Source organism: Brassica napus, chromosome C9 (genome assembly GCF_020379485.1).
Source record: "Brassica napus cultivar Da-Ae chromosome C9, Da-Ae, whole genome shotgun sequence".
NCBI classification, from domain to species: domain Eukaryota; kingdom Viridiplantae; phylum Streptophyta; class Magnoliopsida; order Brassicales; family Brassicaceae; genus Brassica; species Brassica napus.
The window spans coordinates 26,297,741-26,350,428 of record NC_063452.1 but is presented as its reverse complement, the minus strand read 5'-3'; the positions used below and the strand labels follow the sequence as shown (position 1 = coordinate 26,350,428).

Sequence of the window (52,688 nt, the reverse complement as noted above, 5' to 3'; positions counted from 1 at the left end):
AAAACATGCAAAACATTCTCAACATATTTATACTTAGTAATACTCAAGGTTTTAGTAATACTATGTTGTTCATAGTAATACATTTACAAAATTTCAACATTTATTAGTAATACCACATCTAAAACAAAACTTTCGTAGTAAAACCAATTAATGTAGACAGTTTAAGATTGAATATAAAACATTGGTAGAAAAAAATTCAGAAAAAAATGTATTTTGTGTTATTCACCTCGTTATGTCCTAACCATAAAGGCATTAGTCATAGAAATATAAGGATGTTTTGTATGGAAATGGAAAGTTTTCTATGGACTTATGAAATTTATAGTTTTTAATGTCTAATTTGATAAATAAACACATATTTAGACATATAAATACAACCAATAAAAATTACATCTGATAAAAACAAATAATAAGACGAAAATATAAGTTTTTAAGAAACATGCATAATACAAATAGTAGTTTTAAGTAGTTCTAAGTAGTCCATATTACAAATAGAAGTTCTAAGTAGTTCTGAGTAGTCCATATTATACATAGTAGTTCCGACTAATACTAGTAGTCAATACTACACATAGAAGTTATGAGTAGTTCTAAGTAGTTCCCGAACCTGAACCACTTCCACATTCGAAATACGATGCTATACCTCCTCCTCTGGCTCTGCCTCTGCCCCTAGCTTCCCCTCTGCCTCTAGCTCCCCATCTGCCTCTTTTTCCTCTTCCACGAGATTCTCCAACTGATGGAAATCTTGTTTGTTGTGGTTTTCCTTTCTTCGTTTCAAAATCTGGAGGAAATATTTTCTTTGCTCTAACATCTTCTGGTATAACCCAATCAGACATATGAGGAACAAGATATATGGTCCTGTGATAAGCCAAAGCCCATTGCTCCACCAAATAGTATTTTGAACAATACTCAGATAGATGGAGTTCCCTTCCCACTGCCTCAGTCATGAATGTGGCAGCAGCAACTCCATGCACACAAGGGTATTTGTCTTTATCAAATTGCTCACAGAAGCAAGTATTCCTAGCCATATCAACAGTATAAACCTTGCCGTCAGTACCATGCACACTGTACTCAAGATGGAAGTTGTTTAACTCGTCAACCGTAAGAAACCCCGCTGCAACACATCTTTTAGACATTTCGGTTTCCAAAATAGGCACAAGCTTCAGTGTGTATGGTATCTCGGCTGCCTCCTTCCTATGGGTGTTAAATCATTCAGACATTTTTTGCAATAATAACATCAAACATTGGTAGTAAAGTGTACTTTCTCGCTTCCTTAATAACACCATTAAAAGATTCTACTGAATTGGTGGTGTCAACATTGTACCTATCTCCTCTGAAGTAACATCTAGCCCATTTCTTCTCTTCAACACTTTTGTCAAGATACACTGCTGCACTAGGATACTTCCTACGAAAAGCATGATAAATGTACTTGAACTCAGCCTCCGTATAAGCGTGTGCGCATTCTCTAAACTTGAACGCACAAGTATCTTTGTTTTTATGGACGTGGCTTTTAACATTCTGAGACAAATGTCATATACAATACCCATGTCCGGCCTCAGGGAACACTAGACGTACTGACTTGATCAAGCTTTTGTTTCTATCTGAAAGAAATACCAATCCCGTGACATCGGATATCACTGATTTCAACTGTTCCATAAACCATATCCAGCTTTCATCATTCTCACCATCTGCTACACCAAACACAATTGGGTAGTGGTGATGATCAGGATCCTGAGCAGTGGCAACAAGGAGAACTCCACCATAAACATTCTTGAGATGTGTTCCATCCACAATGAGGACTTTCCTCATCGCACTGAACCCTTCTATGCTAGCTCCCAACGCAAAAAACAGATACTTAAATTTTTGGGCCTCATCCACTACCACACGAGTTCTTGTGCCAATATTCGTCTGCTCCAGCATGTGCATATAACAATATAATAAAGTAAAACTCTCTTCTGGACTTCCTCGCACTTCATTAGCAGCTTCTCTTTTTCCTCTCCATGCTGAGGTGTATGATACATGCACACCAACCCTTCGATGAACCAAATCGATCAGAACTTTGGGAACTGGTGTGTCAAATGTACCAGGATAATCTTGAGCCAAAACAGATGCAACGATTTGTGTTGTGCCCTTCCTTCTATCAGGCAGTGTTCTTGTAGTAACAACAGAACAAGTATGCTGATTGATGTAACTTCTAACCGTCCAAAGATCTGTATTCTCTAACTTTGCAACTCGCACAAACCACTTGCAGCCGTCTTTGGCTCCTCGACATTTAAGCACAAATCTCTTAGTATCCGACTTAATTATATCAAGCTCAAAACATTGCTGATGTGAAGCCGTCTGAATATGGACTTTTGCTGCCTCCTTGGTTCTAAATTCTTGACCTAAAACCAAACTCGTACCATCATCTCGTGGCTGATAGACAACTCGTGGTATTACTTCTGTATCTTCAAACACATGCTCATCTCTTTCCGTGACATTCTCATGCATCTCAATGTCTCCAGGAACAGTGAGCACACCACCAGTACCTTCATTACCAGTTGCATCATTCTCTGTACCATCTTCATCACCAGCCTCTATATCAGTAACAACAGAACATGTATGCTGCTTGATGTAACTTCTAACCATCCAAAGATCTGAATTCTTTAACTTTGCAACTCGCACAAACCACTGGCAGCCTTCTTTGGCTCCTCGGCATTTAAGCACAAATCTCTTAGTATCCGACTTAATTATATCAAACTCAAAACAATTCTGACGTGAAGCCGTCTGAATATGAACTTTTGCTGCCTCCTTGGTTCTAAATTCCTGACCTAAAACCAAATTCATACCATCATCCCGTGGCTGGTAGACACCATCATGCATCTCAATGTCTTCGTGAAAAGTGAGAACACCACCAGTACCTTCGTAATCAGTTGCATCATTCTCAGTACCATCTTCATCACCAGCCTCTATATCAGTAGCCTCTCTATCAGATAGACGACGTAGACATCAGTTTCATCATCCTCTTTTGAAAGTTGCACATCTTCATTGCTGAACTCCACATGTAGAACACTTCTACACTTCCCATGATTTATTTGCAGTAGATAACCAAAAACGTCTTCTTCATTCCAGATGTATGATGGCTTGTACGAATACAATACCATTGGAAAATAACTAATTTTCACTTCCACCTTAGATTCAGCTACCTTTATCTTTCTGCAAATACGCTCAACCAAATCAGAATAAGTGACCTCCTCCAATGATTTTTTCAACACAATCGTGTGAATTTCATCTCCTCCTTCATCATCGCCCGAGATCCATTTTATTTCAGCCTCATCCTTCATATAATATCCTTCATAATCAAAACAAATGATTGTGCAATGTGGATTTTGCATTTTTCCTGAAATATAATAGCATTATCATTAGAATTATTATTATTAAGAAATACAAATTACTTTTCATATCGTACATCCTTCTATTACTAATATTAATTCATTTCACTACTATTATCTAATATAGTAATACCAGTAATTCCAGTCGAACTTGTCTACATAGTAATACAAGTAGTATTAGTAACACTACTTGGCCATAGTAATACAGTTGCCTTAGTAGTACCCAGAAATTTTCATTTTAAGAAACAATCTACTTTTTAATGACACATTGTTCTGATTATACCACTACTATCAGATTTACGACCATTAAAACATCCTACTATACTACGGACCCACAGAGTCCCCCACAAACAAAATTTAAACTTTTTTTTTGCTCAACAAAGTTTAAACCTAAACACAACTTTCAAATTTGTTTCCAATCTCTATGAATTTCCATCTAATCTTACATCATTTACATACCCATGATATATGCTTCATTTTAATGGTATTCTACAAAAAGAATTCATCAAAAACGGACATAAAATGAAGAAATCCAAAAACACATTTATGAAAAAAACATTTTTAAACTCACGAAAATTACATCAAATACATTTTTTTTATCACCCATGAAAGAAACTTCATTTTAATGATATTCATTTAAAAACCATCAAAAACGAACAAGAAATACCTTCTTTTTGAGCTTTAAATTTCAACAATGGAAGATGAGAAAACAAACGAACGTTTGGGGAAGAAGAAAGAGAGTGGATTGAGTGATTTAATTGGTTAAGGTTGTCTGTGGGGTGAGGTGGTTGGAAATCTAATTTATGGGGATTTATTTATGGCTGGTTGGTTTATTTAATTGGAAAATTAAATGTAAAGGCTAAATTGGAGAATGCAAAGAAAAAAGGGTAGTATGAATTGAGAGGGGGTAGTGGGAATGGTTTTAAGAGGGTACGGGGCATTTGGAGTTATCCTCCTGATTGTTCTCTGTTTTTTTTTGTAACAGTTCTCTGTTTTTTTGTAACAGTTCTCCGAACTCAAAAATATTTTATGAGATCCGTGAGGCAGTTTGGTCACCTAGCCTTGACCATAAATATTTCAAATTTACTTTGTTCGGTATGGACTTTTGTTGAGTTAAATTTAGTGTTAGATTATCCTATCATAAATAACCACGCGTTAGTGGTCGGGTGGTAGTATGAAGTTTCAGCGTCGCTAAACTGAGTTCAAATCCAACTACATTTAGATATTCCTAACGTGTGGCCATTGGTAATTTACCATTTCCTCGCCAGAAAATGGTTTACTGTTTTTTTTCCAATATATTTGATAACTTTTGCTAAAACAAAAAAATAGATGCAAATATGCAATTATTCATTCCCATGCAACTTACTAAGCTCTTTTTCTGTAAAGATCTCTGAAATTGTAATTTTGAACTTTCAAAATTGGCTTTGGAATTGTAACATACATGAGTTAGTTTTCTTATTTTCTTACGAAGATTGAAATTTGCATAATTTATTATACCGAGAATTTGGTGGAAAAAGGGGAAAACCTAGAAGTAAAACCCAAAAAGAAAATCAAGTGTTTTTCTTTCTTGTACCAATAGTAAAACAATTTTTTTTTTGGCATCTAAAAATTATATATATATATATATTTTTTTTTTTGGCAACAAACATTTATAGACTCATGTTGACTCTATAAACCAAATTGGTAACTTCGCATCCAATGGCGGATCCATGATCTCATTTTAGGATGGTCATAAAATACTGGTTTTGGCCCAATAAAACAACAATCAGAGAAAACAAATTAAAAAATGCACTACATGTAGTGCCGAACTTGAGTTATGGTGTGTCAGTAGATGAATTATGTAACCAACTGATCTACCAAAATCTTCAACAATACGTGCTAAAAGTACAATTATATAATTTAACCTGTGTCATATAACACCCTATTACTCCACGTAGGTTCGCCTCTGTCCACATCCATGTGAACGACGAAAGACGGTTGTTTCCTAACACTGCGTGCTAAGCTATCCGCCCGTAGGTTCTCCATCCGGGGTACATGAACGATGTCTGAGTTGAAGAAACTTCTTTTTAAAAGCTTAATGTCTTCCAGGTAACTTCCAAATGCTAGCCATTCTTCTGGTTCCGAAACCATCTTCACCAATTGAGAATAATCCGTTGCAAACGTAACCTGAAACTGTCTTAAATTCTTCATACATTTCATTGCCCAAATTAATGCCTCCACCTCCGAATGTAGAGGTGAAAGACATGCCCTTACATTCTCTGCCCCTAGCAAACCATCAAAACCCTGTAAAGTGCTATACCAGCCATGCCTTGAAAATAAGTCCTTGTCTTTCCAAGAACCATCTATGAAGCACCATCGTCCTGAAGTCGGTATTGTGGGTCTGTTCTGTACCTGATGCTCCCTCGTTTGATCATTTACTACCTGTGCCTCAGCCCAAAGTGTTGATTCCAATTCTGCTATTTTCAGTGTGTCCCTTGGATCAATATTCAGATTACTAAACACTTTGTTATTCCGACCTTTCCATATATACCATAATATCCATGCAAATTGGTGGTCATCCATCCTTGGATTGACTCTCCAAAATAGATGATCCATGTTGGCGAAAAATGAACTAATAGGAAAAATATTAGGATTCGATGGTATCTTAGATAAAGTCCATACTTGACGTGCTGGAGGACATTAAAAAAATACATGGTTTATTGATTCCTCCGGGTCTCCACATCGAGCACAACATATATCCCCTTGTATTCCTCTCCTTTGTAGATTTTTCATTACCGCTATACATCCTGAAAAGATTTGCCATAAGAAATGTTGTATCTTCGGGGGGGGGGGGAGGGGGGCACCGCACTTTCCAGCAGAAAGCTTTTAGTATATCCACTGTGGGACCATTAAATTCTGGTGGTTTTTCCCTATCAGGATAGACCCGTTCCACTTGATAACCCGATTGAACCGAGTATTTCTCATTGTTAGTGAAATGTCATCCATTTCTATCTTCCATCTGATTTCTACTTAAAAGTATACTTTCTATAATGTTTACATCATGAGGATCCATCAAAGCACTGATTGCCTGTAAATTTCATGTTCGGGATTCCGAGTTAATGAGAGAATCCACTGTGAGGTAGGATTGTACAAACATTTAAATCGTTAAAGAATACTTTCATTCCAGAATCAGAAGCCGGTAAAAATCAAAAAATTTCAGGATCACAAGATAGATCTAAACAAAAACTAAAAAAAAAAGAAGATGAAAAGCAATAGTAAAACAATTATCAATATTAAAAAAATTATTATCAAAGCCAAAATTACAAAGAATTAAGCAATAATGAAACAATATTCTGCCTACCGAGATCCACTGTCCCGAGGAGCCAACCAATTGAAAATTTGCAGACAGTGGCCTGTTTTGTGTCTTTTCTGGGCCTTGAAAGGATCTTTCTTCTCCTCACCCCTTTCACTATTAAACATCTCCTTCTTCTGCTCCTCATTCATCCTCTCTCGATTTGCGATCTAATTCATAATCCAAATTCTTATTCCTCTCATCACCATGGCTCTCTCAACTCCTCTTTCTCAGGTTCTTTGTTTTTGTCATTATAAACTCTTTTACTTCCTTGCATATTTGCTGATTTAACTAAAGTTTTGGTTTTGATTTCAGATGTCTGTTGCACTTCCTATTGGAATTGATGGGTCGAGCCGATCTATGATTAAGGTGAACAAAACTTATCTTGATTAATTAATTTTACCGAACCATGTTGTTGTTTCAGATGCTTTAGATGGTCCTGAAATGTTGTTGTCTTTGTGTTTCTTTTGGTGGATTTTGTACTAATGTTGACTTGTAGTGAACTGGGTATTGAAAGGTACAGTCTTTAGTAGCAGAAGATAACAAAACCCTGATTTTGTTTCTGTTGAGACTTGAATATTTGAATCCTTTGAGAGGTGTCTAGGAAGTGGAAGGAGCTCAGTTTTTTTAAAAAAAATCCACCATTAGTGTGTGGTAAGCGTTGACTTTTTTCGATTCTGTCTCAGGTGCAAAGTGTGAGCTTCACTGAGAAGTCATGTGGTCCTCTTCTGAGATTAGATACGGTATCTAGGAAACTGAGTTTGAAGAAACGGTCAACAGTATGTATGTCACTTCAGCAGCAAGCAAGCAGATCCAAAGTCTCGGTTACTCCTCTAGAGCTTGAAGATCCCAAGGAGACTCCTATAAACTTGTACAGGCCCAAGGAGCCTTACACGGCAAAGATAGTTTCGGTTGAGAGAATCGTTGGTTCACAAGCACCTGGAGAGACTTGCCACATTGTGATTGATCATGATGGGAAGGTTCCTTATTGGGAAGGGCAGAGCTATGGAGTGATCCCTCCTGTAAGTACTGTGTTGTGTCTCTTTTGTTTCTAAGCTTCTGTTTGCTTATAAATGCATTGCTGTTTTGCTTTCCGTAGGGTGAGAATCCTAAGAAACCAGGTGCTCCTCACAATGTTCGCCTTTATTCTATTGCATCAACGAGATATGGTGATTCTTTTGATGGCAAGACGGCTAGCTTATGCGTTCGCCGAGCTCAGTACTATGATCCAGAGACTGGAAAAGAAGATCCTTCCAAAGCTGGTGTCTGTAGTAACTTCTTGTGCAATGCTAAACCTGGAGATAAGGTCCAAATCACAGGTCCATCTGGAAAGGTAATGCTTTTGCCTGAAGAAGATCCAAAAGCTACTCACATAATGATTGCTACCGGAACCGGAGTAGCTCCATTCAGAGGGTACTTGCGTCGTATGTTCATGGAGGACGTTCCTACATTCAAGTTTGATGGACTCGCGTGGCTCTTCCTCGGTGTGGCTAACTCGGACAGTCTTCTCTACGATGAAGAGTTCTCAAGCTACCTCAAGGACTACCCTGAGAATTTCAGGTATGATAAGGCGCTGAGCAGAGAAGAGAAGAACAAGAAAGGAGGGAAGATGTATGTGCAGGACAAGATTGAGGAGTATAGTGATGAGATCTTCAAGCTTTTGGATGATGGAGCTCATATTTACTTTTGTGGGCTTAAAGGAATGATGCCTGGGATTCAAGATACGCTTAAGCGAGTTGCGGAGGAGAGAGGTGAGAGCTGGGAGCAGAAGCTTTCTCAGCTTAGGAAGAACAAGCAATGGCATGTTGAGGTGTATTGATTTGTGTAATGGTGTCTCTCACTGTGTTTTTCTTACATTTCTGCAATTGAATAAAATCTTGTGGTGATCCATTTTGTATGGATGGTAAAGACTCTAAGATAGCTTCGTTTTGTAGCTGTGTCGCTTGAATTGTATTGTTATTCATCAAATGATTTGTATTTGGAAGGTTGAGTTGTTGCTACGTGCCTTGGTTAAGGTTCACATACGGTTTGAGTATTAAGTTTTCAATCAAACCGTAGTAAGAAAGATTTTGTATTTGGTTTGGTTTTCGGTTTTGTGCAATAATGAAAATTTTCCTTTTTAATTCAAATAAATTTGATAATTTAATTTACAGTTTAATCATAAATGTCAAGACCTACCAAAATCGAATAGAACTAGAACCGAATAGAAATTGTACCAAAAGTCGGTTTTAATTCAGATGGAATCCAACCGAGAAATAAAATGACAAAAGTACCTTTGATTTCACCTGAAATAACAGTCTCGTGACATCATTCTTTATTTCTTTTACTCAAACAACGACGTCGTTTAATATCGAGCTCTCCTCTTTCACAGTCGAAGTCAAAACCCTAAATCCTCCCTACTGCGCAAACACCATTTCGGACGAAAGCTCCCGAGTGTGAATCACAACCTCACCATGATCCGAATCACAAGACCAAAACCGATCATCGAATCACTGACCTACAACCTCATCCAGAGATGCTCCGCCGGGGGAACCCCCAAAGGAAAAGCCAAGCTGAAAACAGGCCAGCCACTGAAGCGTAACAAGCTCTCCACCAAGAAAGGCGGCGGCGGCAAAAGCCCCGCCGCATCCGGAGAGGGAGAGGAAGCCGTCAAAGGCAAAGGACGAATCTCCGACGAAAAGCAAAAGCTCTACGAGCAATGCCTAAACGCTCCCTGTCCCGTTCGCTCCCTAACCCCCAAAGAGGCCGAGCGCGAGGCCCAGCGCGAGAAGCTAGGCCTGATCAGCAAGGACAAGCAGCGCGACATGGAGATTCAGAAGAAAGGAGGAGCCGCCGCGATGGGGATCAACACCGACGAGCCGATGCGCATCGGGACCGCGGGATTGGATTACGTCTCGCTGGGGATCTTTAGCGCCGACGAGCTGGTGAAGTACAAGGTGACGGCGGAGGACGGGGAGAGGCTCGCGAAGGAGAACAGTAAGGTGCTGATGAGGGAGCACAGAGAGAGGAGGGCGGCGGAGACTGTGCTGCTGAATATGAAGAATGCGGCGGTCGAGGCGTTGCCGGAGAAGCTGAAGATGGCGGCGTTGGAGCCTGATTTGACGCCGTTTCCGGCGAATCGAGGTATGGCTACGCTAACGCCGCCGATTGAAGGGTATCTTGAGAAGGTTATGGACGCGGCGAAGAAGAGCTCGAGTAAAGAGAAGTTGAGATGATTCGTTTTTAAAGGTTAGAGCTTTCTTCTTATGCTATCATTCATGATTTAGGATTTATCTTCACTGGTTCAGAAAGACCTGGCTTTGCTCTTCCTTTTGCTTTGGAATCAGCTTTATCACTTGTTTAGGATTCATAGTTAGTGGTATTTTGATATTTAATGTTAAAGCTGTCGTCTTTAGGTGTACTTTGGTGTAGTAAATGTATAGAAAGGCTATAGATTTTGTCATCTTTTCTCTTGTTTTTTGCTTTAGGGTTGATGGTTAGTCGTACTGATATGATGATATCTGATGTTAAAGCTGGCGTCTTGGTGTACTGTGTTGTGGAAATTGTATTAAAAGGGATGAAGATTTTCTGAATATGCCATATTTTCTCTTTCTTTTGCTTTGGAGATGAGGTTAACTGTTTGTTAGGATTGATGGTTTATAGTATTGATATCTGATGTTAAAGCTGGCGTCTTGGGTGTACTTTGTAGTACAAAATGTTTAAAAAGGTTGAAGATTATGTGAATATGCCATCTTTGCTCTTTTTTGTTTTGCTTTGGAGATGAGCTTTAACCGATTGTTTAGGATTGATGGTTAATAGTATGTTGATATCTGATGTTAAATATGGCACCTTGCGTGTACAGTGTTGTAGAAAATGTATAAAAAAGGTTAGAGATTATGTGAATATGCCAATGCCATCTTTGACCGTTTGTTTAGGCTTGATGATTAGTAGTACTGAGATCTGATGTTAATGCTGGCGTCTTGGCCCTTGGGTGTACTTTGTTGTAGAAAATGTATGAGAAGGTTTGAGATTTTGTCAAAATGCCATCATTGCTCTTGTTTTTGCTTTGGAGATGAGCTTTAGGATTTTTGCTTAGTTTTATTGATATCTGATGTCAAAGCTTTCGTGGGTGTACTCTTTTTTAGAAAACGTATAAAAAGGGTGGAGGTTTTGTCAGTATGCCATCTACGCTCTTGTTTTTGCTTTGGAGATGAGCATTAACCGTTTGTTCAGGATTGATGGTTAGTAGTGTAGTATGCTGATATTTAATGTTAAAGCTGGCGTCTATGTCAAAATTGATGGTTAGCTAGATTTCATATTATCGATTGATTGAAAACAAATTTCATGTAGCAAGTAGATGAATGAGAATCACACACTTGTTTTCCCCGAAGTTGGTGTTTCCAAAGTGAAATTGTAACCCTGTGTGCTTCTTTCCATATAGACTTTTAGTCTTATGCAAGTGATCATTATTTAATCTTTTTTTCTTTGCTTTATATGTTCTTGTTTAGTTATACAATGTTTGCATTTTTCTTGTTTGTTTCAAGTCCTCATCTTGTGATACTCTACGTATGTTTGGATATTTGTTCAGACTTTTCCTAATCAATTCCCTGCTGTTTTTTTTCTGTCATCCAGTTGATTCTATATTCAGAATGGAACAGAACCGAGACTGAGAGACATTTGAGAAGTGCTATTGACAGAAACTTAAGAAACTGTTTCTAGACTTCCCAAGCTTAAAGATAGAGTAATCGTTCATGCAGCTTGTTTTTTTTTTCTTACTTTTTGCAAACGCTGACTTTTATAGGCTGTCTGGCTCTCGATAAAGATTTTCTTAAAGCTGTGTTCGGACCGTAATAAATGTTCAAGGCTTTGTATCTCTGGTTTAATAATTTTTCTTCGATTAATTTTTACCCGACTTTGATTCATCAGCACCTCAAAAAACGTAAAAAATTCTCTCTATTGTATAAAGAGCAATGGGTACAACAAAACAAAACAAAACAAACAAGAAGGGAGAGCTTAAAAGACTTATAGGTCTTTACATAACTTCAAGATTAGACCAACCGCTTGTAGCAAGTAAAAAATGTAAGTAACAACCCTCCCGAAATTCTTATGACAGCCTCAAGGGATGTATAGCGACGCCGTTCTGCGCAGACTTTATGCATCCCCATCTTCCAAATCTCGTTTCCTGCCATATCAACATTCAACGGTTTCAGATTAGCATTCAAACACAAACACAAAACAAAGAACAAAGAAAGACGGAAGATAAGAGAGGATCAAATACCTGTCCAACACCGGCGATCAGAAACTTGCCGGATTTTGCAAAAGCCATAGAATTCACATATCCAGACTGTAAGATATTAAAAGGCAACGTGAGATTATTGCTTGAAGAAGTGAAATGCTTTTCGATTTGCACTAGAATCAATACAACACATAAAACATAAGGAAATAATTTTTTACCAGAGAAAGCTTGAATAAAGGTCGAAGGGCAGTTGCTTCAACAGCCATCAAATGCACAAAACCATTACCAGCTCCAGATGCAGCAAGATCACTACCTCTACAAACAGCAACCGAACTGACCCAAGAACTTGCTGTGCATGAGTTATTATACTCCACATTATTATGATCACCATTTTCTGTTTTTGTTTAAAAAAATAGAATAAAAGGAATCAAGACAGCTGAGATGAAACAATAGAAAATTGTCTCTCTAACTACTATATGCTGCAATGTTAGAAAGGAATTTACCATTAGTGGTGATTCCATCAGCTACAAGGGAATGTTCATTTTTAAGGAGAAATATCGGTTTCTTTTTCAACATGCCCCAGAGAGCAACAGTTCCGTTATCCGAACCAGACAGGTACTCAGTATCGCTGATGAAACAGCAGCTCTCAAGAGACGATGCAGGTGCACGGTACATCATACGAGCTTGCTCAGGCATCTATTATAATCATATAAACAAGACTTTCAAATACAGTACACCAGAAACCAATATGATGATGAAAAAAAATACTATTCTTCACCTTGTGTAATTGCATGGTCCTGTCTCTTCCAACCGAAATTGCACGCTCCTTCCTTAGCGCATCGATGGCTAGGACATCATCCTGGTGTCCAAAACTGTCCTGTACAAAAGCTTTATCTTCTACATTCCACGCCTTGACACTACGATCAAACGAACCGGAATAGAGCTCCGTAGACCCGTTTCTGAAACATAGACACGAAACTGTATTCCTGTGACCTGGAAAGGCCTGTGGAAACATGATTATAAGAAGCTGAGAGTAAGACAACCACCACAAAACAAAAAAAAACGGGATCTTATCATTATTACCTGGACATGTTCTCTGGTCCGCACGTCCCATATATGAATATGACGATCAACTCCTCCAGTAGCCAAGTAACGACCGTCCGAGCTAACAGCTAAAGCAAGAGTCGCCCTGCTGTGTTTCTTATTCCGAGGCTCCCTCACTTTCATCCCATGAGACTTGAGAGTCTCATCGCTTGGCCATTTGTATATCTCCTTTTCCCCAGAGGAGACGTCCCAGTGGAGGATAGTACCGTCTTTCGAAGCTGAGAAGCCTCTAGCGTCGTCATCAGACAGAGCAACCGACACAACAGAATGCCTGTGCTTGACTATAACACTAAACCCATCGCTGCTAAGTGGCTCCTGAACCCTGACTCATTACAAAAAGGCTTAAACTTTATAACCATAACCAATCTTAGAAAAATGTAATAAAACGGGAAGATCATTGCTTTGATTCATTACCTCGATGCAATGGCTCTTCGCACCCTACCACTGTCCTCCTGCTGTTTCTTCATCAAAGTCTTGACAATATCATCATCTTCCTCATCATCGTCTTCATCATCATCACGTTCTTCACGCTCTCTCTGCCTTGCTTCCCTGGTTCGTTTCAGCAACGCTTCCGCTAGTCTCTTCCGTTTTTCTCCCGCCGTCTCATCGGCAAACTCATCTTCATCCTCAGGTTCATTAGCTTCTCTCTTATCTTCCGCAAAGCCGTTCTCTTCGGCGTCGGATTCAATAGACTCGATGTCTTCGTCATCGTAACCGACTTTCCTGCGTTTCTTCGTCTCTTGCTCGAAGAATGGATCCCTGTCATTCGAACCCTTTTTACCGCCTCTCTTGATGCTTCCACCTTTCGTGTACTTCATTCTTCCCTCAGCTAAAGCAGGAGAGCTCAACAAGGGTTTAAGGTTAGCTTCAGGGTTTAGCGGCGACGGTGGAGCAAGACAAAACACTTTTGGTCGGAAAGTTCACAGCTTTGAAATCTTCCGCTTCGCTATTACAAAACCTAGGTTTTCTTTAGGAATCGGGTCGTACCGGACAGACACGGCCCATTAACTAGCTACTCTATCTTGAGCCCATTCTACAAGTTCGCTTTATTGTAGGCTACGGAAACTTGGGCCTTTAGTTACAATTTTTTTTTTTGAGCTGAAGACTAACCGGAAACCATCCTATATGGCATGCCGAACCGGAGAATCGTTGTAAGTTTGGTGCTTAATCCGGTTTATAAAATTTTGGTATTTATTTCTCAAGTTTGTATTACATGAAACCGAAGTAATATATGGTCAATCTAATAATTTTGTTTGTTTTGTTTTAAGTTCTTTTAAAAAAATAATAATAATATAACTATTGAGTTTTTTTTTTGTTCAAAATATAACTATTGAGTTATTTATGTATTTTATTGAATTTAAAAATCTTAACAAAGCTTAGTATTAATTGTTTCATGTTTGAATTTTTTTATTAAAATCGTGTATTATTAGTTATATGATTTTTAAATAATAATTTAAAATGATGTGATATATTTACTCATATTTATTATTGAATTTGATTTCAGAAGAAATTTTATGGAAACATAAAAGCCTAAATCTCAAGAAAAACCTCCAAAATTTACAGGTACTACTTAAATTTCACACGTTAAATTTGAAAACTAGTAAACTTGTCTTAATCAATTAAAATTTTAAAAATTACGAATAACATCTCAAATATATTATACCACTCCATAACTCAGATATTATATACCAAACCTAACCCAACCGAGCCATACATCTAATGTATACCGAACCGGCCGTCAGTGTCGACGGGGTGTTGTTTCTTCTTGGTTCTTCGCTTTTCTTTCTCATTGTTTCTCTCTCTCTCTCTCTCTTTCTCCTTCGTTAAAATCCCCAAAACTCGTCTTAGAGAAATCCAGAAGCTTCTCCCGAATCAGAGGCGGGAAAGACCTCGCGTAGTAGACAGTGAATCCATAAGAAGAAGAAGATGAGCTCATGGAACTACGTCGTCACGGCTCACAAGCCCACCAGTGTCACTCACTCGTGCGTCGGAAACTTCACCAGTCCCCAAGAGCTCAACCTCATCGTCGCGTACGAACTCTCCTCCTTCCTCTCTTTCTCATCAATTTAGGTTCCCCTTTTGGTATAGAAGCAAGCTGTTAATTTTGAGGTTTAGGGTTTTCAAAGGAAGCTCAGATTCAGTCACTGCTCGATTCTCATTATTGTTCTCAAGTCTTCACTAACTTAAATCTTGAAGAGGGCTCACTAATAAACATAAAGATTGTGCCTTTTTGGATATGGAGGGTTGCTAGCACTTTCGTAAATTTGTTTGAGAGTTATTATCATTTCTTCTTGACTCAGCAAAGTTGTATCATCTGTTCGATCAGATCCATTATATGGTTTGTTTGACAGAGGTGTTGATCTGGTTGCAGGAAATGTACTCGAATTGAGATCCATTTGCTTACCCCACAAGGCCTTCAGGTACTACTTACATCTCAGCCTTATATTGATTACCCTTCTATTAACAAGGAGAAGTTGCTATCTTGTTTTTCATTTTAGTCTTTAAAGTATGAATTTAAAACTCTTTGTTGCCATCCTTTTGTTTTGTTAGTAATATAACTTTCTGCTGGATGTGCTTAACTTGCAGCCTATGCTGGATGTTCCTATATATGGAAGGATTGCTACTTTGGAGTTGTTCAGGCCCCATGTGAGTATATATATATATATACAACTCTTATCGTGTTCTCTTATCATGGTCTTATTAGTAAGTTACTCTTTGCAGGGCGAAACACAAGACTTTTTGTTCATCGTAACTGAGAGACACAAATTCTGTGTTCTTCAATGGGATGCTGAGTCCTCCGAGCTTGTCACAAGGTAGGCTTTCCAAATTTTCAGCATCCAGTTGTGTTACTTGTCTTTCATTTTATGATCATCCTTGCTCTAACTAGTTGATGTTATCAATAATCAATCCTGCTGAATATGATGTGTTGACATTTTTTCAGAGCAATGGGGGATGTTTCTGATCGTATAGGCCGACCAACAGACAATGGTCAGGTAATGAATGATGTCTCGTTGCACTGTGAATTTCAGAGTGCTGAAATCCTCTACTTTCCTTCATTAAACAACATGTGTTGTCATTAAGGATTGGCTGGCATTTAGCTTACTACTGTTTCGAAACTTTTCTTGTAGATTGGCATAATAGATCCAGATTGTAGATTAATTGGACTCCACCTGTATGACGGCTTGTTCAAGGTATATTCTTATCTTATATAGATGTGTGCTCGTTTACTGAATTATATATAATCTCTTACTTATACCATATATGATGATTCGTTCTGTTTCTTTGGTTTTTCTTTTAGGTTATACCATTTGACAATAAGGGACAGCTCAAGGAAGCTTTTAATATCAGGTGCTGTTTTACTCAGTTAGCATATTGCATTCTAACGTCACCTTTGTGTGTCTCCTAGTGGTCCTTTGTTTCCATGCGTCAGATAGTTTCGAAAATCCTTAATAGACTCTGTTCTCTTGACTCTTTACGGTATCGTTATTCTGTGGACATTTTTGATATATTGAGTGTGGTGCCTAAATTTCAGGCTGGAGGAGTTGCAGGTTCTGGATATCAAGTTCCTGTTTGGATGTGCGAAACCCACAATTGCAGTACTTTATCAGGTGTGGAAATATCTTAACATGACTGTGCTATGGAATAATCTCTGATTCTCTGTACATGCATTTAAAACCAAACCTGTTCTTTGTTTTCAAGTCTTACTAGATTTCAATGTAGAAAGATCACTTGTGCAGTTGGTTAATATATATATACTGTTGCTAGTTGATGGAGTTTAAGAAAAGTAACTTTACTCTATTTATTTAAGTGGTAGCTGCTTAAAGATCTTTTCTTCTATTTTTTTTTGTTACTTAGAGTCCTATTTATTGATGTAATCTGATTTGTGTGATGCAGTCTAGAATATTCTCCGGTGGGACTAACTTTTTTTGTTTTTTTTTTAATTAAACAACTCCGGTGGGACTAGCTAATGTTTGTTTTCACAGGACAACAAAGATGCTCGTCATGTTAAAACATATGAAGTCTCTCTAAAAGATAAGGATTTTGTCGAGGGTCCATGGTCACAGAACAATCTCGACAATGGTGCTGACTTACTGATTCCCGTACCACCACCTCTCTGTGGCGTCCTTATCATTGGTGAAGAAACAATTGTCTATTGCAGTGCTAATGCATTCAAAGCAATACCAATACGACCTGTAAGTTCTTTCTTGTGATCTCACCTGATTTTATAAATAGTTGTCTGAGATTTCTTCGAGTAACCTTCTTACTATTATCTGAGTTTGTTATGTGACCTTCCATTTTCGTCTCCAGTCCATCACTAAAGCATATGGAAGAGTTGATGTCGATGGCTCTAGGTATCTTCTTGGTGACCATGCTGGACTGGTTCACCTGCTTGTTATAACACACGAGAAAGAAAAGTAACTCTACTAACTGCGACACCTTTCTATATTCTAAACAATTGAAAGCTCTTCTCAATTTATTTACTTTGTGCATATACTGCTTTTATTTGTATCTGAAGGGTCACTGGCCTAAAAATTGAGCTCCTGGGTGAAACGTCTATTGCATCCACTATATCATACCTTGACAATGCCGTTGTCTTTGTCGGCTCAAGCTATGGCGATTCTCAGGTGTGTTAAAAATAATTATGGTCTGAACTATTTTTGCTTAATTTGTTCATGTAGGATGTAAAAGAAAGATTTGACGTTTATTTTCTCTGGTTTCTAGAAGAATTCAAATAACTATCTGAGTGTTTCCCTGTTTGATTTTCCACTTGCAGCTAGTAAAGCTAAATCTACATCCTGATGCGAAAGGCTCATATGTAGAAGTCTTGGAGAGGTATACCAACCTGGGGCCTATTGTCGACTTCTGTGTAGTCGACCTCGAGAGACAAGGGCAAGGTCAGGTTGTAACTTGTTCTGGGGCATTTAAGGATGGTTCCCTCCGCATAGTTCGCAATGGCATAGGAATCAATGAACAGGTTTGATTTATATCACGAAATCCCAATGTCTTGTATGTTCTTTTTTTCTTATCTAGTTTCTACCTTAAAACTCCGCTGTATTGCAGGCGTCTGTGGAACTTGAAGGCATCAAGGGAATGTGGTCGTTGAAATCTTCAGTTGATGAAGCCTTCGACACATTCCTCGTGGTTAGCTTTATCAGTGAAACTCGCATATTAGCCATGAACCTTGAGGATGAACTGGAAGAAACTGAGATTGAGGGCTTCATGTCTCAAGTCCAGACTTTATTTTGCCATGATGCTGTGTACAATCAGCTTGTACAGGCAAGTTTTTTTCCTAGTGCTTTAGGACAATCAATGTATTTGATAGCTGTTGTAGCTTACTTTCCTGTCTATAAAACACTTCTCTGGTCATGAGCTTGAATTAACTGCTGTCTCCTCTTGATCAGGTTACCTCAAATTCTGTTAGACTAGTCAGCTCTACAACTAGAGAATTGCGGAATGAGTGGCATGCCCCAGCTGGATTCACTGTTAATGTTGCAACCGCAAATGCCAGCCAGGTTTGTCTTTTCATCCTAGGCTTGCTTTAACAGCTTGTTTCATTGTATCTAAGCCATTTTTGAACGAGCATTTTTAAATGGATGCTTTATTTGCGTGGTAGGTTCTTCTGGCGACTGGAGGTGGGCATTTGGTTTATCTAGAAATTGGAGATGGGAAATTGACAGAAGTGCAACATACTGTTCTTGAGTACGAGGTTTCTTGCCTTGACATCAACCCCATCGGCGACAATCCTAACTACAGTCAGCTAGCTTCGGTTGGGATGTGGACAGATATAAGCGTCAGGATTTTTTCCCTGCCAGAACTGACTCTTATTACAAAAGAGCAACTAGGAGGAGAGATCATTCCCCGTTCTGTTCTTCTCTGTTCATTCGAAGGGGTATGATTCCATTGAACATTACTTCAGAACCGAGTGGTAGAATTTAACATATTGTTATGTTGCAGATATCTTACTTGCTCTGTGCTCTCGGAGATGGTCATCTTTTGAACTTCCAGTTGGACACAACTACTGGTCAATTGAAAGACAGAAAGAAAGTATCACTTGGGACTCAGCCGATAACTTTGCGTACGTTTTCATCTAAAAGCGCCACACATGTCTTCGCTGCATCAGATAGACCAACTGTAATCTATAGCAGCAACAAGAAGCTGTTATACAGCAATGTCAATCTTAAAGAAGTTAGTTATATGTGTCCTTTCAACTCTGCTGCTTTTCCCGACAGGTAAACTAAAAATCCTTTCATTTTTGCTGTTCGGTTTCAAATTAATGAGTTGGTTCTCTCTTGTGAACAACAGTTTGGCGATTGCCAGGGAAGGTGAACTCACGATTGGAACCATTGATGATATTCAGAAGCTTCACATACGCACTATTCCTCTGGGAGAGCATGCTCGTCGAATCTGCCATCAGGAACAGACACGTACATTTGGTATCTGCAGTTTGGGAAACCAGACGAATGCTGAAGAATCTGAAATGCATTTTGTTCGTCTGTTGGACGACCAATCTTTCGAGTTTATGTCAACTTATCCCTTGGATGCGTTTGAATACGCTTGCTCCATACTAAGCTGCTCCTTCACCGACGACAAGAATGTCTATTACTGTGTTGGAACCGCATATGTTTTACCGGAAGAAAACGAGCCAACCAAGGTATCATCTTTCTTCGAGACATCATCACTCTCAAGTCAAAAAGTTATTCTTGTAACTTGTGTTTTGTGAATGCAGGGAAGGATATTGGTATTTATAGTAGAGGATGCGAAACTGCAACTTATCGCTGAGAAAGAAACCAAAGGAGCTGTGTACTCTCTCAATGCCTTTAATGGAAAGCTTCTTGCTGCTATCAATCAGAAGATTCAGTTATACAAGTGGATGCTGCGTGATGATGGCACTCGTGAATTGCAGTCTGAATGTGGACATCACGGACACATTCTAGCTCTCTATGTACAGACCCGTGGAGACTTTATCGTTGTTGGTGATCTCATGAAATCGATCTCCTTGCTGATCTATAAGGTACATTAACTTAGTTGTATATCAAATCTGTGCTCAAAAACAGTAGCTTTGGATGTCTAATTCTTGAGCTTTTTTTCTGTTGTTGTTTGTTTTAAAGCACGAGGAAGGTGCAATTGAGGAACGAGCTCGGGACTACAATGCTAACTGGATGTCTGCTGTTGAGATACTCGATGATGATACCTACCTTGGCGCTGAGAACAATTTCAATCTGTTAACGGTGAAGAAGAACAGTGAAGGTGCTACTGATGAAGAACGAGGGAGGTTAGAAGTAGTTGGGGAGTATCACCTCGGGGAATTCGTTAACAGATTCTGCCATGGATCGCTAGTGATGAGGCTGCCTGATTCAGAGATCGGTCAGATCCCAACTGTTATTTTCGGTACAGTCAATGGAATGATTGGAGTGATTGCTTCACTGCCTCAAGAACAGTATGTTTTCTTGGAGAAGTTGCAGTCTAGTTTGAGGAAAGTGATCAAAGGAGTAGGGGGACTGAGCCACGAGCAGTGGAGATCGTTTAATAACGAGAAGAGAACCGTGGAGGCGAGGAACTTCTTGGATGGGGACTTGATCGAATCGTTTCTGGATCTGAGTAGGAACAAGATGGAGGAGATATCTAAATCCATGAATGTTCAGGTGGAAGAGTTGTGTAAGAAAGTTGAAGAGCTGACTAGGCTTCACTAAAGCCTCTCATCAAAATCAATGCCATAAGCTATGTTTTTCCCTTCCTTTTTAAAACTTATGTTGAGTTGAAAGTCTTTCTTTGGTTGTGTTGTCATCAACAGCTTTTGAAGTTTGATTGAGTTGTTTTTGTGATAACTTTGCTGAAGTGTTGTTTGTGTCAAACCAACTCTCTTCCGAGTCTTTTGGATTGAAAAAAAAATCGTGAATCACTTTGTCAAACTTTATGAAAATAAATCTTATGTTATCATTTTCTTGAACAGTTTATCAATTGCATGCGGTTTTTTTTGATGTGTTTGTAATTTGGTTTATATTCATTATAGTTATTGTAATAAAATGTGATAATTAGACTCAGCAAAAAGACAAGACAAGTATGTGACAGATACTTATTAGAAAGTTTGAAGAAGAAAAAAAAAACATGGACTCCATAGACTGCTCTTTATTCTTTAGTGGTTAAACCTCTTTGGTATCATCAAGTCTTCCTTTTACCAACGAGTGCAACATAACCAGCTTTGATCTGTTCCACAGATCGTTCTGATCCACACTGCCAAAACCATAACATATATTACTCATTCACTTGCTCAGATATAACATATGACATCAAAGATGATGCAATAAAAGTAAAGTCTTCAAATGAGCTTTTTTACCTGTTCACATCTCATAAAGAAGAGACGATTCTCCTTTGTAAGATTTGTGTCTGGGCTCTTGCAACCATGGCAAATGACATAGTTATCTACAAATGAAGAGGAATATCACTTAAAATTCTGGGCACAACCGAATGAAATAATTATTAAGATCTATACTAAAATGTTTATAGTTCCTAAAATCTTAGGTCCAGTCCCTGAAATCTTACAGCACAGTTCAAAACCGATCTTGAGATTAGAGGAAGAGTTACTTACTGACATATTTTCGCAGATTCGCTTCAAAGCTCTTGGGTGCAAACCTCCCTTTAACAACCAACCTTTGCTGGCCATCAAGTGAGCCACTAGTACCCAACTCAGAAAGCAAGAACGCCATAACATGATCTGGTTGTCGATGCATCCTGAACAAAAAACATGCCATATACATAAACATAAACATCAAGAACTGATATGCGATCTAGTGAGTTTGAAGAGACAATGTTTGTTCATACGTTTTGCAAAGGTCCATAAAGTTGACAAAGACCGTCTTCTTTGTCCCCTCACGAAGAACTTGGGGAGGCCTCATAACTGTACGACGCCTATTTCCAGTTAGGTCCGGATTGTTTTCACGCAGAATGTTGAAGACCCTACCAAGCATCTGAAAAAAAAACATACAGCTCCAGTTATAAGAAATTAAAACAAGCAATAAGAATCTTGAAAAGGATTCACTTGAAAACAAAAGCTATCTGTGATGTGCTCACCTCTTCATATAGGTACAATCTATCACTTCCCTCCCAAGGATAACGATTCTCCTGCTGGATTACTCCTTTCTCTTCCTCATGACCTGCAAGATATTGTATGTAAGATTCAAACTGGATACATAAAAGTAAACATGAGCTAATATTCTATTAATATAATAATTAGCACAAAATATATATATGTGGAGTTTCAAACCACCATCCAAATCTTCTACGGCTTCAACATTTTCTTCATTCAGTGAGCTGGAATCAACCTAACCATCAAATAAAAACCAATGTAAGGTGAATCATTATAATCAAGACACAAGTTTGAATCTAACCTATACTAAAAGGGTTATATGAGGAGTAGAGAGGGTGTCCACGTCAGATTAAAAAATCTACCAATCAGAAAGATTCAATTTGCCATGTCACAAGACCTTTCTCCTTTGCTCCTTCGTTTGGGCTGATTCATCTTCTCCGACTCTTGCACTTTGTCGTAACCCACTCTTTATAATCTTAAATCCCTTTTTAATGGTTTCGTTCCACACCAATTTGTTATGATCTTAATTTCTTTTTTAATGGGTTCGTTCCACCTCCTCCTCTTCTCCTTCTATCGCTTCATCTGATCTTAAATCTAATCGAAAACCTCCACTGAAGAAAGCTACAGCTACAGCCATGAAATCCACCGGAAAGTCTCCCGTCTCCACCAACAAGTCTCCTATGGCTGTGTATATCAACGATGTCTCACCCGGACCAGCCGATTGCAAAAGGTTGGACCCGTCAGAAGTACAGGTATGAGTGATAATCCCCAAATTTTCTTACATCATAGTCTATACCAATGTCCCTAACTGCTGATTGAATATTTCCGTTTCAAAAACACAGTTTTTTTTTTTTGAAGATCGTAAGCCCAAACTCCAAAAAACTGGGAGCTTCGATCATGGAAGTCCATTGCTACAAAGCCTTGCATCCATATCCTTTTAAATACGATGACATCTGTTCATGCATGATCCATCGCGGATTTACTATTGCGGTAATATGATTTTTTTGAGTATTTTTTTTTTGCAAGATCCACCAATAATCCAAAATCGCTCGAAGATCAGGTATTTGTCCTCATCTTCATACTTAAATATTTCTTTCTGTATTGTCGTGGTCATCTAAATTTTAATTTATTCAGATACGGTGAGATTTGTGTATGGTGAGCTCCTGGTAATCTAATCTCTTAAGAGTATGTTATTACATATGAGATATAGTGAATACATTAGATATTTATGCATCTCTGCTTTTTTTTCTACAGGGCTGCCATGAAGAGAGAATTATTCACTGAAGCTTTTGCAATGGTATGTTTAGACCTTATTTTACTGGTATTGGAGTTTTTTTTTCAATGGTCCATTTTACTCAAACGAGTAAGTTTGTTGGTTTTATTCTTGAAAACCATCATGGAAGATTAATAAATATTATGTTCTCCTATTAGTATACTAATTTATAAAAAATCCTAGATCATGCTGACTTTTTTGGTTCACCTTGATGACAAATATATGCAATGAGTTTGTGATGTTCCAGTTAGCTTTTAGTGTTGCTTCTTTGCCAATTATATTCTTTGTAATGATTGGAAAAGTATCTCCAAGCTCTAGATTGGTAATAAGTTTATAAGTTCTCGCTTACTTGAAGCGTGTTTAATCTTCTTTTTGTTGCGAAGAGCAGCTTTACGGTTGGTATGGGAGCTATACAGAGGCAACTTCAACAATCTCCGTATTGAATGAGATATAGTAAGTCTGTTCCGATAAAGCTAATCTGTAACCCCGTTGAATTCATCACATTATTAAAGTGTACATCTTTCTATTACTGTTTGTTCCTTCGGTGATACATGTTTTTGACACATTGAAATGGTGCAGAAAAATCTCACGGAACAGCACTACTGCAACTCATTTGCTTACGCAGCACTCAATGCAGTCCATTATGGGCATGGCGGACTTCAGGTAACCTTTTTCAACTACCTTGCTTAGTTGTAGTGACAATTTCTCTATAGGAAACTCCATCATCTTGGGAGCTACCGAGTTATATAACTTTGTGTCTCAGCTAATTGTTGTCAGTTCGGTTATGTACATTCTAATCACATCAGAATCAGGCGGTAAGACTGAGCAATTCATGAACATGCTCCCGATCAACCCCTCCGCTAGCGTCAGATGCGTTGAAGTCCTGGGCTTTAGCCATCTCTGGCGTCCTTTTAGCCACAGCGGAGATCGCATTCTTCCAAGGATATCTCACTTGGCTATCGTTAGGCTATACAATATACATCCCCTTTATCGGTGGACGGACTATATATGTTTCCTTCTACTCTCGAGGTAACAAAATAAAAATTGGATCTTCAAGAATTTTATGTTTGAGATGTTATAATGTCATTTTTTGGTGTTTGTTTAATTGGAAGGGGGAATAATGGGACTGTTGATAACAACGGTGGTGATTGCGTTGAAGGATCTGTATGCAGAGTGTTTTGAATGATCCCAAGAAAACCAATTAGCTGTTGTGGGTTTCTTTAGTCGGAGCTTTCAAGTGCTGCCATGGCTGCTGCTTTGTATTGTGAGAAGGATCATGTAGATTAGTTGAGAAAGATAAAGATAATAATTTTTTTATGGTTTTAATTTAGTCTTTTTCCTTTGGAATGTTATGTAGTGTGCAGCGAGAGATGTGTAGTATGAAATTTCAATTGTTATGTTATATTGTATGTGATCTGAATCTTTGAGGAAAACGTGTTAAAGTGTTTGCTGATTAATTGTTTTCAAAGACTCTAAAACATTTTCTAAAATGTAGAAAGTTGTATCAAATTACAATAAACCACGTTTTAGTACAAGTGCTGTTGCGAGTCAGAGGGAGCATATGACCAGCTGGTAAAGGATTAGTAGTCTTGGAGCTAGGCAACGGTGTAATCAACGTGTCTGCGTAGTTAAGGATTATGCAACAATTGCTTTACGTTTTTCAATGAGAAGAGAGATAAAAACATGGATGCATTCTATTAAAAACGGTTTAAGTATAATTAACCGATAAATACATAATTTTTGGCTGACAAAAAATACACAATTTTTGATATTATCAAAATCTCCATATTAACATTTTTGAATATTTATTGTTTTCCATCTATTTTTATTACTTATACCAAAAATATTTATAACTGTCATATCAATAATAATATTGTTTACTAAGTTAGCATAATTATTGACTCTAAATTTTAGAATAACATGAATAACAAGCCTTTAGTTTTAGTACTACACAGAAATTAAATTTAATTTAAAAAAAATAGAAATATAAATTATTATTAGATTTAAAATCTTTAATTTCAACATGAAGAGGCATGGAACAGGAAATAAATGAACATGTGAAATTACTATATATTTTATTATTATTGTTCCTAATTCATAGAATTACATATGATCATTCTCTTTATCTATTGTCAGAAACTTAAATATTCTAATTATAAGTGAATACACTATACAAAAATTAGAATGTAACAAAGTATATAAAATTAGATACCAAAAAAATAGGGTAAATTTATAAATCGAAGCCGTCTTCAATAACTTTGACTATATGTACATGTATACTTTATAAAAATTATTATATTACTTCTTGAGAAATTGCCATAAATACCGCATTCATATTACTATTTTTCATGTTTACACTAACTATTTTTCACTTTTAATCAAGGGTAAAAAACATTTATATCCCTAGGGTTAACTAATCTAGACTTAAGATTTAGAATTGAGGGGTGGGTGGGGTAGGGTTTTTGAAATGTGAAATTTAGGATTCTAATAACTATATAAATAAATACTTAAAAAATTAAAAATTAATATTCGATTTTTAAAAAGAAATTTTGAAAAAATAATTTGAAAAAATCAATTTTTTTTTATAAAATGGTTCGAATTTGAAAAAAAATATAATTCGAAAACATAAAAAAAAATGATTTTTAGATTTTTATTTATTTAAATAATTATTTATTTTATATATATAGAGAACGAAATTGGAAATTGCCACAAATACCACAATCATAGTACCACTTTTCATGTATATACTAATTACTTTTACCCTCACTTTTAACGAATGGTAGAAGACACTTATACCCATAGGATTAACTAATCTAGACTTAGAGTTTAGAGTTGAGGGATGGGGTAGGGTTTTTGGAAGATGAAATTTAGGATTCTAATTAATATATAAATAAATACTTAAAAATATAATTTTTTTAAATAGTTTCAAACATAATTTTCGATTATCAAAAAGAAAAATTGAAAAAAAAAATTAAAAAAATTATAGAAAAGTTCGAATTTGAAAAATTCTAATTCGAAAACATAAAAAAATATTATTATATATATAAAGAACAAAGGTATTTGCCACTTAATGAAGAAGATATTTTTGAAAATGTCCCTTTAGTGGTGGTAAAGATGAAAAGTGGTACCATGAAAGTGGTAAACATGAAATGTCCCTTTATTTTTTTAGTCATTTGTCACTTAATGAAGAATATATTTTTGAAAATGTCCATTTAGTGGTGGTAAAGATGAAAAGTGGTACCATGAAAGTGGTAAACATGAAATTTCCCCAACAAAGTTAAGAGTCTTTTACCACTTAATAAATAAAGTATTTTTGAAAATATCCATTTTGTGATGGTAAAGATGAATAATAGTATCATGAAAGTGGTAAACATGAAATTCCCTCTTACTTTTTTGAGCAGTTATTTTTGGTTCAACTACTAATAGTTGTAATTTTTAAGTCCGCTTTTTTATAACAGTTTATTATAATTATTAGATTACATGATTAGTGAAAAAATATTTATCAAGATTTTTTTACTATAAACAATATTAAAGTTATTGAAAACAAACCCACACATCAATCTCTGATAATAATGAATAATGATTTTTCAAAATCAATCAAAAACACAAGAAATGTTATACAAATAAGCATTAAACATGAAAATGCATTTCTCTTATTCAATATGTTGTTGTAAACTGTAATCTTCTTCTTCAAAGCCAAAAATATATTAAAAATGTCTTTTTGTATTACAACCTTTTAAATAATAGTTTATTAATAAATCAGAAAGAAGCATATAAAAAAAGAACATGGAAAAAATAAATAATTTAACTTAAATTGAAAATAAAATCATGTCTAACAAACATATGAAAATAGTATAGTTATAACAAAAATATTTATAAATTATAATAGAGCTTATATGTAGTGTATATACTACATTTATAAAAAACGGAAGATAACAAAAGTTTCAAAATCTTAAAACACAACAAATATCAAAATTTTATATTCAATATAACATGAAAATGAAAGTAACTAATACACCAATATACAAACTATAGTTAAATAAAATATAGTTCATAATCCGCGCGTAGCGCGGAAAAATCTCTAGTAAATATAAGAGAAGCTTAGTACTAAACATTTATAAACACTCACTGGCTTCTTGCTATTTTTCATTCCACTAACTGCGCTTTCAAGACCATCATTAACTGCTGCAAAATAAATGAGACAAAGCATTTAAGTAAAACATAAATAGAGTGTTGAAGAGAAACAAAGTTCTTCATCGATTATACCTGCAGGCATTGGATCATCAGCTTTCTCCATCTGCAATTCTGGTGATGAGCTCTCAGCATGATCCTGAAGAACAACTTTCTTCTTCTTTTTCTTTTTGGTTGGGTCAAAGGGTGCAAGCTGATGTAAAAGAGATTTCCGTACACATCATAATTAGGTAACACATGCAGCATGAAAGAAGGAAACCAAATTTGTCCTAATGAAGCTTAGCAAAGTTTACCACCAGTCTTACTTGGGAAGCCATAAGGAATAGAGGTGAACAAGCTGTTTGGGCTCCTTTAGTCTGGTTCAAGGGCCACATTCCACGCCACGCCTTTCACATGTGGGTTACTCAGCAGGACAGGTTGCCTACTCGCGCAAGGCTTGCTACTTGGGATCCAGGTATTGATGCATCTTGCCTCCTTTGTGTTGGATGTGTTGAGACAAGGGACCATTTATTTCTCAAATGTAGTTTCAGTGAACAAGTGTGGCACCTCATAACCAAACGTCTAGGCTATCGGCCTACTCTGTTCCATACTTGGACAGCTTTTGGTGACTGGCTTAGTTCACCGGATTCTACCTGCCTCACAATGCTCAGTCGACTTGCTGCACAAGCAACTATATACAAGCTTTGGTCAGAGCGTAATAACCGTCTTCATAACGCAACTTCCTCTACGCCTCAAAGGATCTTCAAAGACCTGGACAGGCTAATCCGGAACTCAATCCTTGCAAGGAAAGAGCGAAGGAAATTTAGAGGTCTAATGCAAGTTTGGCTAAAGCATTCTTGATTGTTAGTTAGTGATATTAAATCCTAACTTGGAAGTCTGTTGGTGTTTTTTATCTTTTTTGGGCATCATTAGGCTTGACAGCATAACTCTTTGTTTGTACAAATTAGCTTCATTTTAATGAAATTCACATATTTATCAAAAAAAAAAAAAAAAAAAAAAAGGAAACCAAAATCTATACATTTGTGTATTCATTGTAGACAAAGAAACGAATAACGACTTACTTCTTGTTGCATCTCGTTAATTTCATCAGCCATGATTACTGCCAAGAAAAGTATTTAAACAAAAATCAAATATTATAGTGAAGGGGATGCACATCAGAAACAAAAAAGATGGCAAGTCCCACGATAACGTAGAAACCAAATATTAACCTCCCAAAATCATAAACAACAACCAATATTTTTACCAAACAAAAAAAAAAACTACAACCAATATTCCAAAAGTAGGGTTATATTCCGACTAGTCTATATGAGAAACTCTACAAGGTATTAGCACGGGAAGGTTTATATATATCTCTTTATTTCAGGAAGCATGGACTCAGATCTTCGAGAAGAGAACGACCTACCGCACAAGGGAAGCAGTGCACGACGCAGAGAAATCGAAGACGGTGAAGCTTCTTGATTTTTTGTTGTAGTTGGTTGCGTTGTTCAACCCTAATTTTTTGGCTTTATATATTTTTAGTAAAAATCTTAATTCATCTATGCTATACATGCTATTTATCTTAATCATCTCACGAAGTAAATAAAAGAAAAGGAAATAACACATACGCTTGATTTAATTATTTATTATGAATGATGATAGAATTAAAATTTTCGTAACATAATTTTTTTATTCTTTTACAAATTACTAGGTGGTTTCCTGTTATTCGCAGCACTAAAATTTTAAAAGTAAATTATATAAACATAAAAATCAGATTTATAAATCTAACTATATTTTAAATATTTAAATATACATAAAATTTAATCTTAATCACAATTATCTTACATGATGATGAAAATCTTGTGGAGGTTAATTTATTCTCTATTAATCTATTTAATCTATCTATACTATTATTTTAGAATTGAATTTGTTTATTTGTCATGTTCTCCATGATTTTAGTCTTAGTCATTAAACAATTTTCATTTTAATTTGACTAATTAAAGTTTTAATATCTAATAAATAAATTATATGATTCATTATTTAACTTATTACAAACTAATATTATAAAAATATCTCAATAATAAATGGAAAACATTTTTGAAAAAGAAGAAGATAATTCCATGTATTTATTTTGTGTTTATCTACATCTTTATTTCTTATTTATTTATTTTCATAATTAGTATTATATATATACACATATCATAATTAGATTTATCATTATACTAAAATATTATAAATAGTTTTATACAAAATAACAAAAAATTATTTATGTTTGTTTGTAAACATAATATGTCATAGCATATTTTAAAATTATTAAATTTATTTTAGTATTAAAATACTAAAATGAAGTATATAAACAATAACAATAAATTTGATATATTTTTTTTTGTTAATGTGATTTTCGTGATATTTTCATTTTTATTACTATCATTCAGTTGCAAAAATAACTTGTATTTGTTATTTAAGTTGAAAATTTAATATTTCTTTGTTTTTATTTTTACTAAATATTTATTGTTATCATCCAGTTATAAGAATAACTTTCAAAAATAAAATATTCTTTTTTTACAAGAAGTACCTTATATTTATGAAAATTTAAAATTTACTTTATTTACTTTTAATTTTTCAAGATTTTTAAAAAATTATAACTTTGTTTAAATTAAAATTTCCTCAAATATACATTACATATTAATGTTTTGTTTGTCAACATAGTTAGTCTGATTGAGTGTTTATTTAATTATTATAGGAAGTATTTCACAATATAATTATACATATATCAATGTTCTTATTTTTTTTGACTAATATACTATGTAAAGCTGAGTTTGGTTTAACATTCTTGTGCTTTTGATTTATTTTGAGATTTTGTAGGTTATGCTTATTCCTAGAATTTGGTTTAATAACATCACTTTATATTAACAATTATATATTTGTTTATTTAATTATATCATTGTTTATAAATTAATATAATAAAAATTTGTTCAAGATAAAAACATATTTACAAGATATTAGTGTTGTTATCCAAAAATAATGTTTTTAAATCAATAAAAATTAAGAAATCAAGAAATTGAAAGATTCATAAAATAGTATAAATTTAATGTTTAATTTAAATTTTTTGATATTTAAACTAATAATATAATTATTAATAAATATTTATTAAATAACTCTGCCCACATGTGCGGGCAAAAACTCCTAGTTGTTAATAAATCATTTCTCTAGGATTCGAATCCTGTCATAAGACTTCCTTTAGATTTAGGTTGCGGGTAATTTGGTTCTTCTGTTCTGTTGAATAATTCCAAACATGTGGAAACTTAACATAGTAATAAATGTACATGTTAAGAGATAAATACAAAAAAGAAATCTAGAATAAGAAAATGAAGTTTTCTATTTAGATTAGATTTGTGTATCCATATCCCACATGTGTGTACTCCTTTTCTTATTTTTCGTTTCTCATTTGTTTCTTGCGTATCTGTATTCCTGAGCGGTTTCCGTGAGAGCTTCGTGTTTGTATACTTGTGCAACGTGAGTTCGAGGTTAAACGACTTCACAGTTTAGATCAAACATCAAAAACGAGCTTGAACACTTACAAGAGGAAATAGTTAATTGTCCAAAAGTTTGTGTGTTTATGTTTCTCGTTCATCTATTTGTTCTAAAGCTGTGATTCGACGAGGTCACATCTATCAGAGCTACACAGAGCTCTTGATTGAGCATGTGGTATTGGGAGAGTTGATTGCTTAGTCATAGAGCCGGATACTATACGGTCGCACGCATCTTCTGCGTTTAATGAGTATTATGAAACCAGTGGGAACAATCGCATTGCTTGTTACTTCGGTGGAACAGCTACACTCACCAAGATATAAACCCTAGTAAGTTTCTTGCACCATCTAGGTTACTAAAATGAATAATCGGCCAATAATATCTCTCTTTATATCTATAAATGTTATGCCCTATTTTATATGGATTTACCCATGTATACTTATTTTCCAAAAGTAAGATAAATGACAAAATTACAAAAATAACATTTCAGTTCAAAAAAAGATAAATGACAAAAGAAATACGTGACTGAATTTGAGTAACCTCTCTAATAACATATTTTGATATAACACTTTCTTTTCTGCAATTATTTTATGTATGGGGAGTACAAGATACTAGATGAGATATTTTATATGTTGCTTGCAGGCTACGGAACATGCTTCTATGAATATGATGTATGTAAGTAGGAACCATCCCCTGTATATTAATCCTGAAGCATTACAACATATTTTCGTAGTCACGTGTCATTACTAGGATCTTAGTATCCTTAGAAAAATAAGTTGATCTTTATAAATATATATTATATTATTTTATTAAAGTAACTATCAAATTGATTAGTAGTGTAAAAAGAATATTCTCAAATTTTTAATGAAATAAAAGCTACGAAATTATCTAATATGATTAACATATATATGACAATTAATAATTATGAATAATACATATTTGAAAACATTTTTTGTATCATCTCTCTTTTTTTTGTTTAATTTGATACTATTAAAAAAATAAACAGTCACATCAAACATATAATAAAAAAGTAGATTTTTTCTTATATGGTATATTTTGAATTTTTTATAACGACTACATATTACTAAAAATGACAAAAGTTTCACATTGAAAGTTTTGTGATCAATGGTTTACTTTTTTGTTCAATCAAGATACAAATGATCATAAATCGTATGAATATTAAGTCTCATTTATAAATATTCATATTATATATATATATATATATATATTAATATTAATATCATTAGAATTAAACAATATACTATATAAAAATATGTTAATTTCAAAATTTTCATGGAAAATTATTGAGATCTTAATATTTTAATTTTGAAATTTGTATTTATAAATCTCACATTAAAATTTTTGTAATTAGCGGTTTAAATTTTTGTTACAGTAAACATACAAATTTTAATAAAACCATATGGGTAGGAAGTGTTAATAATAAAAACTTATATTAAAATATACTATATTTATGTCAATATCACTAAATTTTAATTAATACCATATAAAGTAAATAAAATAATTAATGTATATACTTTTATATATACAAATTATTTTTTAAATATGTGGTTTCAAATATGTTATTTGATCCTGAAAGTCCGAGAAATACACTTCTTTAAATCGATGTGATTTTTAATATTAGAAGCACTATATATATTATTTTATTCAGATTAAATATTTTAATCTTGATTTTTATTCCTAAAAAGTTTTTTAATGAAATATCATGACAAGATTTCAATAATCTCCTTTTGAGTTTGTTCGAAGAATGAGAGATTTGATCATTCGTTTAATATTTGTTTCTCCCTAATACCCTATCTAGCTATTATAAATGTAAGAATGAAAGATTTTAACTATTTATTATAAGTTTTCTGGTTTATCATTTAATAAATCAAACAGTTCTTAGTTTATACTAGTTTACACATACTATAATGGTAAAATATTATATATATATTATCGGTATACTCTTAAGTAACTAAACCTAAATCATAGGTTAATAAAATAAATAATTTGTTTTGTTGTTCTAGAATTAGATGATTTTTAAACTGAACTAGTGAATATGTACTAGAAATACATTTATATTCCGAGTCTGCACTTATATTATATAACAACTTGATATATTAGAATCACTAACCTGTGAATAGAATTTATTTGTATCTGGAGTAGAACTAATTTTTACAGATGTCCATCTTTTTAAATTGACACTTATGTAATTCACCGAATTCATAGAAGAAAAAAAAGAAAAAAAGAAAAAAAAACTCATATCAGTGAAACATAAACGACAACGAAAACACAATTTTATAGAGGTAGAAAATGAAATCACTTATGGAGAATCAATAGTAAACAAAACCAGAGCCGAAAAGAGGCATTTACTTATTACAGAGATGGTGCACCTAATCCCCTTTTGTCATTTTACAATCGATGTTGCCTATACGATTATTTTGATTTGTGTCAGCGCAAAACTTAATATCCTTTTATGCATATGGAGTCCTGAAATAATTAAAATGAACTTTAATACGTTAACTCTTCAACAACAATGATAAATTTAAGAGACCAACATTTGTATTCATTATTTTATAATCGATAAAAATGGTAGTGTTGCAAAATTTTAAAATCATTTAATAAACAAACATTAGTAGAAAAATGATGTTTATTATCTAGTACTTTCATATTTTTGTTGATAATGCCTTTTAAGTATCATTAGATTTTGACCCGTACTTTGCAAGCGCATAATATTTTATGATGACAAATTCTACTAATTAGTTAATGAATATTTTTTTTAATTTATACAAATTTTTCGTATTTAAAACATTTTTGCATTAAAATCAGTCTTTTTAAATTCGATCCAAACCCGCGGTCAAATCGGTTAATCAGGTGATTTGATTATTTTGTTTAGGTTTTTAAAAATATCAATATTTTAAAAAATCACTAAAACTAGAGACTAACCGATTGAACCAATGGATGACCGATATGTAATCCAATTTGATTTGAATTGATATAGTTTCATAATTTGTCACCTTTTTATCTAAATTCGAAGGTTCATTGTTTTGCAGTTTTATGAAATTTTGACTTTTCTACAAAATTTTGATAGAGAAAATGATATATATCAAATAATTAAGAACTATAAATATGTCTTGAACATATTACTCCTTTTTATATATCTTAATTAATTTTATTATAATTTTTTGTGTAATTTATCTTGTTAATATTTTGGTTTATATTATAATAGGTTTAAATTTGTTGTTAACAATTAGTGTTAAGCATTTTCTTTAAATAACACACACACACACACATATATATATATATATTGAACATTTTTCATATTATTTTTGTTATTATATTTATTGTACAATGTAGAACTTTCTATATTTTTATGATATGATATTATTGAATTATTATGTTACTTAAATGACATAACCATTATTTAGGAAATATAACAAATAAAATAATCCGTTAATTTAATTGATATATTATTGATTTTTTTGTAGTTATTAAACCTGTAAAATAAGTTCTATTTATTTTTGCTGTTTATAAATTATTTGAATTTTTTCTATTATTTAATTTATCTAAATAATTTGAAAGAAAATTGTTAGAATTATAAAAAAAGATGAGATCTAATATTTTATATTGTTTGGATAAAAAATTAATTATAGTGTTGTTTGTAAACATGGATAGTAGTATAAAGAAAAATAAGAATATTGTTTGGAAACATAGATAGTAGTAGTATAATGAAAGGAATATTAGTGATTCAATGTAAGTTTAACTATAAAGTTGAAAGGTGTATTGAATTTAAAAATTTACAAAATAAAGGTTAGGTCCAATATAATATTTCTGTTTTTTGGTCAACTTCTGTCCATCACATGTATGTGTGGATCATGTAGAAACACATGACTTTTGGTTAATTGTTAACCAAAGATGTAAGATTTTAACCGGTAACCATTAAAAGAATACGAAGAATAACAAGGAAAATAATGAAATGAAAAAATAAGAGAAATATTTCTTTTCTAATTTTATAAGGAATAATTGTAGTCTTTTATTCTTCAAAAGTTAAAGAATATTAAGAAATTATAAGTAATAAATATTCTTTGTAAATGGTGTAAATTGTAAAAAATGGTAAGGAATCAACTATTCTCACTCATTCCTTTGGTCACCATTTAGAGATGAGTTCCATTTTGGGATTGACGTGATGATGGGAGAATTGACGTGTTCAACATTAGATGAGTTCCATTTTGGGATTTTTTTCACATAAATGGAAAGGCTGTAAAAATGCATTAATGTTTAAGTACAGAATCCATAGGCAACTTTTGAATTTTCTTTTACTAAAGACCATTTTCTTCAACGACAAATCAACTAATTATGACTTATGAGGTAGAGTATGATGTGCTTCTTTATAGAATTATTATTATATATATATATATATGATATATATGTGTGTGTTTTAGAAACATAACTAAACTGATATTCAAGAAGTTTGACATTTAAAAAAAAATTATCTTTGACCTGGTTGTTTTTTGGTAATCTTTAGTCAAAACTCATATGAACAATATTAATGTAGGACAATGACTTCTCAACTATAAATACCTGATGTATATCAAATTGATGACTAAACAAAGACAACTACATATCATTGTAAAGAACAGAAAACAAACTTGTTTACCAAAGATCAAAACATGCTCACCAATTCACTAATCAAAGGTATTATGTTAATTATCTAGTTGTATGGCTCGATTTTGTGAATAATCATGATTTATATTGCAATACGATTTGTAAAATTTTATTTAAAATTCTCCATCTATCATGATGTAATCGTACTTAAAAAACACAAACCTGTTTATCAATACCTTAAAAAACACAAAGTTTATATACTCTTTTGAATTTGAATTATTTTTTTTAAAAAAACACAAACTTCATTTTTAGAGTTTGAAAAATTTAAAGTATTTATAAATTTCAAAAAATTTAAAAATAATTTAAACAGCTTATCTGAACCCGCAAAGATCCGAACCAAACACGAATCAAAATTTATAAATACTTAAATGAGATTGAAATCTTTAATCTCAAAAACCCAAAACCTAAATAGACCCAAACTGAATAATAATGGGTACCGACCACCCACCCCTAATTTTCAAATAGAATACCATGCTAACAACTATTCTGGATTTGGTGATATTTTTGTGTAAGGTGTAATTCAAGACCATTATTTGGTAAAAGCTGATGGAGAATAACAAAATTAGAAATGCACAACCTAAATTTCAAGGTATAAGTTAAAAAAGGAACTCAAATTTAATTTTTGATTTATTAGGAATATTTACTCATAAAAATATTTTTTTATTCATTTAGGAACTGATGGAACCAATAGATATTTGTATAATCAGTTATGGAAGTTATGTGCTGGATCTTTGTTTGATCTTCCAATAATTGGAGAAGAAGTTTATTATTTTCCTCAAGGGCACATAGAGCAGGCACATGTTTTTCTATGAATAATTTCACATTAATTCTCATATTTTGTTATTCAATAAACTTTTCTACAATCTTATGATATTATCAGCTTGTAGCATCAGAAAATGACAACCTGTGCCAATTAAAACCAATTTTTGATATTTCTTCAAAAATTCGTTGTAATGTTATTAGCATCAAGCTTAAGGTATGTATCTTTGGTATTTGATGTTTCTCTTTAGGAAATACACATGAGATTAATTGGCTTACAATTGTACATATTATGGTTTTGACATGTTTTATGCATGAATTTAGGTGGATACCAATACAGATGAAGTTTATGCAAAAGTTTCCTTGTCGCCATGTTCACCTGTAAGTGGAAAATTTTAAATTTTATTTACGAACTAATTGTACTTCTTTTTATAATATCTGTAAATAAATTTATGAATTTAATTATTAGGAATTTGAAGTCTCTATTCCTAATGGCAACAACGAACAAAACATTAACTATTTTACCAAGGTGTTAACTGCTTCGGATTCCAGCACACATGGTGGTTTTTCTTTATTTAAAAAGGATGCCATTGAATGTCTTCCTCTATTGGTATTTTCATTTAATAAATACACCAAATAAATCCATAATTGACTTATGTTGTAAATTTTTATATGATCCTTTGTATTAAACGTTTTTTAGGATATGTCACAGCAAGCACCGAGTCAGTGGATAGTTGCTAAAGATCTCCATGATCATGTTTGGAAATTTAAACACACTTTTAGAGGTATCTAAGTTTTCTATATCAAAATCGTTTGGTAGTAACTAATAATCTTTATACACAACTAATAATCTTTATTTATGTATAAATTATCAACTAGGTACACCACAAAGACATCTTTTCACATCTGGTTGGAAACAGTTTGTAAGAAAAAAAAGTTTGGCCGTTGGAGACTCTGTTGTATTCCTTAGGTATATACATTTTGTCATTTTACATCTCTTTTGTTTCTTAATTTTTTTTGTATTTTAAATATTTTTTGTTCTAGAGGGGAGAATGGGGAATCACGAATCGGAATCAGAAAAGCAGCGCCTCAACAAAGCAACATATCATCATCAGTAATTTCAAAAGAGAGTATGCATCATGGTTTAGTTGCTGCTGCATTGAATGCTATTAACACCAAATGTATGTTCGACGTGTTTTATAGGCCAAAGTAAGGAAAATACTTTATTACTCTACTTAAACATCACGAGAATATTTTATTTTAAAAAGCATATTTTAATTTATTCTTGATATGATGATATTAGGTCGAGCAAATTCATTGTCAACTGCAAAAAAATTATAGATGCAGTGAACATGAAGTTCAATACAGGTTCAAGGTTTACTATGAAGTTTGAAGGACGTGATTTTAATGAAATAATGTAAATATTTGACTCTCATATAATTTTTTATTCCAAATATGATTACTTACAAATTTTGCTTATACTGCAAAGATATTCTGGGACAATAGTAAAAGTGGAAGATTTATCCATTTATTGGAAGGATTCAGAATGGCGAAACCTACAAGTAAAACTTATTCATAACTAATTTTTGTTATATTAATTTAGAATATGATTTCAAAATAATAATAAGTAAAATCCACTAACTTATTTTAATAGGTTCAGTGGGATGAAGCTGCAACAATTCCAAGACCTAATAAGGTCTCTCCATGGGAGATCGAGCCTTTAATTCGAGAAAACAAACGCCAACGCGAAATTGGTAAGAAAATACTTTTAAATCATTTATGCTTCTTTTTGTATCCATTATCATCATATTTCTATATATAAGTTCAAATATGATAATTCATATGTTGACTCAAAGCCAATAAATTGGAGAATTAAGTATAAAATCTTCAACAAGTCTTCCTCAACTTATTTATCAGAATGAAACTAATGATTCAAAAATTTCATCTGGTTGGCTAGTGAGCTATGCAGGTCTTGCTATGTCCAAACCAGATTACAATGACCAAATGGTCCAGTCAACAAAAGAAAATTCAACCACCAATGCATCTAGTAGCTTCAGATTGTTTGGAGTTGATCTAACGGCTTCTACCAAAGCAAGAGATGTTTTGGAACCACTTGAATCATACCAAAAGAGTAAAATTTCTGAAATCTTTGATGAAGAAAAGCTTGATCAAATTCAAGCAGTGACATGACTAACAGAAATCCAAACGAAGAAAATAAGGTTTACTACAAGTAGTACCAAGGTACGACAAAGAGCATCTTCTACTTATTCTTTACTTTTTAGTCAATTCTAAAATTATTCATTATTAATAACTAGAACATGATAAGACATAGGCTTTCGTAAAATTATTCATGTTCTTTTTAAGAAAAGACTAGATTTTATATATGGTTGCACACACAGTTTTATTCTAATACAGTAGATTTGATACTGATAAGAAACTTGAATAACTTTTTAACCAGATTGAGATGACTATATTTAGTTCACAAACACTTGATATGTTTATTGACCAGGTTCACATGGAAGGTGTTGTTAGAACTGTTGATTTAACTGATTTTGATGGATACAATCACATGATCGTTGAACTAGAAAAACTCTTTAATATCGAAGGCAAGTTGCATATGCACAGTCAATGGAAACTAACCTTTAAAGTTCATGAAGGAGATATGATGCTTGTTGGAGACGATTCATGGCTGTAAGTTTCCTCTTTCTTCTTCTCTCAATTTATTCTTCTCTCAATTTTTGGGAAAATAAGAAACTTAATGTGTTTTTGATTCTGTGTAGGAAATTTTGCAACACCGTGAAGGAAATATTCATATGTTGAAAATAAGATGCCATAAAATGAAATTTGAGAACCAATTCTCTAAAGGTGACTCAGCATTTACAAAAATAATTTCACCGTCCGATGTCGACGACAGTCAAAAAAGGGTTTTGTTACTTTTAATGCTTTTTTATATAATACTTGGGTTTGATCTCTGTTCACCCAGAAATTTTACTTTTATTAAGTTTTCGTTTAACATTTGTTTTTAACTTGAAGAGTTTAGTTTTATATTATGTGTGATATTTATTATTGTGATTGCTCTTCTTTACTTTTATCAACTCTTTTCATTGAACTTATTTGTTATAACTTATAAGGAGATTAAGACTCAGTTTCATTGTGTTTACTAAATTGCCTTATACAATTACTGAGATAGTTTGAATGGGACTATGTTCTGTTTTTATTTTGGCGATAGAACTTTTAATCATTTTCTTATTTTAAATCATCTAGTTTCATGTCTGCTCTTATTTGTTTTTGGTAAGTTGTTTTATATTGCATTCTTTCGAATTGTGCAACTATATATTTTTATTTCCATATCAATATTGGAATTATGGTTGAGTATTTTTTTAAAATTATGTATGTTACTTTACAATTTATTTCTATACAATAACTGTAGATCTCTTATTTCTGTCATGTAAACAAACTTTTAGTTTGTTTGTAGTACTAACATATGGTTATTAACATTTACCAACTAAGCTAATGGAGATTTTAGTCAAAAATAGTTAAAATATTACATATTATTTTCAAGGCTGGAAGCACATGCTACCCCAGCTTCTAGCCAGGGCCGACACTGCTTACATTGTGATGAAACTCTTGTGTAGGTTTATTCTCTATTAATCTATGTAATTGTTAATAAATCATTTCTCTAAGATTTGATACCAAAATATTGAAACGTAAAAAAAATTAGTGACTTCTTAACTACTGGAGTAAAAAGACTTCCAGTAGATATAGGTTGCGGATACTGAAACTAGAATGTTCAATGTAATTTGGTTCTCCCATGTGATTGAGGCCATCTGATTGAGAGACTGGTTAGATAAAAACTGTTATCTTTGGTACAGTCAATGAACTTGATCGATTTTTTTCTTGATCTGAGTAGGAACAAAATCGAAGATATTTCTAAATACATGAACGCTCAAGTGGAAGAGTTGTGTAAGAGAGTTGACAAGCTCACCAGGCTTCACTATGCCTCATCAAAATCAATGCCATAAGCTATGTTCTTTTTTTTTTAATTTATACTTTCTTGAGTTTAAAGTCTTTTGATTTGTTAGCATCATCTTCTGAATGGATTTAGGTATTGGCTTTTGTAATAACTTGGCTATGTTGTTTTGTTTCTTAATCAAACCAACTCTGTTTTTAGTCCTTTACATAGAGAATCATGCAGATATAAAACATAATTGTGAATATTGTTATTGAGATATGTATACATTTAGTTAAGAAATCTAGGTTTAACGTTTACATTCTTATCTTCCTATATAAGTTGTACATGTATAAGCTTTATCATTATGAGAGTCAATATACAATTCTTCCAATCTTATACTCTCATCATTCTCTACATTTTAGATTAAAAAAATTGTGAATCACTTTGTCGAAATATATGTAGTCTTAAATGTGTGTTGTGTATTGTATGCCTTTCCTATGTGAAATTATTATGTTTATAATTAAACATATACTATTTGCAGAGAATTATTTGCTTGTGAGTTGTGAACGCCTCTCCTCAACTTTCAGTATTCGTTATACAATAAATGAATGGAAAGTAATATTCTTGATACTAAAAATAATAAAAAAAATCTTAGAGAAAAAGACAAAAATAGCACTAAATCAAGTTTTTGTTCCCAAACTAGCACTCAAGGTCAAAAGTCACAAAAATAACACTTAATGTTTTATCAAAAGTCACAAACTTAGGGTTTAGAGTTAAAGGGTGGGGTTTAGGATTTAGGGTTTAGAGTTTAGGGTTTAGGGTTTAGAGTTTAGAGTTTAGGGTTTAGGGTTTAGGGTTTAGGGTTTAGGGTTTAGGGTTTAGGGTTTAGAGTTTAGGGTTTAGGGTTTAGAGTTGAGAAATGAGGTTTTGGGGATAATATTTCAAATTTTGAAAAATAAAAAAATTAAACTTTTCAAAGGATAAACTTCGAAAGGTGCTATTTTGATCATTTTAGTTTTTGAGTGCTATTTTTGTGATATAAACTTAGAAATGTGCTATTTTGGAGATTTGCCCAAAATCTTATGCTATCAATTTCTTGAAAATTTTATTACTCTTGAAGGCACCTTCGATTCCTTAATGAGATCTCGATTATTCTTAGCTCTTTTGATTAGGTTATCTTGTCTAAATAAACCTAACCTCACTTGTCTCAACCTCCAAAGTCCCCATCACTTGATCATTATACTTAAACTAGTGTGACAATCAATATATTATTTATGTATAATATATGTTTCTACATACGGTGATGTTATGATCTGGATATTTTCTTCTCTTTACATTTATATTTTCTATTACCAACATCTTGAAAATGAGAAACAATTTTGGATTTTTCTATTTTCTCTGCTTCTACTAAAGTTCATATCCCAAGCACGATGTGAAGCTACACGACCAGTGACGATGATCCGACCAGAGACCTATTCGAGCTGAAGGTAATACGACGTTCCTGGACGGAAGAACATGGTGCGTGGCTCGACCAAGTGCGTCTCAGGCTGAGCTACAGAGAGCTCTTGATTGGGGATGTGGTATTGGGAGAGTTGATTGCTCAGTCATCGAGAAACATGGTGACTGTTACGAGCCGGATACGATATGGTCGCACGCATCTTTTGCGTTTAATGGTTATTATCAGACTAATGGGAACAATCGCATTGCTTGTTACTTCGGTGGAACAGCTACACTCACCAAGATAAACCCTAGTAAGTTTCTTGCACTATGTAGGGTACTAAAATGAATAATCCATTAATTTTTTTGCCAAAAATATCTCTCTTTATATATAAAAATGTTATGCCATATGTTATATATGGATTTACCCTTGTATACCTTTTTTTTTTAAGGAGATACCATTAACATCCTCCACACATCCCCTGTAACGTCGTCAGTGACAGAAGAGTCAATTGATCGACCTAGTGCGCCGATGACATCAATAACTGATTCAAATTCCATCCAATTGTTATGCCAAAAAGACGCAAAATCCTTCCAGAGTTTACATGATAGAGAATGAAAGGTTTTGCTAAATAAGAAAGCTTCATGAGCCTTCTCCAAATCCAGCTGCAAATATTTGAGACCCACAACGATTCAGAACCAGCAAAAAGGAGCCATATGAGTTTGATTCCATACACCAAATTTAATTCCATTAAGCAAAGCAGACCCAAAACTCCCCACTCTTTCGGTGAACAAACAGTCTCCCAAGACACTTTTGCCCCCCTTGCAAGTTCAGAGCTTCTGTCCAGAGAAAGGTGGTACAAATCTTTCTAGTTTTTTCCAAACATTCTTTTGCCAGTGGGACAAATTGCAGACCAAAAATTGATCGTACTTGTAGACGGCTGTTTAAATCTCCTGCAAAAGATAGCTGTTTTGCTGTCCAAGAAGTAACTCGAGATCTGATTTTATCCACTAAAGGTTGATAATCTTGGCTTCACAGCTTATGAGGCATCAGAGGAACTCCGAGATACTTCACAGGAAGAGACCCTTGGACCAAATCAAGTTCTGTCGCCAAAGATGAAGCAGAGTGTTGATCATTCCCGTTCACAAAATACACAAGTTTTCCGCGATTATTTTAAGTATGGGGGAGTACGTAATAATAGATGAGATATTTTATGTGTTGCTTGCAGGCTACGGAACGTGCTCCTATGATGTATCCAAGTAAGAATCCTAATTTCATATTTTTGTTCGTTATGCCTTTTTAAGTATCATTTTGGTCAACTTGTCTCCATCATATGTATGTGGATCGTGTAGAAACACATTACTTTTGGTTAATTTTTAATTAAAGATATAAATGATGGGAGAATTGACATGTTCAACATCCCTTATATAGTGTCCATTTTGGGATTTCTCATATAAATGGAAAGGCCGACAAAAATTCATTAATGTTTCAGTAGAAAGTCCATAGAGGACCTTTGAATTTCTTTTACCAAATACCATTGTCGTCAATGACTAATCAACTAATTATGAGGTGGAAGTATAACGTGTTTCTTTACAGAATTATTATATGCATATATTTGTGTGTGTGTGTTGTAGAAACACAATTAAACTGATATTCAAGAAGTTTTAACATTTCTAAAAAAATATATTTGACCTGGTTGTCTTTGGTAACCTTTATTAGTCAAAAATACTATCTGAACAAATATTAATGTAGAATAATTTTGTTTCAACTATAAATACCTCATATATATCAAATTGATTACTAAACAAAGATAAATACAGATCATTGTAAACAAGAAGAGAAAACAAACTCGTTTAATAGAATTCGAAACGTTTTCACTAATTCACTAAACAAAGGTATTATGTTAATTATCTAGTTGTATATGGCTCTATTTTGTGAATGATCATGATTTTATATTGTAATAGAATTTGAAAAAGTTTATTTAAAAAATTCTTATCTATGAGGACGTAATCTTACTTTAGAAAAAAACACCCAAACCTGTTTATCATGATATATATACTCTTTGAATTAATGTATTTGAATATAATGATAAATCCATATAACAATACCTGAAACACAAAACTATCAATCATTTTATAGTTATTTCTACAAGTCGTCATGTATTTGTTTTAAAGGTCTGGTACGAGCAACAAATTTAAAAATAAAATAAAAACATATAACAACTTAATACGCACAACTTACACAACTAAACTAGAGAAAAAAGTATTCAGAAACAAAAGATATTTTCAACAATTTTAATATAATTTATCTACTCTCAACAGTATAAGAAACAAATTAAAAAGACAACAAACAATAAGTCTCAGTGACATAACAAACAACAACACGAACTATATCAATCACATTACTAACACAGTTTAGTCCTTCATAAGTGGAGAACAATGCATACACAGTTCATCATCACAACTCTAACCATATAACAATAAAAAAAAACTTAAAAAACAACTCAAAACGCAAAATTCACAACTACAATAACCCTTGTAAATATTGAGATGAAAGAAGAACTCTATCCACAACTCCGCGCAAGCGCGGGGGCAATGCTCTAGTCTGCTAATAATAGCAATCCCAATTAATTCTAAAGGTTGTGAATCTATTTATGTTGAAAGGTTGTGTCTTTTGTAAAAGATGTATAAAAGGTTGTGTCTTTTCTAAAAGTTCAATGTTGGAAGGTTGTATCTTTTCTAAAAATTGTCTAAAAGTTGTGACTATTCATATAAGTATATTTTAAAAAGTGAAAAGTTGTGACTATTCTTACAAGTATCCTTTTAATATAACTACTTTTAAATTGGAAGAATGCGACTATTCAAACTGAAAGGTTGTGACTATTCAAATAGATTTTTACAATCTATAAATAGTCTCTTCCATGCATTTCTCAAAATAAAGTTCTAAGCAGTTACATGGATACAAATTCTTAGAAGATATTCAAATGAAGCGTTATAAACAATAAATATTAGGAAGAGGTTTACGTGTTTGGATAGCTAAAAATCCAAAACAAAATAATGAAATCATTAGTCTCAATTTTCTTATACTATATGAAATCATTAATATGAAAGTTATATTAATATGAACTTCGCTCGTCTGAAGATTTGAGGGAAGAGGAATAATTTAGGCCAACCAATGTTACAGAGCAATTGCGGTTGAAATATTAATATGAAAGTTGTATCTCTTAATTTGTTTTACATAAAACTTGCATTTAATAGTTTTTGAAATGAAAAATTGTGTTTCTTGTTTTTATTTTGTTCATATCCATTTATTAATGATTTACCTAAATATTTACAATTTTTTATATCTAAAAATTAGTATATTAATATGAAAAATTGTAAGAAACACAGGAAAAGTCTACTCTGAGAGATATAACGGTTACAAGATTGAACCGGTATGAAATTATAGCAACCATCGTGTACCATGAGATCCAACTTTTAATGAGACTGCTCTCTTATGAAAAAGACGCCATAGAAGGCGGAGATGAGTGGAGACGATGCCATTGTCAAATACCAAATATATTTGGGAATACAATACAACGTCTTTAACTAAATTGTCGTTAGTTAAATTTAAAGAACGTCTTTAACCGCCGTGAAGAAAGAGCACAAAGAGTCAAACACGTTATTGGTTTTATTATGAGAACTTGATTAATCTAACCTATTAGGCTATTAACAAACAACAAAGGAAATGAGTACAGCCGGTGCAGGATTCTACATCGGCCGGGAGGGAATCTGTGATAAGATACCTTCGAGAAAGTGTTGTTGATGAAATAGCCTTGTGGCCAGGAGAGAAAAAAACAGTTTTTTTTTATTGGCAAAACCAAATTATGATTTAATAGTTTGATACACGCACATATATGTGTTGAAGAGATATAAGTGGAAAAAGATGCAACTTTCCAAGTCAAAAGTAGTAATCTAAACTATATTAAAAGAGTGATACGAGGAGTAGAAAGTGTGTTCCACGTCAGATTAAAAAATCGGCCAATTAGAGAACTTTCTGTAGCCACGTCATCATCTCCTTAAACGTAGGCGGCTCTGTGTTTTGAGCTTCATCTCATCTGAAAATAGAAGCAATTATTGTCTTCTCCCATCTGTTACAATAAGATATACTCTTCTCCCTTCTCAGAAACGGAAGCGACCTCTCCCCTAGATCTAGAAATCATCATATATTATTTGCCCTTCAAATCAGTTATTCTTCTGAGTATCATTCTCTTTTTCTCTGTAATCTCCTTCGATAAGTAGAGTCGGGAAGAGGGATATGATTTCTGGATTGAATTCAGTGATTACTTTGAGTGTCCCCACCAAAGAGGTATCCTACTACTTCTTTATTCTCCTCTTTCCTGGTCTTCTTTTAATTGAAGATTGATTTCGTGGTGATTGTTAGGTTATGGTGCAAGCCACTGTTTCTGTGTTGGATTTGGAAAGGTTTGTGTCTTGACAATTCAAAATTATCACTTTAATAGAAAACGTGGGGGGGAGTCGGAGAGGTCAAAGTTCACATTGTTATGTGGCTCAGATCTCTTCTCTTCCTGATCCTATACAAGAAAATTTTGAGGTTAGGTCTTCAGAGAAATGTGTTACACTGTCCCATATCCCATTTTCTCACTTGAAAGCAGTCCGGTGCAGGTAGGTGGTACAGATGCGACTCCTCCGTTTTGGGAGTCTAGGAATGTCAATAAAATAAAGAGGACAGTTTATGGGGGTTGATATGCTGCTGCTTTATTCCAAGGTAATCTGACCACCGCTTTAAAAATCGAATGTTTCATAATTTCATTACCTATTTTTTTGGACTCCTTTGTAGAAAAAGAGGTCACTCTAACTTGAACTAGATAGGGACGACACATGCTCTATGCGGCGGACCAGTTGGTGCTCGACATCTGCAACCCCGAACTCAGGGAGAATGCTCTTCACGAGTTTTCTAAGGTCGTTCATTATCTCTCTCTATGCAGTTAATTAAACTCCTCTTGCTTAGTGTTGCCTATGAATTCTGATTGTCTTGGTTTTTGTATTGACAATCAATTTTTTTTTACTAGGTTTTGGTTTGTTTTGCTCGGTAAATCTATTGTTAATCTAGGACAAGCTTTCAGATTTGTAGGATGATATCGTTGAAACTCTAGACAATTAAAAAGTTAAATGGTTTTGATGTTCTGTAATAATATAACATGTGGTCGTGTGTTTTTAATTTACTATCATTTTTTTTTGAGAAGAGAGATCTTTCATGATTTGACTCTCCTGTTGTGGCCCTCTGTTGGTACCATTCCTGCTCTTCCACATGTACTCTTCGTCCATTAAAGCTGAGTGGAACCTTCGCATGGTGAAATAAAGTCGAACTATCACAATTACACTTCAGCGGTTGGGAGTGGGAAGAAGGCGATGCAAGAAGTTATCTTGAACTGGTATAATCAAATCTCAAAAATTCATAACATATACCATCCCAACAACTGGGCTTTACATCAATCTCAAAAGTTCTTAGCATCTTTTTGAACTTTTTGAGAAGGATAATTTTAACTTGGACAAGGCATTGATGATTGCACATCAATGGAGGAAAGCTCAAGAATTACTGGTCAGTCACTTTTCACTTCAATATCTTAAACAGAGGAGGAATATATGCGAATGAAAACCTAAGCTCTCAGTACTCATCCGCTGTATCATCCTCTCTTGATGTTGCTAACACCAGCCTTCTTACTTCTGTTAATCGTGAGATAACTAATTCCTTTAAATTTGCAGATTTGGATCAAATATTATTCGTTGTTTTGCTGAAAATTTACCCCTTTTCTCTCAGATTCGCTGAAACCCAGTAATGATGCATGTTCTAAGATCAACTCCATGTTTATCCCCTGCTGTGAAGACTTGATAGAGCCCAAGAGTGATCACAGTCACAATATTGTAGAGATCACAAACAACACAGGGAAATATCTTCTTGATGAAAACTTAGTAAGTTTCATGATTTCAATCTGCACTAAACAAACCCAGAAAAATGCAATGTACCAGACATTATAGCTGGTTTTACATGACGATAGGAATGTTGACTTTGGTGCAAACAGGTGGATAAACCTTCGTGTTCAACGCCCAGGAAAAGACCAAACGACATACCAAGCATCGAGTCCATTGAGGTACTTAGAATTCCAGTATCTGAGACTTACTGAGAGCGTTTCAAGATGGGAAACTGTTGAAGCAGGCCAATGGTGATGCAAAGGAGCAGCAACACCTTATACGTGCTTCCTCTGTCTATGCAGAAGCTGTGTCGGACTCAAGATCTCCTCTCTCTGCTGTTAACTGATACCCAAAGAGGATTAGTCATAAATAAGCCAAGAAAAGAAGGTTATTAACTTATTATTGTGTCACAGTCTACAGAAAGAGTATTGTTGCATACATGTCAACATATTTTCTTCGTGGAACTGGTTTGAGGATTTTTACAAAACACTTTTCTTAGTATTCTTTATTTGTTTAGTTAAGATTTGTATTGTTTATTAGTTGGAACAAAATAATTTTTTTTATCTTCTGAATCAGTATATTATGAGTCCTGTTAGTTTTAATTACAAGCAATTCTATTAGGTTTACGGTGTTGGATACGTCATGAGCTTGAGATTAGCGATTTCTAATGGTATAGTTCCAGTTAAAAATTGTTGCTGAGTTCAAGGTAATTTAAACTGGGCAAGATGGATTCTGAATTTGGTAATGGACCAGTATATTGGTTCCCTCTAACCGAAATCGTTTTTATGTTGGTAAGTATGCCTGTGTTGGCCGGACAAGGACCATGGAGACGGATACCACTGAGGCTAAAGGACATCAAATTTGGCTATGGCGAAATAAATGGTTGGAAAGGTCCGGTCATGTTTTTATGATTGATAAAGGTGAGCATTTCTAAATACTGGACTTTTGCCAGCGACAGGGAGATAATGCCGGTAAGAACGAATATGGGATTAACCGAATCTATGTGGACAGTGTGTTCGACAACTCTGTGATCACCCTTATAGCAACAAAAACGTCCCACAAGCAATAATCAGTACCTTTCTTTCAGTTACTTAAAACTACTAAAGAGTCTTGGGTTATACTATATTGGAAAGCGAAAAGACCGCCTCATCATCGGGATGCGACGCAGCAGCTCCCTTGGATTTAGATATGGACAAAAGATAGTGGCGCTAAGATGACGAGATGGAAAGAACAAGAGTTCATGGTGTTGTTGTTTCAAATATAACTAATGATGTGAACAAATATTTGGCATGCGTAAAAGGAAAATACGAAGAGAGAGATGCAACAAGGTTTAATCAGAAGTTTAATATCCAATGAAATTCATTAAAATAAAATGAAGATAAAATATTCTATTGTTGATGTCCACAAAATTGTGTTATTGTTTTCATCAAAATTGTGGGTTCCATCTGTAAACAAAATGTTAGTATCTATGTTAGTACTTATTATCTATGTAAATACATACAACACACATGAACAATCGTTAGAAGAAGAAGCAACCAAGTTTCATGAAGCAATCTATACTATAAAAATAATTTGTTTATTGTTCTGTAAAACTATCCACGTAGGCATGAAAATTCAGAAAAAGATTGACCCAGTTAAACATCGAAATATATAACGTCAATCCATTCATCTTCATTTTTTCTTATCTACTTTAAAAATCATATTTTCCTATTAATTAATAGATAATATAACAGAGGTGGTCCTGAGCATAGAGAAGTGAAACATAGGACTAGGATTCCCAATTTTTTAAAAAAGAAATTACACAAAGTCTCCGAAATCATAAAAAAACAATTGTTAAAACTTTAGTAAAATATTTATGGCCCCCATCATTTCAGGAACGCCCTTGACTACCATTAGAACATACTCCGAAATCTGATACTTTTAAATATTAGTTATTTTACCCTAGATTTTTTCAACTATATCAAATTAAAATAGAAATCAAATAGAAAAATATATAAATCATTACATTTTCTTTAATTTTATTTAATTTAATAATTTTGTGTTCTCTAACAAAAACATTGTTAATGGTTTTTTCAACTCAAACCAACAAAACTTAATTAAACCTACAATATATTTTTAGAATAAAAACAGATTACATTTATTATTTTCAGTATAAAGTAAAATTTCAAATATTTTATAAAATTAAAATATATTCTAATATAAAATAGTTTTAGTGTAAACTCCTACGGGCGGACCGACCCCTAGTAAACGGAAAAATATAATACATAGTTATGAAACACAAAGAACATAATATAATAGAATTGAAAAGGCATAAACTAAATAGAAAGCAGTTGTAAATGAAAAGGTATCATGTTCATAATATATAATGAACAGTTATGAACAAAATTATAATGAAAAGATACAACTTTAGAAATTAATTAGAATTGTTATTATTAATAGATATTGTGTATTATAGCATTTTTAATACAAATAAATTTCTTCGGGTCGTGATTTCCGTTGCGTGTCGGTTGCCGTTGAAGTTAATGCATTAGACAAGGGATAGGTCGAGATAAACCGCCATTGAAAGTGGTGTAAAGCATCTTAGCTCAAGCGGTGCGGTTGCTAAGAGACTACATAACTCAGAAGTGTAAGTGTTTGAGTCTAAGGTTTTCTTTCCAATTTCGGTTAATTTTTGTTTCTTTTTGTCCGGTTCAACTTTGTCATCTTAGACCGATGCCCGGTTTCTTAAGAATATTATATTTAAAATAGTTTTTTTTTTTTAATAAAAAAAAAATACATTTGTATGTAAAATATTATGACTTAGTATGGCATAAAAAATTATAATTTAATTGTACATGTTTAAAGAAAATATAATGATTTTTAAACTTCTATTAAAATTTAACATATAAAAAAGGGCGATGAATTAGTCATCAATTTTTCAAAAAAAAAAAAAATGAATTAGTCATCAAATTATAAATAATTTGATAATTTTATTAATAATAAATTATTTATAGTCTTTATTTTTTCTTGCGCATAATTATTAAATACCCATAACATTAATACGTTAAAATGCCATATTATGAAAGCCCATGTTGTAACCGTTTTTTCCGAGAATTGTAATAAAAATAAATTACCTTTAATTATTTCGTTTTGTTTAAGTTCTGTGTCGGTAAAAGATTTAAAAAAAAATCTCTCTATCTTTTTTAATGTTCAATTTGAAGCTTATAATGCGAAAATCATACGCAAATATAGGCAATTGGTTGGAATCTCTATATCTTTATATTCTTACAAATTTTAAATTTCTTGTTTCCTCTTCTACAAGCAAATGAATTACCGAAGTAATAGATCAATTGGTTAGAATCAATTCTATTCTTATAATATAATTAGTGTAATTATGGTTACAATTTCTATATTTAATAGGTACATTAAAGATACAACATTGAAGATATTATGTTTTGATTAATAGAAGATATTGGATTTTGAGTTTGTATTTATTGATTTGTTTTTATAAAGCTTAGAAAATCAATAGGATGATTGGTTGGTTGATACTTCCTATAAAGAAAATGAAAACTATAGGTGGTTTGAATATTATACATCGATCGATGCATGATGTAATTTGACTATATAAAACTTGAGCATGATCATTTCAAACTAAAGTATCGGTAGGTTATATGCATTTGTTGTATTGTAGTTAATATATTTTAAATATTACATATGTCAAGTGATTCACGTTTTCGTAAAAAATAAAATTCAAGTTCATTATTGGGCCGTACTCGTCCGTAATAATCTACATTAAATATATGATGTATTTTTAGGTTTATTTAATGATATTAAGTTTAAATTTGATTAAAGAAAACTCATTAATTTAACTGGAAAAGACAAACATTATAATAGGTAAGTTCATTTAATGATATTAAGTTTAAAGTTGATTAAGGAAAACTCATTAATTTAACTGGAAAAGACAAACATTAAAATATGTAGTTTAATTTAATTCTCATGAGTGGCATAGAAGTGTAAATAAATTAGAATACTTAGGGGTATTTTTAATGGGTACTTCTCTTTTAATAATATAAATAAGAATATTGTTTGGAAACATATATAGTAGTATAATGAAAGGAATATTAGTGATTCAATGTAAGTTTAACTATAAAGTTGAAAGGTGTATTGAATTTAAAAACTTACAAAATAAAAGTTAGGTCCAATATAATATTTCTGTTTTTTGGTCAACTTCTGTCCATCACATGTATGTGTGGATCATGTAGAAACACATGACTTTTGGTTAATTGTTAACCAAAGATGTAAGGTTTAACTGGTAACCATTAAAAGAATAAGAGAAATAACAAGGAAAAGAATGAAATGAAAAAAATAAGAGGAAAATCTATTTCTTTTCTAATTTTATAAGGAATAATTGTAATCTTTTATTCTTTAAAAGTTAAAGAATATTAAGAAATCATAAGTAATAAATATTTCTTGTAAATGGTGTAAATTGTAAGGAATGGTAAGGAATTAACTATTCTCACTCATTTCTTTGGTCACCATTTAGAGATGAGTTCCATTTTGGGATTGACGTGATTATGGGAGAATTGACGTGTTCAACATTAGATGAGTTCCATTTTGGGATTTTTTTTCACATAAATGGAAAGGCTGTAAAAATGCATTAATGTTTAAGTACATAATCCATAGGCGACCTTTGAATTTTCTTTTACTAAAGACCATTTTCTTCACTGACAAATCAACTAATTATGACTTATGAGGTAGAGTATGATGTGCTTCTTTATAGAATTATTATTATTATTATATATATATATATATATATATATATATATATGTGTGTGTGTGTGTGTTTTAGAAACAT

The 52,688-nt window shown here is 33.3% G+C and overlaps 6 protein-coding genes, 3 long non-coding RNA genes and 1 pseudogene across 11 annotated transcripts; 7 read left to right on the top strand and 3 right to left on the bottom strand.

Moving 5' to 3' along the window:
• Positions 1-301: 301 nt before the first annotated feature.
• Positions 302-4,539, bottom strand: LOC106406498. The gene is made up of 2 exons (XM_048768252.1): positions 4,033-4,539; positions 302-3,373 (listed from the first exon to the last, which is right to left on the bottom strand). The coding sequence occupies exon 2, from the start codon at positions 2,854-2,856 to the stop codon at positions 1,525-1,527; it is 1,332 nt and encodes a 443-aa protein (XP_048624209.1). The 5' UTR covers positions 2,857-3,373; positions 4,033-4,539; the 3' UTR covers positions 302-1,524.
• A 2,176-nt stretch (positions 4,540-6,715) lies between these two features.
• LOC106406499 (ferredoxin--NADP reductase, root isozyme 1, chloroplastic) lies at positions 6,716-8,696 on the top strand. Its single transcript, XM_013847179.3, has 4 exons — positions 6,716-6,930; positions 7,012-7,065; positions 7,383-7,718; positions 7,796-8,696. Exons 1-4 carry the CDS (start codon positions 6,904-6,906, stop codon positions 8,513-8,515), a joined length of 1,137 nt encoding a protein of 378 aa, XP_013702633.1. The 5' UTR covers positions 6,716-6,903; the 3' UTR covers positions 8,516-8,696.
• A 308-nt stretch (positions 8,697-9,004) lies between these two features.
• Positions 9,005-11,576, top strand: LOC106369020. Its single transcript, XM_013809119.3, has 2 exons — positions 9,005-9,924; positions 11,308-11,576. The coding sequence occupies exon 1, from the start codon at positions 9,150-9,152 to the stop codon at positions 9,909-9,911; it is 762 nt and encodes a 253-aa protein (XP_013664573.1). The 5' UTR covers positions 9,005-9,149; the 3' UTR covers positions 9,912-9,924; positions 11,308-11,576.
• A 35-nt stretch (positions 11,577-11,611) lies between these two features.
• Positions 11,612-13,958, bottom strand: LOC106406624 (U3 snoRNP-associated protein-like YAO). The gene is made up of 7 exons (XM_013847318.3): positions 13,430-13,958; positions 12,995-13,337; positions 12,690-12,914; positions 12,415-12,607; positions 12,130-12,305; positions 11,954-12,019; positions 11,612-11,857 (listed from the first exon to the last, which is right to left on the bottom strand). The coding sequence occupies exons 1-7, from the start codon at positions 13,831-13,833 to the stop codon at positions 11,780-11,782; spliced, it is 1,485 nt and encodes a 494-aa protein (XP_013702772.1). The 5' UTR covers positions 13,834-13,958; the 3' UTR covers positions 11,612-11,779.
• An 822-nt stretch (positions 13,959-14,780) lies between these two features.
• Positions 14,781-20,965, top strand: LOC125592820 (DNA damage-binding protein 1a-like). Its single transcript, XM_048768250.1, has 19 exons — positions 14,781-15,045; positions 15,387-15,435; positions 15,602-15,661; positions 15,737-15,828; positions 15,957-16,008; positions 16,144-16,206; positions 16,314-16,363; positions 16,548-16,623; positions 16,999-17,208; positions 17,324-17,430; positions 17,532-17,640; positions 17,790-17,990; positions 18,077-18,292; positions 18,418-18,528; positions 18,630-18,905; positions 18,971-19,245; positions 19,319-19,667; positions 19,743-20,027; positions 20,125-20,965. The coding sequence occupies exons 1-19, from the start codon at positions 14,942-14,944 to the stop codon at positions 20,704-20,706; spliced, it is 3,267 nt and encodes a 1,088-aa protein (XP_048624207.1). The 5' UTR covers positions 14,781-14,941; the 3' UTR covers positions 20,707-20,965.
• Positions 20,966-21,065: 100 nt separating this feature from the next.
• LOC125592821 (eukaryotic translation initiation factor 2 subunit beta-like) lies at positions 21,066-22,390 on the bottom strand. Its single transcript, XM_048768251.1, has 4 exons — positions 22,085-22,390; positions 21,603-21,981; positions 21,351-21,436; positions 21,066-21,247 (listed from the first exon to the last, which is right to left on the bottom strand). Exons 2-4 carry the CDS (start codon positions 21,781-21,783, stop codon positions 21,176-21,178), a joined length of 339 nt encoding a protein of 112 aa, XP_048624208.1. The 5' UTR covers positions 21,784-21,981; positions 22,085-22,390; the 3' UTR covers positions 21,066-21,175.
• Positions 22,391-22,419: 29 nt separating this feature from the next.
• Positions 22,420-24,830, top strand: LOC106421540. 3 transcript variants are annotated; one of them, XR_007328489.1, is made up of 8 exons: positions 22,420-22,852; positions 22,943-23,160; positions 23,235-23,266; positions 23,355-23,397; positions 23,762-23,826; positions 23,953-24,036; positions 24,180-24,402; positions 24,486-24,830. It is a non-coding gene; the product is annotated as an uncharacterized LOC106421540 (long non-coding RNA). The 3 variants fall into 3 exon arrangements; XR_001284205.3 differs by having other exon boundaries at positions 22,424-22,852; positions 22,959-23,160; XR_001284204.3 differs by having other exon boundaries at positions 22,422-22,852; positions 22,959-23,266.
• A 12,189-nt stretch (positions 24,831-37,019) lies between these two features.
• On the top strand, positions 37,020-40,709 carry LOC106405089. The gene is made up of 2 exons (XR_007328488.1): positions 37,020-39,183; positions 39,273-40,709. It is a non-coding gene; the product is annotated as an uncharacterized LOC106405089 (long non-coding RNA).
• An 810-nt stretch (positions 40,710-41,519) lies between these two features.
• On the top strand, positions 41,520-42,686 carry LOC125592819 (annotated as a pseudogene).
• A 3,086-nt stretch (positions 42,687-45,772) lies between these two features.
• LOC125592818 lies at positions 45,773-48,426 on the top strand. Its single transcript, XR_007328487.1, has 3 exons — positions 45,773-47,617; positions 47,703-47,854; positions 47,965-48,426. It is a non-coding gene; the product is annotated as an uncharacterized LOC125592818 (long non-coding RNA).
• The last annotated feature ends 4,262 nt before the right edge of the window (positions 48,427-52,688 follow it).

What these genes read in the sequence shown, in the direction of transcription:
- LOC106406498 (XM_048768252.1), bottom strand. Translation starts at nt 2,856, where the DNA reads ATGCATGATGGTGTCTACCAGCCACGGGATGATGGTATGAATTTGGTT.
- LOC106406499 (XM_013847179.3), top strand. Translation starts at nt 6,904, where the DNA reads ATGGCTCTCTCAACTCCTCTTTCTCAG. An exon ending in CGAGCCGATCTATGATTAAG is followed by an intron (nt 7,066 to 7,382) that starts GTGAACAAAACT and finishes ATTCTGTCTCAG; the next exon opens with GTGCAAAGTGTGAGCTTCAC. An exon ending in GCTATGGAGTGATCCCTCCT is followed by an intron (nt 7,719 to 7,795) that starts GTAAGTACTGTG and finishes TGCTTTCCGTAG; the next exon opens with GGTGAGAATCCTAAGAAACC.
- LOC106369020 (XM_013809119.3), top strand. Translation starts at nt 9,150, where the DNA reads ATGATCCGAATCACAAGACCAAAACCGATCATCGAATCACTGACCTAC.
- LOC106406624 (XM_013847318.3), bottom strand. Translation starts at nt 13,833, where the DNA reads ATGAAGTACACGAAAGGTGGAAGCATCAAGAGAGGCGGTAAAAAGGGT. An exon ending in GGACCATGCAATTACACAAG is followed by an intron (nt 12,608 to 12,689) that starts GTGAAGAATAGT and finishes TGATTATAATAG; the next exon opens with ATGCCTGAGCAAGCTCGTAT. An exon ending in CTTTATTCAAGCTTTCTCTG is followed by an intron (nt 12,020 to 12,129) that starts GTAAAAAATTAT and finishes AATATCTTACAG; the next exon opens with TCTGGATATGTGAATTCTAT.
- LOC125592820 (XM_048768250.1), top strand. Translation starts at nt 14,942, where the DNA reads ATGAGCTCATGGAACTACGTCGTCACGGCTCACAAGCCCACCAGTGTC. An exon ending in CAAGCTATGGCGATTCTCAG is followed by an intron (nt 17,641 to 17,789) that starts GTGTGTTAAAAA and finishes TTCCACTTGCAG; the next exon opens with CTAGTAAAGCTAAATCTACA. An exon ending in TCTCCTTGCTGATCTATAAG is followed by an intron (nt 20,028 to 20,124) that starts GTACATTAACTT and finishes TTTGTTTTAAAG; the next exon opens with CACGAGGAAGGTGCAATTGA.
- LOC125592821 (XM_048768251.1), bottom strand. Translation starts at nt 21,783, where the DNA reads ATGTTTATGTTTATGTATATGGCATGTTTTTTGTTCAGGATGCATCGA. An exon ending in GAATCTGCGAAAATATGTCA is followed by an intron (nt 21,437 to 21,602) that starts GTAAGTAACTCT and finishes CTTCATTTGTAG; the next exon opens with ATAACTATGTCATTTGCCAT. An exon ending in TCTTTATGAGATGTGAACAG is followed by an intron (nt 21,248 to 21,350) that starts GTAAAAAAGCTC and finishes TGGTTTTGGCAG; the next exon opens with TGTGGATCAGAACGATCTGT.